Source organism: Schistocerca serialis, chromosome 6 (assembly GCF_023864345.2).
Source record: "Schistocerca serialis cubense isolate TAMUIC-IGC-003099 chromosome 6, iqSchSeri2.2, whole genome shotgun sequence".
Classification (NCBI taxonomy): Eukaryota; Metazoa; Arthropoda; class Insecta; order Orthoptera; family Acrididae; genus Schistocerca; species Schistocerca serialis.
This window is the reverse complement of record NC_064643.1, coordinates 231,711,404-231,783,492: the sequence shown is the minus strand read 5'-3', so window position 1 is coordinate 231,783,492 and position 72,089 is coordinate 231,711,404. Positions and strand designations below refer to the sequence as shown.

The following is a 72,089-nucleotide window of genomic DNA, read 5'->3' as shown; positions in this document are numbered from 1 at the left end:
AGGTTTTGCAGATGACAGTACCACACCAACCTGCATCAGCGTACCCACGCGAGATACTGTGCATGCATGCGCAGTTGCCTGTTTAGTCTCCACCACTGACACACATTTTTTTTCGTCCCCGTTAGGCACACGGCATGGAACGCATTACAACGAACTATGCTGTCAAGAACAATAGAGGAAAAGAAAACTCGGTAAAAACACTAAAATTTCTCTAGTATGTGGAGAATATATTTTTCCAGTGCTACCAGGATTTAAATGTCATAAAGGAAACCTGAAAAAAATCTGACGCATTATATGAAACACGCCACACCAAAGCAAATATAAACTGGACAAAGAGCATCCTGGTGTATTATTTAGTTGAAATTTTCGTGGTACGCATCTCTACATGTACAAACGTTAGTGTTGAAATTAAGTTTCTCTTAGATCCTAAAATGTTACCTAGAAACTTGTACTGATACAGATTCAGAAATATTTCAGTTACTTCTATCTTACAGAATGGTGAAGAGCTGATACAGTTTTCATACAAAGATATTAACTTTTGTATTACTATTTTTGTCAAGTTTGATCCTTTGCAATTGCTGCAAGTGCTTTTTGGCTCATCATCACGACGAAACTATTGAACAAACATATGTAAGAAGAGATGTAATCACCTGATGCATGATCTAGTTTTCCTTTCATCTAAAAATATGGATGATTACTATAGACATCATGTCGTAATTGTAATGTGACAGAGAGTCTGAATATTTATTCTGCCATCCACATTAATTATCTGGAAAAACAGCGAATTACCAAGAAGGGATTAGATAGAGAAATTTCTCGTTCAGAGAGAGAATATGAAGTTTCAAAGACTACAAAACTGAGACAAATACACAAAGAACTTGCCCCACCTCTATCGTGGATACATCTGTGTGTTCATTTGGTATCATAGATCCTTCTTATACTCTCCTGAGACAAGCTGACGCTCAGCTGTTGTAGCTGGTCGTTGACATCCCGCATACTGGCAGTGAGACGTTGTTGACAACCGGGCTAGCCCCAAAGATTATCCGTAGGTTACAGATTTGGGAAACCTCCTGGTCGTGGGTTTATCCCAAGATCAAGTGGATACTTCAAAGAGGCACGTGCTAAGTGTGGACGAGCATCGTCCTACTGAAAAGTGGCACGACGATAGCGTTATATGAGTGGTATTAGGAAATGAGATACTTAAAGTAGTAAAGGAGTTTTGCTATTTAGGGAGTAAAATAACTGATGATGGTAGAAGTAGAGAGGATATAAAATGTAGACTGGCAATGGCAAGGAAATCGTTTCTGAAGAAGAGAAATTTGTTAACATCGAGTATAGATTTAAGTGTCAGGAAGTCGTTTCTGAAAGTATTTGTATGGAGTGTAGCCATGTATGGAAGTGAAACATGGACGATAACCAGTTTGGACAAGAAGAGAATAGAAGCTTTCGAAATGTGGTGATACAGAAGAATGCTGAAGATAAGGTGGGTAGATCACGTAACTAATGAGGAGGTATTGAATAGGATTGGGGAGAAGAGAAGTTTGTGGCACAACTTGACTAGAAGAAGGGATCGGTTGGTAGGACATGTTTTGAGGCATCAAGGGATCACAAATTTAGCATTGGAGGGCAGCGTGGAGGGTAAAAATCGTAGAGGGAGACCAAGAGATGAATACACTAAGCAGATTCAGAAGGATGTAGGTTGCAGTAGGTACTGGGAGATGAAGAAGCTTGCACAGGATAGAGTAGCATGGAGAGCTGCATCAAACCAATCTCAGGACTGAAGACCACAACAACAACAACAACATCTATATCGAATGAATTTCGTGACACACTGAGGTTAGAGATCTCTCAGTTAGTGCCAACCTTGAGCTGATGCAACACCCTGTACTTCCGCACACCATGACTCTCCAGGTGAACTCACCAAATCATGTCACTTGGTGGCCACCATACCAGACGAGGAGGGTCACCTGTAAAGAACTGCAATTCGTCGCTGAACACAAAGAGACGTCATTCATCAGCAATTCCTGTTTTCCGACTACGCCACAACTTCAAACGTAGCAGTTTTTTTTTTTGTGGTGTTAACGAAACCTATTCACGTGTTAGTAATTCCCTTATCCAACTACTGCTACTCTCCGACCATTGATGCGGGATGACAGAATGTCGCAATTAGCCCATTACATATTCTCGAATAGCAGGGGCAGATGTGATAAGGTTACGTTGATCTTGTTGCAGAATGCGGCAATCCTCCTTTACAGTGTTCAGATGTGTCCGACCGGAACCTTTACGACTAGCATGTCTACCCTCAAGTTCCTATGCAGATGATCACTGAGCCATTGTCACGACCGAGAGATTCAGAGATGTGGATATGGCATTTTTTGACTAGACGGCCAAATAGAGACATATAATGAAGCCTCTTTCAAACACTCGTGAAGCTATCTTACATGTGTATACAGCAGCTCTGTGTCTTTCACGGGGATTACTCAACATCTGACTCGGTTCTTGCCCTCTTGTATAACCTACTTGGCCTGCTGACAACACTAAACATGAACAACACTTAAGCATCAATTCTTCCTGTCGTAGAGAATTAGATAGTTGCTTTTTGTCATGAGGAAAGAACCATTCCTATGAGCAGTAAATTGCTGAACTTTAAAGTTCGGCATTGAATCGGAACCTTCAAGCCTGGCGGCCGATGTGGCCGAGCGGTTCCAGGCGCTTCATTCTGGAACCGCGCGACCGCTACAGTTGCAGGTTCGAATCCTGCCTCGGGCATAGAAGTGTGTTGTCCTTAGGTTAGTTAGGTTTATGTAATTCTAAGTTCTAGGGGACTGATGTCCTCACATGTTAAGTCCCATAGTGCTCCGAGCCATTTGAACCTTCAAGCCTCGGAGAGAAAATGGAAATTATGAAACTTGGCAGGCAAGTCTGAATGTTTTTTCATTTAATATGAATTTGGTTTTGTTATCGGAGGGTAATAAGGGCGTAGATTCCATTTACAATACTGCAAATATAAAAATCCACTAGTTACAGTTTGCATAAAGAGTTTGGGAACCATTTCATATTCTACCACTACCTGTCTGGAATAATTGTGTTATTAATTGAATAAATTATTATGTTAACGGAAAACCTGTTTGTGTGAAACACCTTCCTTTCATATTAAATAATTTCCCTGTGAAATTTCCACCACAGGATCTATAGTTAGAGCTTTAATTCATTCTTGTTATGCATTAAATGTGTCTAAACTAAATTATACCTTGGATGTCAAAGGCGTGTCCATCTCGTTATTAATTTTCTGGACACGCACGCCAAACACACTTAAGTCGTCTACTGCATATGCCACTGACACTGGGTTTTGTCTACCGAGGGGCAACACAGTGCGACTAAGGATTTCTCATAAAGCATACACTCATTGATTCTCAGCAAGTGTAAACTGCGTCTTCGAAATTTTAGGCTACATGAATACCGTTTCGACCTTTCATCTCAGCAATGTGGCAAGCTACTCCGCAACACACCTGATAAGCACCGATCGCTGTAACCACCGCAGTAGACTCAACTTTCTGCTTCTGAAACCTATCTACGTGCTGAGAGAGAACGCTTCATTCAAATGTTCTGTAGATGCAACATTATTTAAGAAAGTGACCAGAGATGCATAGGACATTCACAGGACTTAAATAGAGTCAACAATGAAAAGTAATATGGCGACGTACACGTACAAGTATGAAAGAAATGACTGCGTTGAAACGGAATTAATACATAAATATGTTCGGCAGTAAATAAATACGTCGATATAATACAGTGCAATACGACACGATACGCCTGAATGTCACAATGAGCATACGCGAAGCCATATCCTCAGCACACAACGTTTAATAAGACATGATCTCTTTTGTACTCTATGAGAAGATGATAACTTTGAATCTAGGGACGGCGTATTGAAAAGATAACATTCTTCACTATAATCAGATACCCCTCGCCAGAGTAAGTACAGAGCACAGCAAGGCACAGAAACGGAATCACAATCATAATGATGGATGCCCAGAAGTTCAGGAACACATTGAAACTTCTCAACCACGGAAGCTTCACCAAGATGAGAAAGTGTTCAGTGGACTAGCACAGAGGCTGTGCAAAGAACTTATTTCTATCGATAGAAGATTAGTAGACGCAGGCATGTAGTGTAAAGATATATGTTGTGATTCACTATATGCAAAATGTAGTGGATAAAAGTGAAATTGCTAAGTGAATTGCAATCATTTACATACTCGTCTATGGTGTATGTACAAAGTTACGCTGATATCCGATCACGTCTTCTAGGCCTTTCACGCCTTTTGTCAATTGGTCCCACGTGAACGACTGTTATCAGCGTAATCATCATTATTACTCGCCATTTGATAACCATTTCTGGACCAAGACCTCCTACGGACTTTTCACACGTCGCAGATTTCTGTTGGGTACACCCACGTTTTACTGTATATTTTCTAATACCATCCACTCACTTTCCATCGGTTGCTCACCTCGCTATTTTGTTGTGTCTTAGAACCCAACAAATAACTCTCCGGATGCGTCTGTCATGCATTCCCCTGCATACATGTCCTGGCTACAATCTTACCATGTCAGTTACAAATTACGTCTTCTGTTCCAGTCTGTTCCGCACCGATTTGTCTGTTTTCCGTCTTGCACAGTAAACGCCAGCCTGTATCTATCCATTGCTACCTTACCAGACTTTTAGGATTATAATTCTTTCTTTCACTGCCTTAAATCGAACGCGGTAGTGCACATTTGTTATAAATTTATAAATTTCCGTTTCACACACATAGGCTAGTTTCTTTTGTACAAAGGTTTCTCCCTTATTGTGTCATACTCAAATTAGTTACCATGGAAAGCATATTTTATAAAAGAGTGTAACAACCATATACTTAATGTTCAGGAGAGAACTGCGTTATGGGAAGAACGTCATTCATCATGATTCAAATATTTGAGCACAAACTTAAAGTGTGATGATGGAGTCGAGTTCGACACTGAAACTGGAACTGATTTTCTTGCAACTAATGCAGAGCCAGTGAGAACTTTGAAATTTCAGGGGCTACAAAGACAATCAGTACACGTCAGCTTTAAATTCAGCAAAGGTTATGTACTGTATACTCAACAACGCTGTATATTGCAGACTGTGCTCAAAATGTCGATCATCGCATTCAGTACACATATAACAACTTAGCAAAAACTTCTGAAGCACTCTACCAGGTACAAAAGGCATCGCACGAGTCTCGTTAGATGCAGTAAGTATCCTAAGGAGATGTGTTTCTTCTCCGGGAACTGCTGCCATGTTCACGAGGATTTTGATACCCACCCACCCACTCCAAAAATCATCAACAGGCGTAAGGTTAGATAAAGAGAATGCGGCGTTGGGATTTGTGGCTTGGGTACGTCAAGTATTTGGACTGAAAAGGGTGTAGGTGCTTCGAACAGCTGCATTCAGTATAATCTCTTGGCTCAACTTAAAGAGTGGATGTGAGCAAAGAGCAAATGATGATAATAAATATAAGTGAATCTGCTCAACATTATGTAGTATATATGAAAGGTTTGCCGTGTAAAGGATACATTAGAAAAGCGATGGCACCAGTTATTGAGTTTCAGCTCACACTTAAAATACTTAATTAGTCAGTTAATTACTGACATACTTTACTATCAGTTAAAGCAGTCACAGTTTGCCAAATTGATGAGTGTAGCAGGCCGTGAGTGCTGCTGCTCGTACCATTGTCTGATAAGTAAAGTGACATTGAAAAGTTTTAATTTACATCCAACCTTAACTAGTGGTAGTGAAATTGATTCGTATTTCGTACTGTAAATGCTTATACAGTAAGACGTGTTACGTGATCGGGCTGAGGACCTTCGGATAATTTACGTTACCATTCCTGAATCATCTTTTCTATGACAGAAAATACATATCATGATACCACACGTGAGAAATGTGCAGGAGACTACACTGATTATAGAGACATCTCTAAATATTTGATTACGATTAAGAATAAATCAAATTACCAGAATGCACACGTACCAACAACTATCTCAACCGAAGGAACAGATGAAAATAGATAGTAAAGAACGTCCCCCCTGAGAAATCTTTTGTCTGTCTGTTAACAACGATTAGTAGTTCCCTTTTAAATATCGAAGCAATTATCAAAAATTATTTAATTACATGATTCATTTACGTCTTTACTTATATATCAGACTACGTTTTCTTATCTTAAATTTGCACAGATTAACCTTACTATGACTTAGAGGACAAAAGTATTTTTAAAAAGTATCGTTTTTTTTTACTTCATGTTTTATTGTCCTTGCTGACACTGAAATTCGAAAGCTGTCGCTGGCTGCGGATTATCTCCTCGTCTGTAATTTTGTCTTCCAAAGCTGTATGTCGAAGAGTGTATCAGGTCCTTCAGTTAGTGTGCCAGTTTTCTAATCACCCTCCCTCCTACTATTTCTTCGGTCCTTATAGCATACCTACATCATGTTGATGTTTGGTTTGTGGGGCGCTCAACTGCGCGGTCGTCAGCTCCCGTACAATGTCCCAACTTTTCACACTCCATTTTTCTTACACGGTTCAAACTAGCCACCAACATGAATGATGATGATGATGATGATGTGACGAGTACAACACAAACACCCAGTCCCTGGGTAGAGAAAATTCCCAACCCAGCCCAGAATCGAATCCAGGACCCAGTGGTCTACAGGCGGCAACGCTAGCCATTAGACCACGAGCTGCGGACGCATATCTACATGATATTGGACAGTGAGTCTGGATTTGGCATGTTTGTTGTTTAGGGTGGTCTGATGCCCTTCCTGTCAGCACTGGTCCCACACCCGCTGCACCACCGATCACTCTCCCAGTGCACATGACGGAAATTGTGGACCTCAAAGGTTCCCAACGGTTCGCATCTGGAATTAGCCACGCGAAAGTGTGAAAATGTGTTCGAAATGTTTGCAAATCGTGTAAATAAGGCGCAGATGGGGTGCCAGTGCGGTGTTCGCCCAGTCGGCTGTGGGAAACTGCCAAAATAGCACATCCAAGCTGGTCAGCAACCACGCCTTTTGTTAACCTACCGGGCGGATTCGATATAGGGTATGGTACACCTTCCAAATCACGAAAATCCCGTGCTACCGCGTTTGGCTGCGCTAACGGGTAATTAATTCAACCTGTATGTAGCAGAAAAGGTAAATATGAGTATGACAGGCAGAGAGAGGAATAACTGATACTTTAGTAAACAGCGCTGTCCAGGAAGGGTAGAATTCATATTACCATCGAACCGCCATTCTTAAGAATTTTCTGTTTTCCCTTAGTTCAAAATGGTTCAAATCGCTCTCAGCACTATGGGACCTATCTGAGGTCATCAAAATGGTTCAAATGGCTCTGAGCACTATGGGACTCAACTGCTGAGGTCATTAGTCCCCTAGAACTTAGAACTAGTTAAACCTAACTAACCTACGGACACCACAAACATCCATGCCCGAGGCAGGATTCGAACCTGCGACCGTAGCGGTCTCGCGGTTCCAGACTGCAGCGCCTTTAACCGCACGGCCACTTCGACCGGCGAGGTCATCAACCCCCTAGAACTTAGAACTACTTAAACCTTGTAACCTCCCCACAAATAACCTAAATATAATTATATAATAACCTCTCAATAGTAATATATAAATTCACATTCAGTGTAACTACCAAAGAGTTTATTATTCCGTAACCTACCAATAATACAATGTGACTAATCTCTCAATAAAATTGTGGCTCACTTATAACCTTTCAGTAGTTGAAGGTGAATATAAGCTATTAAATTTTGGACGTCAGCAGTGCTGCGTCATGGACCTGAAAATTCATTCTGAATAAATTGAAAATTCTTGCCTCAATAAGGGCGCCGGATAACGCATATACATCTGCTCCTACAAGAAATTTTTCTAGCACAGCCCAGTGCAATGCTGGCCGTAAGATTTGTCACGTATAAAAGGAAACAAATGATTTTTTTACAATAATCGGGATGACCATGGATTGGAGAAATAAGTAAATTCTTTAAATTGAGATCTGCCAGGAAGTTTCATATCAGCGCACACTCCGCTGCAGAGTGAAAATCTCATTCTGGAAACATCCCCCAGGCTGTGGCTAAGCCATGTCTCCGCAGTATCCTTTCTTTCAGGAGTGCTAGTTCTGCAAGGTTCGCAGGAGAGCTTCTGTAAAGTTTGGAAGGTAGGAGACGAGGTAGTGGCAGAAGCAACGCTGTGAGTACCGGTCGTGAGTCGTGCTTCGGTAGCTCAGTTGGCAGTCTGCCTTCGGCAGTGACACAGTGCGGACCGTGTTGCCTGCCGGCCGCGCTGTGGTGCGCGCGCCTGCTTGTTTACGCCGGAGCAGCTTCGCGTGTGCGGTGTTGTGAGTTTAGAACGAGATGGCACACTCGTACAGAAAAACGACTTTGAAGTTCAGTTTTGCGAACGACTATACACGACCAAAGGCACACGAGATTGAACGTTTCTTCAGAGAAGACGTAAAAATCGATCCACAGGAAATCGTGGGAATCAATTTATCGCTCGTTTCAAGCGTCGTCTATGTCAAGCTTGTTGACGAGGCTGCTTGCGAAAGACTTCTACAACGATCACCGAACGGGTATCGTTTCTGTCATGCCGACGGGAATGTTGGTGCGGTTACAGTCGATCACGCGGGAATGGGGATCCGCACTATACGAGTCTTCGAACTTCCGTTTGAGGTCCCGTCTGAACTTGTTACCGACGCCTTTCGACCATATGGTACAGTTCTATCCCATGTGGCAGAAAAATGGACGAGTTTTACCACGTACCCCGTTTTAAATGGGGTGAGACAAATACGGATAGAACTGCGCAAGCACGTCCCCTCTTATTTGTACATAGGAGGTTGTCGAGCGATTATAATCTATGATGGGCAACCTCGCACTTGCTCGGGGTGCGGGAAAGAAGGTCACGTCCGCTCGGAATGCCTCCAGCGACGTTTAGTGCAAACTCCACGGGATGACGTTCAGGCGCCACAACCGACGACTGTCTTACCGTTGACCTTTGTGGAAGCCCTGAGAGGCGACGTGAGGGAGACTTCCGATGGGCACCAGCAGCTGCCCCCTATAGAGAACATGGACGCCAACGGGATGGAACTCCGACCACCGGTTCCACCACAGCAGACACAGGACACCACAGAAGAGATGCAGCTGACGGCCGCTCCAGGCTCATCCGTGGTGGCTGCCAGTGCTTCCACCGAGAGCGTGATAGGCCAGGCCCAAGACGGAGGATACGCAACCCCAACAGCCGATGCGGAAGCAAGGCAACGGAAACAGCGTTCGCCGAAGAGAAGAAAGAAGCGTCGACTGACTTCTGCTGACGATAGCCATAGTCCCGAGGGGACAGTGGACGACAACGACAGTATCGACCTAAGACCAGTGGATTCAACAGATACCGAGATGACGATGCAGGAACTACAAAGCGACGATAACTTGAACTCTCCTTCTGGTAACCGGAAGGCGGAAGTGGAGATGACAACTGTCCAACATCAGAGCGATGACAACGTTACCTCCCATCCTTCGACCAGTTCCGGAAATATGCTGGGGGACTGGGCGCAAGAAATGGACCAACAGGAACAGGATGAAAATCCGAACGCGACGATTGAGGACAGTCCTGGCCAGAGGCCGGGAGGGGTCGGGAAATGTTGACCAACTTAGTGTGTTGAGGAGCGCCGGGGGTGCAGATAGACGCTTAATGACACCGCCCTACAACTGATGAACACAAGCCAGGCGTACCGCATTGCCACGATAAACATTAATGGCATACGGACACCGCTTAAAATTCAAATGCTGAAAGATATGTTACGCGCTGCGGACGTGGATATTGTACTCCTACAAGACGTGCGTTTCACATCGCCGCCAGAGTTCTACGGTTACGAGGCACATTATTCAGTGCACGATGAAAGTGGATGCGGTGTGGCGATTCTCACCAGGGAAGGAATAGGAGTGGAGGACGTCAGGTCTCTCCCTTCGGCACGCGGCATAGCGATCACTGTCGACGGCGTTCGTTTCATCAATTTATACGCACCATCTGGCTCCACAAAACGAAGAGAAAGGGCGACTTTTTACACCGAAGAGATAGCACCGTTGTTCGCTGGACGCTTTGAAAACTATATAGTGGGCGGCGACTTTAACTGTGTCGTCGACAAAAAGGACCAAGTACCTCATTATGTGCCATGCATGGAACTGCGTGCGTTGATTACCGAAATGGCGCTTCTGGATACCTGGGTACTGCAGCATGGTGACAGATCGGGTTATACGTTTGTCACGGAACACTCGGCGAGTAGACTTGATAGAGTGTACGTGACACGCGCTCTACGGACGACGATACTGGATGCCGAAATCTGGCCAGCGGCTTTTACGGATCATATGGCGTACGTCTGTACGATTTCACTAACGCGTCAGAAGATATGGCGGAGTAAAGGTCACTGGAAAATGAATTGTGCACTTTTACGTGACACTGAATGTCACCGGTCGATAGAGGCGGCCTGGGAGACCTGCGTTCGCCGCCAACGAGCATACACCTCGGTTCTCCAGTGGTGGATTAAATGCGCAAAACCAACGTTACGGCGAACGTTGATACGATACGGGCAGGACAAATCGCAGTGGAACCGCACAACGGCTGATTTTTATTTTACAGCCCTGAGGGAGCTGATGACCCAACAACCATCGCCGGAAAGGCACACGGCCATGCGCAGGATAAAAGCCAAGTTATTACAGCTGACGAGACTAAGAATGGAAGGTATAATGGTCCGGGCGATACTGGCGGACACAGTTGCTGCCGAAACCCCCTCCATGCACCACGTGGTACGTGAACGCCAACGACGACGCAGGACTTTGATCAGGGAACTAATCTCTGAAACTGGCCAGCAAGTTGTGCACCAGCGTGATATTGCGCATGTGTTTACCGACTATTTCCGCCAGTTATATGGACCTGTACATGTGAACCACGAGACACTACATGATGTCATCTCGGAAATGCCAGATAGAGGACCACCACTGGATGCAGAGACTTTCATCACAGCGATAACAGAGGACGAGCTGACAGACGCAATTGCCAGGGGGGCTCCGAACAAGTCCCCAGGACAGGACGGCTTCCCAATTGAATTTTACCGCGCCTTTGCATACCTCATGGGACGGACCTGGATTCAGATGTACAACGAACTCCTGTTACCGCAGACTGAGATACCTGCCGAATTCACGGAGGGTATCATCATCCCAATACCCAAACCACGCGGTGGCAGAAATCCAGGAGATTATAGACCACTCACTCTCTTGAACTGCGACTATAAGATTTTCGCCCGCATCCTTGGTGCTCGCCTGCGGACTTCACTTTCTGATAGACTCCTCATAGATCAAACTTGCCTCGGCGGTAAGAGCAACGTACATACGGCGCTCAGTGACTACCGAGATATCATCGCGTTAGCAGCGGCATGCCGAGTGCGTGGGGCACTCGTCGCTATTGACTTCGATCATGCATTCGACAGAGTGGATCATACCTTTTTGCATGCGGTGATGGGCCGATTGGGAATCCCACAGGCCTTCATCCTAGTGATCATGCGACTGTTACACGGCGTACGATCCAAGGTCTCGGTGAATGGGCGGGGCACTGATTACATCGTTATTTCAAGGTCAGTTCGTCAAGGTTGCCCCCTTTCGATATTTTTGTATGCAATGGCTTTGGAACCCTGTCTATATGGTCTCCGAAGACGGTTGGAGGGAGTGCCGTTGCCACAACTGACCTTTCATTGCCGCGCTTATGCTGACGATATGATGCTGGTGGCACGGACAGGCGAAGAAGTACGTACGGCGTTGGCATGGATACAGCGATATGGGATGGCGGCAGGAAGCGTGCTTAATCTACAAAAAACACGCTGCATGAATGTCGGCCGAGGATTACAACCGGGGGAGGAAGGCCCGCTCATCTTGGTTAAGACCATAAAATGCCTAGGTATTACGTTCCACACGGATGTGCAGCGGACAGCAGCGGATAACTACCGACGCATATTGAAGCTGATGCGGACAATGGTGCTGTTACAGAAATTAAGAGCGTTGGATATGATTCAGAGGGTGACCTATGTTAACGTATACCTAGCACCGAGACTCACTCACGTAGCGCATGTCCTGCCTTTAACGCGCACAATGGCATCACGGATACAAGCAACTTTCGGAACCTACGTGAGTGTGGGACACCTGTTTAAGATCCGATACACAACGCTTACGCTACCACCTGGAGAGGGTGGACTTGGTCTAGTGAACGTATATGAAAAGGCACGGGCGTTATTCGTCAGTACGATTTTCCGACAGTGGCGCGGTCAATTTCGCAATATCTCGGGTGCGTTGGCCGACGTACTAGCGCCCACTTCAATGCTGCCCCCAGTCGATGTGGGCCGTATTTCACCGAAGCTGTCACATTTCAAGTCTTTTTTTTTGGAGCTTAGCTATGTCAGAGATTTCTTCCCAACAACACGACTACCGACGACGCGAGACGTATACCAACTCTTACTGCGCCGGTGCCCCAGGAATACCCTGGAAAAGAAGTACCCAGACAAGAACTGGCGACAGATATGGCGCGTTATACGGAACGTTTACCTCCCAACGTCGGTACGCTCAACATGGTATGTGGTGATAAATAGGAAGTTCGCAACGAATCAACGGCGGCACGCGATTCATTTGGCAGACACTCCACTATGTTTAGGCTGCGCAACAGTGGACACTGATGAACATCGTTTAACATGTAGTGGGACGGCTCCAGTGTGGCACTTGGAACAACAGATATTGGCGTTCCTGTTACGCTCCGCCCCTCACACAATTTCATCAGACACGCTTTTTTTCCCCCAAGAATATTATTTCCCGGTCGAAAAAACCAATGCAGTGACATGGGTGCGGGGAATGGTGGTGGGCTACGTGTATAACGAATCGGAAAAGGACAAAATTGATTTTTGGCATTTTCTCCTGGATGGACACACGAAGCTGCAACAGCATAAGAAATATAGACAAGACTTCGCTAATTACTTGCGACTTACATTTACCGACCCGCCGGCCAGATGGGGTGTGACGGGTGAGAGATGAGATAGACGAAGAAGCCGAGATAGATATCGATCACACTTACGGACCCTTAGTTCATTTCGAGAAGACGACCCAGTCTTACACCAACGTCTGGAGAACGAGTCGATAGATGGCTCTCTTGCTCTATCGAACGTCGGGTCGTGAGCAGGTGTCGCCCCCGACACGAATTTCATTTCATTGCTACAGGAGCATGTTTCTTTTGTATTTGTACTATCCGCAATGTCTTCATGTCTTTCATTTGGGAATTTTCAGTTTTATTCATTTCATTAATTAATTAATTTTCTAAGTAGCCACTATTTGTCAACATATGGACTTTGTAGACACTATTATGCGATAGTACAACAACATGTATGTCAGCAAAGGTGGTAAGCCTGGCATAGGAAAAAAAAAAAAAGTGGATAGAAAAAAAAAATAAGTTGGTAGAGCACTTGCCCGCGGAAGGCAAAGGTCCCGAGTTCGAGTCTCGGTCGGGCACACAGTTTTAATCTGACAGGAAGTTTCATATCAGCGCACATTCTGCTGCAGAGTGAAAATCTCATTCTGGATTGTCAAAGTTAATTTTTATAAGAATCATTTTTATTAAGAGATTCGTTAAAAGCATTTACATGGGGCTTGACATAACAATACTACATATGCGCGAGACTGCTTTTACCTTATACTACAATGCTCAGGCTCTGCCATCGCTCTCCACGACCGGCCCAGCCAACTCCACACACACGATTGCTCGCTAGCTACTACTTACTCCTACTGACAAACAGTTCCTACTGCATACAACACTGCTCTCTGGTCTGAGATTCTCTTATAGCTTACATATCGCAGGCAGCGCATGAGCAGTCCATCGAAATTACATCTGCTCGAGTGCGCTAGCAACAAATTCCTCGGTCATGGACCTCTTACAAACTAACTAACCTAAGGACATCACACACATCCACGCCCGAGGCAGGATTCGAACCTGCAACCGTAGAAGCAGCGCGGTTCCGGACTGAAGCGCCTAGAACCGCTCGGTCACATCGGCCGGCTTTTCCCTTAGTCTCACGTGGTGAATTCTACAGACGATGTTTCAATAGAGCAATCTTTGTGTGGTTACACTTCATTTTCCAGATTATGAGGTGCTCTGTATGTGACCATATCGATGCTTGTTCGTAGGAAATTAAATTGTGAAATAATAATAGCACATCGAAGTGTTTTATATGTGTTCCGAGTGATTTCTTAATGAACAGAGTCCAGAAAACAAAGATAATCTATCTTTGAATTTTTGTTGCTCTTTAGTCTCAATTATGTGTAATTAAAAACCGCAATCACACTTGAGAGAAAGAGACCTGCAAACATAAGTGCTTGATATTGGCCATTAATGAATTATAATTACAGTCATTGATTATCGGTCAGAGGACAGCGATATCGGTACAAACATTAGATATAAATGTGTGGCACGTCTAGCGCAGTCTATAGTCGCCGCGATGTTGCGAGTCCTCCTCTTGGTCCTGTCTCTGATGTACTGCGGAACTGCCGCGCCCAGCGCACTCGGGGTACGGACCAGAGGTGATGGCCGAATAATCGGGGGAACCCCCGCCGACATCGCCGACTACCCGTGGATGGCCTCCTTCCAGAGAGTGGGTTGGCACTACTGCGGGGCTTCCATCATCAGCAGTAACTGGGTGCTGACAGCTGGCCACTGCCTGCAGGGGCTGAACATCGCCATAGTTTCTGTCAGAGCAGGCACGTCGATCCGCGAGAGCGGTGGTGTCGTCCTCATGGCTTCGAGCGGTGCTGTGCACGAATCCTTCTCCACGTTAACAGCCGACTATGATATTGGGGTTATACAGGTGAGTTCACGAGGAGTGGGGATCTGTCGAGTTCACTCATGTGTGGGAGAACAGGAACTCTGTTTCGGACGTACGTATGTCTCAAATGAACTTTTTATTTTTATTTTATCGATTAACCTTTCGTTCATTACAAACTAGGCTTGATACGGTAGCCATAATCTCAAGCAATCTTTCACAGAATAATGCGTAGCCGCACAACGTCCAGTTTGTAAAACAAACGTATCACTGGGTAACTACGATATTTTTCATGAAGCTAAAAGGCAATTTTATGGTGCTGACTTCAGTGGAAGTGCGTAAAATATTCAGTCACATGCAGTTTTCACACAAATGGATAATGTCTGTGAGATAAGAAAAATGGAGCTATGTAATCATCAAAATAACGCCAGTATTGTTTTGTGATGTTCTATAATCTGACTTCAACAAAAATTTGTTTAATTTCTTAGTGTAATTCAGTATGGGGCACTGGACACAGAAAAACTGGCCAAACCGAGCCGTTAAAGTTCGAGGGAATCACGTACTGGCAAGGTGCACATACTGTGCTGAGGGGCGACCTGTATGGATTTAGATAAAGAACACATATTGTTGCAGTATGATCGATTTCAACAGTCTTATGTTGCTGTCGTATGACATTACGCAATTTTTTAACAAGGCCACATGTCAGGAGAGGGCAAAGTAAGACTGTTAAAAGTAGTCATTTTGGAACAATAAGAGTGACTACACTGCGATCGCGGTATACGAGGTGCATTCTTCATTTCCGAATGTACTGTTCCAGTGTTTTATAACCCTAAAAATACTCCTGCCACCCCTTCACATAGCATATGAAATTACGAAGTAAAGTATTAAAGCGCAACTGAAAGATGATGAGACTTTCCAGTATATGATACGTAGGTTTCCGAGGCTGCCACAAGTCAAGCTGAAAGAAGTTTTCTGCAAATCTGGCATTCGAAAATTACCGAAGGACAGATCATTTGAAGATACAACTCAAAACATATCGTTTATCAACAAGTTTCTTGACAACTTTAAAGGCCATAGTATTGGACAATGGTAAGAACAACTTTATTACTTCGAAGTAATGGGCGCCTCTGTCAGTTTGAAACTGCACTTCGTGGATTCCTACGCCAGCTACTCTCCTGAAAATGTGACCAAGGACGTTTCGATTTAGCATTTAGCATGGTTCAAGTCTTTGGATGTTGGACGACAGCATCTTTCTAACTTGCACCTTCACTGCGACAATAGACCTTCCTCTCATATTCATTAATGACGTCCTCGAAATGAGGTTTTAATGTAGTCCCCCCTCTTTGGTTTCCATGTTGTGACAACATTTGGCTACCATAGGGAACGCGTCCCTCCTATTATGTGTGGTGAGAAGAATGTCAAATCTATGTTGGTTCATATAGAAGCGGAATTCCCATTATCCGCTGCAAGATACCGATTTCCAAAGCATTGAGAGGAGATGCTGAAAGGAGCTGTTATAGCAAGCAATAGCTGGTCACTTTTTCACCTGTGACTCCATGCATCGCGTTCAGGTGTGTTTGTGGCATTTTGGATAGATTGTGATCCTAGGTGTAATGGTTAATCGGTGATGTTTGCTTTACTGTCGTCCATTCAGGATTCATGGAACAATTGAGGAACCATGTTCTTTATTCATGGACAGGGAATGTTCGGTCCCGTCCATGTTAAGAATGTAATGTCATGATTTAACAATTGTAGCCTGACGATGTGACTTCTAAACTACGAGGCCGGTTCTTAAATAAATTATTTACAATAGCAGCCGAGAGAATGTCATTCAATATGTCTGCTTCGGTTGTCCCCCAAATAAGACAATGTGTACTTGTGGATTCATACACATTGCGTTGTGAATAAATGATGTCGCAGTGTCCGGGCGACGAGTTTTTTCAACAAAACTAGCCGTCAGTGTTTACTTGTTTTATTATTCAGGGCACCGTGCAGGGTATGGACGTGAATATATGTAACGAGTGACAACATTTCGGTTGGAAAGTACGCTGTTACTAGCTCTTCTCCCTCCTCCTCGCCCGCCGCGGTGGTCGAGCAGCTCTAGGCGCTTCGGGCCGGAACCACGCGACTACTACGGTCGCAGGTTGGAATCCTGCCTCGGGCATGGGTGTGTGTGATGTCCTTAGGTTAGTTAGGTGTAAGTAGTTCTAAGTTCTAGGGGACTGATGACCTCAAATGTTAAGTCCCACAGTGCTCAGAGCCATTCGAACCAACCCTTCTCTTCCGCCTTGCCCAAAACCCACCCAGTATTTACTGCCGCCGCTGTCTGAACGTCATTTTACTTTTCCGGATATTATCTATGGTTCAATGCAGTCGCTATCTCTCCTTCAGGTGGATGGATCTTTCCCCATCGGCAGTAACGTGGAGGTCGTTGACCTCCCGGCTCAAGGCTACGACCCACCGGGAGGCCTCGCTGTTACCGTTACCGGCTGGGGCAGCACAGCAAACGTAGGTCCCTCGGCCTCCTCCCTGTTGAAGGTCGACATCAGCGTCATCGACCGCGCCAGCTGCGTGGCCAGGTTTGAAGCTACAGACCGTATGATCTGCGCCGGCGAGGCCGGCAAGAGCACCTGCAGCGGAGACTCGGGTGGTCCGCTGGTTAGCGGCACCACGCAAGTCGGCATCGTCTCCTGGGGCAGGGACAACTGCGAGACCGACGGTGGCGTATACGCTAACGTCGGAAACCTCCGCTCCTGGATCACAACCGCTGCTGGCGTCTAACTCACTGTGCTACAGTAACCTGGGAACACACAATATTGTCGTAAATTCAATCTGTCGTCACAAACACTCACCGTCTATTACTATTACGATTGCCTACACGTTAGCCTGCTACTGAGCAGAAAACGTTTTTATATTTATATTTCACATCTAGACCAAAATTTTATAAATGCATAATCTCAAGCGATATAAATCAATAAAATTTTCTCGAGCTTCCATCCACAACATGGGTCTAGATCGGGTTATCTTCCTTTAGGAAGTGTTCAAAGAATTGTAACTGATACCCGAACAACAGGGAACTGACATGCATCGATTCTAGAAAGAGGCATTGATAATGGCTAGGTACTAGCCGAAATTTGGATTTGTCGAATAAACCTACTAAAAAAATTACGACTGATTGCTGTGCTCTATAATTTATATATATGCGTCTAGATACCCACGATCTTTCTTTTATTTGACAACTTGGCATGGCTGGAAGCTAAAGAATATTTTATGAGTATTTACACTGTCAAGTTCCAACAGTGACTATATCATATGAAGCTATTTGTGCCAGCAATAAATTCCATAGATTTTTGAACATAAAATACCGAGAAATAACAATGATTTATTGGCAATATATGCTTTTCGATTTGTATAGATATTAAGAAGAAAGATAACTGTTAGCAACATATTGTCATATAATCACACTGTAGGAAACTATGTATGATAATCTTATTCCATAAATAAATTTGTGGTTTTAGTTACACATGGAATCATAGCAAGCAAATTAAAACACCACGATTCGATTAAAAGAGCAAATACGTTAAAAGATTTCGATGAAAGAATAGAATCTGGCACAGTGAGTGCTGATTTCGAGATAGAAGAATAGCCGTTCACATAGTGTGTCATGTTGAATAGAATCACAAACGGGAGTATGATTTGTGACGAGTCAATTGTCCTTTGATGTTCATACCTTCTTGCAGTTTTGGAACTACTCGTTGTTCCTTATCCCCATCTTTTCCATAGAAATGATGCATGTATTAGTTATCAAGTGCCATTTCAAGCTCTTCCATTAAATTCCTGTATTACCATTTTCCAATATGTTTCATATGTGTCAATTCTTTTTTACATTCTAGACTGAATGATTATCTTATTTTAAGTGGCTAGACGATTTTAATTCTTTATTATTATGAAATAATCTGTTTCTTTTGGGGAGTACAAAATAAATCACAATAAAATATTATAGCGCCTTTATTAAATCTGGTAAACGCTTAAGTAATTATTCTGAGATGTATCAGAGTACCCTCTGTTGACAGGAAATGTTCAAAGTGCTTGCAACATGAAATGTTACCTTTCAGAGCATGGCTTAACCAGAATCAAACACTAGAAAGCAGTAAGCCGGGGTTTTCAGTACGCATCATTCGCTACAGGACAAACCTTGTTAACATTAAAAAAACACTATCAATATATCAAGAACGGCAATTTCTAAGATCAGCAACATTTACTTTTAACTGCAACTGACAATAGAACAGAGGTTTGGATACCAACAACAGCTTTAAAATGATACAGGGCCATTTGTCAAATTATAGTATTTATACACAAGGTCATAAACAATCATGACCATATATTATGACCATTTAAACCATAGACTGTATACATAACAAAGGTTACAGACGGAGAAAACAATAATGGGCACAAATAAGTTATATTCAGTTTTCCATTACTTTTGAGAAGAACATTACAAATTTGCTACACTGGGCTTACTTAACATTTAAGTAACCACGAAGCTAAGGCGCAAATGCCTGAATTTTACAATTAAAAAAAATAAATAAAAAATGTCCGGACTAGACAATTCCTCTATACCTCCAACGAAAAAAAAATTCTGGGCTGTAGCTAACCTTAGAATTCAATAATCGGACAAACAAATTTCTGTTTGGCGCTGTAGCGTTTCCTCTCTCTGTTGGTTTTTCTTTGAAAAAAGAAAACCTTCAGTATCTAGGAACTCCACCCCATGCAAGATAGGTCTCAATTAAGAAAGAGCAGCCTTAACGTGCGCCACAGATAAATACCTTGATCACGTGATTTAAGCCACGCAATGAAGATCATATGCTTTTCCTCTTACAAGGTTGACTTGTAACATCAAACACAATAAATAGAACCCAACAGAATATGACCTTAAAAAATAAGGAATAAATAAAAACAATCTGTTCGCATATAGGTACAATGTGTACGAAACACGGTCAACTGCCGCCAAGCCAAGCAAGAGGTCCCTAAAGCCAGTGTCATTACAGCCCCCGAAAGTAAGAGAAACTGAGGCGAGCTGGTACATTAAATAAACTATAAACCAAATGAATGAGGAGTAGTTCCCATAACAATTATAAAGAACTGGTCCAAATTTAAAAACATTTTAAAGTGTTAAGACAAGAGTTACCAAAATGGTATAGAATAACTGGCCCTTACAATGACAGAAATAGCAGATATAAGAATGACCTACTAGATTGCAGTTATGAAAGTCAGCGAGTGGAGACCATCACTGACCAAATAGGTCTTTGGAATGAGGAAACCCGCAGTTACACGAAACAATTAACACATTAAAATTAAATAGCTTGGCGAGTGGTAACATCCTTGGCGAAGGTGAGGCTTGTAGATGCAGAAATTCGAAGGCACTAAGGGCAACGACTACCATAAGCCGACACGACAAACAGTCCGTGACGCTCGAATAGACTAAAGGCGTACTAGGACCACCACTGCACGCTCAATACTGCTGTAACTGCTGTAGTTACGACGCTTAGAACTATGGGTGTAACAGAAGATGGTGGAATAGAAAGATAATTCAAGAAGTACTGTTGACTACGGACTAAGAAATCTCAGAAGCCAGATATTGGTAACACAAATCAGTTTCTCTTCGATTTACATAATCACCGTAAACGAGACGGACGAGGCAGTAATACTATTACACAGCTGAACCAAACATGCTCACTTGTAAAAGTTCGAGCTAGCCTTTCAGAGAAGATATGGGTTTCCACAGCCTAAATTCACACTTATAGAACTAGCGTCAATGGGACTTAATTCCGCGGCCACGCCGGCCGCAGTGGCCAAGCGGCTCTAGGCGCTACAGTCTGGAACCGTGCGACTGCTACGGTCCCAGGATCGAATCCTGCTTCGGGCATGGATGTGTGGGATGTCCTTAGGTTAGTTAGGTTTAAGTAGTTCTAAGTTCTAGGGGACTGATGACCTCAGAAGATGAGTCCCATAGTGCTCAGAGCCATTTTAAAGATTCGCGGCCACGAACCACCTACCTGGCGCGACTAGATTAACACATGGCAAATTAATCAGTTCCGGAAGACTTGAGTGAGTTCCGCACTAAGAAAGCCGTTGTATACACACGAATTCCTCACTGCACAAAGTCTATACGCCTCGCTACAAATTCGTGTCATGTGACCCCATTGACACCGATAGAGGAGGACTTCAGAGCCCCAGATCACCACTCCACCTGACAAGGCCTCCCTTCCCCAGGAACGCCACCACCACCACGCCCCCTAGATAAACAGTGCACCCTATACTGCTGCTGCACGCTCATGCGGACGAGGCGGACTAATTGTAAGATGGTAGGGAACCACCATGGCTCAACCTCCCCCACCAAAACTATAAATACGGGAAGACGGGTGGCTCCATTCTTCTTTTGGCTATAGCATTAATTAATTATTCTTGATCTGGATTACGTGAGCCCTCTAGAATCTGCATGTGCTGAGATTCTGCGGACGAAGATTAACACAACTTAATATCTGAGTGATCTCACAGGGACTGAGGAGCCAATTTACTGGCGTAACACACCTCCACTTTCAAATCTTAGTTGGGATTTCAAAGAAAAACTATGTGCCCTACTTTACCTTTAAACGCCTTTCGACAACGAACACAAGATCTTGCTAATTTCTAATAGGAGTGCCGGACGTTACGTGTCGCCCTCCTTCAATTCCTTCAAATAATTTCCAGACTAAGCTGCTCCGTAAAAAGGCCATTAATAGATCTTAAGTTAGCTATAGGGGAGTTCATTTGATAACCAAAACCACACCAAAAGAGTTATGCACCTCTAGGGTTCCGAAAGTTCTGGAACCTGCATAGAAAATTGGAATAGAGATCAACACAAACATCATTTCTGTCGTTTCTATTGCTCACGAAAACCACACATTACATGTTGTGTCACCACACAGCGAGACCTTCAGAGGTGGTGGTCCAGATTGATGTACAGCCGTGGACAAAACGAGCGAGACCCCTCGCCTTTTCGTTATGCTGATCCGCGTGGCTTTAAAGTCTGCTACACAGCATAACAGGCAAGGCGACGAAGTGCTACAAACATACCATGCACAGGCGTGAAATTGACAAACTATCTGAACTTTTTTAGGCTATTTTCAATAATTCGTAAGAGTATATTAATGCTGATTAGTGTGTTAAATATAACACGTAAATAAATATAAGACAGAACTTAAAGAAGTAACGCTAATTGGTATGAACTTTACCAATAAAAATGAATTTCAAATTATCGAGATAAAATAACAGTTTTAGTAAGACAAACCCCCCCCCCCCCCAGATCGTTACGAATTAGCAAAATATTATCCGCATTCGGTCGCGAAAGGGTCTGAGTCAACGTTCAGACCGGTCATAGTGGATTACCGTTGCTGACCTACCATGAAAGTGTGCAAATTTAGCAATGCGTGAAGATTCATAACGAAATTCAGTTAAAAATCATTCAGTGCTACACTTAAGTCAATTCCATTATTTACAGAAGCGGAAAAAGTGGGCAGTAACATGTATGAAATTCTACAAGAGTGTCATATTGACATCCACAGGGCGCCAGTACAGAATAAACGTAACGATAAAACTTATTGGGGGCGCGATAATTTCTTAAAATTGCTTTACTGATATTGTGCCTGCCTCCATCGAGATTAGAACCGAAAACAAACCAGACCTTCCTTTCACTACGCTAGCAGACAACCCAGGCAAACAGCCCTATATTATTACCCCAGACATGAATAAGCCGGCAATTTCGCAATGAAAATGGCTAAATGATCTGCAGTTACTGTTGCATAGAGCTTTGTGGACTCAAAAACATGAATTTTCTTCCTTTATGTCACCGCTTATGTGACAATCATTCGGGATGTTTATCTAAATAACAAAATACTGTTGTTAGAGTGTAGATTTAGTAGGATAATTCTGCACCACCCCAGGAAATAATCGGCTACATAGGTGCCAAACGTATTCTGCACTGATTCGAAATCTCCACTAGACGCGCCACAGCCAGAAAACGTTCATTAGCCGAACTGTTTCTTAAGCTAGCTAGCAATGGGAATGTTCGCACTTCTAAAACGCAGTGGCATTAATACTGGGATGTGAATTACCACGTGTATAGGCAAATGGATTCTATTTGCATTCCTGTAAACGTGATTTGGATCGAAAGCGTAGCTACGATTAATATGGTGATATATCGACTGCAACTAACACATTTCGAATAAAGTGTAGGGGGTGTTATTTATGCGGCCCTCATCTTCAGTAGCTGTCGTAGCTGTTTTCGTTGTTAGGGTTTCGTCACCTAAACCGGTAAAAACGGAACCCTACTAGTCTCACTTTCTTGACCGTCTATCGGTCTACCCAAACCTTAAAATCCGTTTACCTCCAGAACGGGTAGACATAATAAGCGGAAATGTATCGCACTTCTTGCGGTAACCGGTCCCTTGGTGGTGTAAAAAAATGAGCTTCTATGTCAACGCAATCTAAAGTTACGGCCGTTTATGTAAAGAAAATTTACGCAAAAGGTCAAAAAATGGCCTCAAGAACAATGCGACCAAACTGCTCAGGTCATCAGCCCCTAGACCTAGAACTACTTAAACGTAGCTAGCCTAAGGACATCACAGACATGTATGCCCGAGGTAGGATTCCAGCCTGCGACTGAAGCAGCCGTGCGGTTCGTGACAGAAGCGCTTGGAACCGCTCGGCCACTGCACCCGGCGAAACGCTATTCACCTCATGCATAATGATAATATATACTGTCTAGTGAGGATAAACTGTATTCGCCAGCAACTCAGATCGTTTGATCACGGAACTTTTACGAAGCTACATTCATACTTTGTTCGAAGTCGTCTGCAATATCCATTTATAAACTCCCTAGGAACGTCGTATGCGATATCCACTTCTGAAGACGCTGGCAGATACTGTAAAACCATATCAAGTAGGTAAGAATTTATTGTTATTGGTCCATGCATGACACTTTATTTCAATATCAATTTAACGCGCCTAGGTGTTCCTATATGGCTAAAACTAATGAACAAAATGGTTCAAATGGCTCTGAGCACTATGGGACTTAACATCTATGGTCATCAGTCCCCTAGAACTTAGAACTACTTAAACCTAACTAACCTAAGGACATCACACAACACCCAGCCATCACGAGGCAGAAAAAATCCCTGACCCCGCCGGGAATCGAACCCAGGAACCCGGGCGTGGGAAGCGAGAACGCTACCGCACGACCACGAGATGCGGGCAACTAATGAACAAAATGCAAATAAACAGCAAACAACTTCGATACTACTACTACTACTACTACTACTACTACTACTACTACTACGTGATCAGGCCCAGTGGACCGCACGCATCTACAAGTTTCCTCCTCCACTGTATTCTGTCCATTGCTGCTATCCGCCATTCGTCCACATCTATTGACATTTGTTTTAAATCTTCGTGGAGTCCATCCCTCCAACGCTTCTTGGGTCTCCCTGGCGGTCTCTTTCCTGTAGGTGTGAAATCCAGGAGCTTCCGAGGCCATCTGTGATCCTCCATTCGGGCCACATGGCAGGCCCACTGCATTCGTTTGGCTTTGACAGTTCCTGCTATGTTGGGCTGCTGGTATAGTTCCTCAAGCTCTTGGTTGTATCTGATCCTCCATTCCCCTGTATCTGCATCCAGAACCGGACCGAAGATCTTCCGAAGCACTTTTCTCTCAAAAACAAGGAGCTTATGGAAGTCCTGCTTCCGGATACTCCATGTCTCACAGCCATATAGAACAACAGGCTGGATCAGGGTTTTGTACAGTTGAATCTTGAACTGTCTGGAGAGAGATTTGGACCGAAGCAGTTGTGCTAGGCTGTGGTAAGATCGGTTTCCTGCTTGTATTCTGGCATTGATCTCTGCTTCACATGACGAGTTCTCAGTGAAAAGTGGCCCTAGGTATTTGAATTCTTGCACTCTCTTGTACGAATTGTCCCCAACCTGCAGTGATTGTAGATGATCAGCAGTCTGACAATGACCACGCGTCATAACGAGGTACTCTGTCTTAGCTTCGTTTATTTTTAGCCCAAATTTGCTGGCAGCCTGCTTTAGTGCTTTGGTCATTTGCTCCAACTCCTCTTTCGACTTAGAGAGTAAACAGATGTCGTCTGCATAGGCTAAGTATGCCAGTCTCTTTCCTTCGATTTCAATCGCTTCGTTCTCTTGGAAGGCCTTGCATACGATCTTCTCGAGGGCAAAGTTGAGCAGGATAGGGGACAACCCATCTCCTTGCCTGAGTCCTGTCACAATTTCAAATTCCTCAGTTACGCAATTTCCCATCTTCACCTTTGCATGTGTTTCGTTCAGACAGATCTTTATCAGATTGATGAGTTTCTCTGCTATGCCAAACTCCCTTAAACAGTTGAGCAGGCTCTTGCGATGTATGCAATCATAGGCTTTCTTAAAATCAACGAGTAAAATATGCAAATCTTTACTATATTCACCCAGTTTCTCAGTGAGCTGCCGGAGACTGAAGAAGTGATCCACTGTTGACCGTCCTGGCCGGAATCCTCCCTGGTACTCCGCAATCACCGATTCTGCCACTGTCTGAATTCTATGTATGAGGCAATTGGACAGGGTCTTATAGCAGACGTTAAGCAGGGCGATTCCTCGATAGTTGTCACATTTCAGTTTGTCGCCCTTCTTATGTATTGGACAAATCAGAGCTGTTTTCCATTCTCCTGGTAGTTCTTCTTTGGCCCATATTGCCTGTATCAGTCGGTGTATTTTTTCTGCAAGTTTCTCTCCTCCTGCCAGGATCATTTCAGCCTGTATTCCATCTTCAACTGGACCTGTTTACGGTGCCTGATTCTGGTTTTTATCTCATCCAGGGTAGGTGGGGGATAGTCTGCATCGGCTGTAATTGGGTACTGGAAATCAAACTGCAGTTCGGGTTCATCACAATTTAGCAGCTGTCGAAAGTACTCTTTCCATAGCTATGTCCCTATCGTTCGTCAGGATCTTATCCCGGGAATCTTTGACAAATTTCTGCTTGGCCAGGTGACCTTTGCAGAGGTACTTCACCCTCAGAAACATTTCCCTCCTCTTTTGTCCTCTGAAGTCTGTTTCTGCTTCAGTGATGATATTCCTTATGTATTTCTTCTTTGCTCATCTCAGAATTGCTTGTGTAGTCTTTCGGACCTCCTCAAATTGTGCTTTGGCTTGTGCCAGATTTGTCCCCTTCAGCCATTTGTTCCTGGCTTCCTTTCTCCTTTCCAGGGCATCTGCACATTCCTTTCCAAAAGCAGATCTTCTTGCCCACTGTGTTTCCCATGAGTGTTTCCTTTGCTGTATCCCTAACTGAGATCTGGATGTTTCCCCACATTAGTTCGAGGTCCTGATTCGCATCCACTTCACTGAGTGCTTCAAAGCGGTTACTAAGTTGCAACCGGTATCTGGTCTTCGTTGCCTCATCTTTCTGTTTCTCCACATGGTACCTTTCCACTCTTTTTAACTTAGGCTCCGTTCTTCCTTTACACTGTATGTTTAAATGGCCTCTGACCAGAAAATGATCACTCCCACCTTCGGCACCCCGCGCTGTCTTAACATCTGACACCCATCTCTTGGCTCTGAGATCAATGGCAACATGGTCTATTTGATTTACAGTTCTCCCATCTGGTGATACCCAGGTTCCTTTATGTATGTTATTCCGCTGGAAGTTTGTGCTGGAGATGAACAACCCTAATGATGTAGCGAAGCTGATGAACCTAACTCCATTGTCATTGCTTAGGTTGTGTAGATTGTGCCTACCTGTTGTGTCTTGGAATATTTGTTGTTTCCCAAACTTGGCATTCATATCACCAAGGAGAATCCCCAGGTATCCATCTGGTATAGCGTCCATCACTGCCTCCAGCTGTGCATAGAACTCGTCTTTCACTTCACATTCGCTGTCCTCCGTGGGAGCATGACAGTTCACAAAAGTCGCCTTAATGTGCTTTACTTCCAGTGTTCGATGTTAAAATCAAATGAAAGTCACATGTCGCAAATACAACATAATTTCGTTGTTACATCTACATGACTACATCAACAGGATTTCTTTGCAATCCAGACTTACGTGCCTGGCAGAAGGTTCGGACAATTTCTCTACCGTCCCACTCATTAACAGTGTGCGGGAAAAAAAACCACTTAAATCTTTTCTTGCGAGCCTTGAATTACAATATTACTATGGTTTCTTCGTGTGTAGGTTCCCGAGGAAATAATGTTTTAGCATTCAGAACAGATGTTGGTGATCGAAATTTCGTGATAAGATCTCGCGGCAATGAGAAAAGCTTTTGTTTTCATGAAAGTTACCTCAACTCGATTTTCAAATCTGGAACCCTCTCTCCCCTATTTCGTGACATTACAAATCATGCTACCGTTCGTTGGACGTATTTGCGTGCACAGTCAAGCACGTCTGTCAAGGATATTATAGCAGTGGACGGACAAACGTAGTGTAGGCAGTGTTTTCAGTTGGCATATTGCGTATTCTTCGTGTGCGGCCAATAAAACGCAGTCATTCGTTTGCTTTCCCCACAAAAGTATGTTGTCGATCGTTCCAGTTTAAGTTTTACTGGGTACTGAGGTACTGAGGTACTGAGGTGAACCGACAGTGGTTCGACTTGTATTTTGTCATGTAATCGAAAGTTAATTATTGTTATTGGACGCAGCTTTCGTGTTTAATGTATTCCTCATTCAACATAGTACACTCCTCGTACACCACACATAACTGTTTCAAAGTATTAAATTGTTACTGATGTTACCAAGTTGCAGTGGTCATCTTAACTTGCCGTTTTGAAAGAAAGGAAAATATTATAGCGAAATGTAGCAACTAAGAAGCGGAGTATCCAAATAAACAAACATTTCCGGTTTAAGTAGTTGCAGTAGGTCTACTACACAGTAACGTAAATTAGGAGCAAAGTCCATTAGTAAATCGTTATCAGGAAAACCAGTCCTTATAATGCAAAGTACCACTACAAGAAAGAAAGTTTCCAAACATGTCAATGAGAAGTCGAGGAAAGTGGACGCATTCTGTCTACTGAATCCCAACGCACGCCACTTACGAAGGGACACGCCAAGTGTCATACCCCGATCTTGCTGAGACAAAATAAGCGAACACGTGTCTCGGCTTATCTGCTTACACTCTACCGCTTCTGAGAAAACGACGGTGAAAGTTTTCAATGTGCTGTTACTATAGTGTAGATACCTCTTAGCGGGTAAGGATTCAACTGAAGTGGTGGCTCTGCGGCTACCATAGTGACTTCGAAACTTTGCGCTGCTAGTTCGAAACCCGGTTTTTCCTTCCTCCCCTCCCCCCCCCCTCCTCACTCTCTGAATTATCTACTAATGTTTATTCCAATTTATGTTGAAACACTGTTGTCGTTATTCGTCAGTTAATTTACTGTGTAAAGAAATAAGTTAAAAAGGGAACACATAGTGCGTAGTGGGGCGATCACTCTGTTGTACAAATAATTCAGAAGCCAAGATCGCTTAAATACTGTTTGCTGGATAACCGCTTTCAACACACTAAAGGTGCCATCATCGGATCTGAATGTAGATTAACATTTATAAACCATCTGGATATAACGATACATGAGGCAGATCAGATGATTTTAGATCAGCTTGTCTCATTCGTTTATTATTTTTTTAATTCATTAATTGCACATAAAGTTAATTAGCGAATAATGACAACATTATTTCAACATAAATTAGAAAAAATCATTCGTAGATAATTCAGATAGAGAGGCAGGAAAAATTAATAAAAAACAAAAACAATATGGGGAATCAAAGTTAAGAAGGAACGACGGTAGCCACTGAGTCACCGCTTCAGTTGCGTTCTCGGCTGCAGAAGGTATCTACACTATAGCAACAGCGCGTTGACAACTGTGACCGTCGTTTTCTCGGAAACGGTCGAGTGTCTGCAGATAAGCCGAAACACATGATCGCTTATTTTGTCCTCTCCTTCACTGAGCAAAGTTTCCGGACAATCAGCCTATGACACCTGGCGAGTTCCCCTCGTTAGTCGAGTCGCTTCTTACGCCCGGCGAGAATTATGTATGCCTCAGAGTAAACTGCGCCACTTGGAAACACAGCGAGCGGGTATAAACACGTTTTCCTTCTTATAAGGCAAACTTCTACAGCTAAAATTCACGAAGTGTTCTTCACGTTGCCTCAGATATTTCAGAAATGTATCTTGCGTTAGGCCTGCCGCATATGCAAAACGTAAACATTTCATTTCATGTAATATTTATCAGGATAAGACATGACAAGAGTGGACGAGTCCATTCTGAGAAAAATTACAGATTCTAAGTTGCTCCACTATGTAATGACACGGGTACGGGCTTGCGACCTCTCGTTTATGCCATCGATTTCCGTGTTACACGTACTTGGCCACTGCGTTGTGGCTGCCATCGTGGAGGAGGCAGTCTGTTTCCTGCTAGCGCTGTTTCCGCAGCAGATATTAACCGCGACGAACCATTCAGTCAACGCTAAATGGCCCATCTGTCTGAGGCAGACAAGGGCGCTATAATCGCACTCCATGCAGAGGGATTTTCAAATGGCTATATAGCGAGAACTATGGGTCTTCACAAGTCGACGGTAGCCAGGTGGATCGGACGGAAGGAAGAGAGTGGTAACCTGAATGGGAGTCCTCATGGCGGTCGCCGCAAAACAACAGCAGCTCAGGATCAGCAGATACGCCGTTTCAGTGAGAACCACCCATTTGTCGACGCACGACAAATTCAGGAGACTTTGAGTCTCAATGTTAGCAGTAAGACCGTCACTCGTCGTCTAAGGGAAGGTGGACTGAGAGCCAAAAGCGCTGCTGTGAATGAGACATTGACTGTTTCCCACAGAGAAGCTCGCCTTGCTTTTGCTGCTGAAAATGTCGACAAACCTCTCCAGTTTTGGAGGCGAGTGATTTTCACGGACGAAAAAGTTTTCTCTACGGCATCAACCGGAAAAGTACTTGTTTACCGCCCTAAATGTGCTAGGTATAATCGAAAATATATTTACAGTTGCCGAAGGAGCGGCAGGGAGTCGGTAACGGTATGGGCATGGATATCGGCCGAAGGGTGGGGGCTCGTGTGGGAAGTGGAAGGAAGATTAGATGCGCGCAATTACATATCAATTCTGGAGAACGTGATGTTGCCTTCTGTGACAGCAAGATTTGGCGATGATCAGATCATGTGCCAACAAGATCGCTCGCCGATTCATATGGCACGTGTGGTTAAGAGGTGGTTCGACGACCATAGTAATATTACTGTAATGGAATGGCCACCTAAAGGAGCTGACATGAATCCCATTGAGAATATTTGGGCAGAAATGGTCAGAGTAATACGAGAAAAGGGGCACGTCGACTCGCCGACAGCTTTCTGATGTGATTCATGACGCTTGGGATGAGTTACTTGAATCTCCTAGTTATGTGGCTCGAGTTGTGGGCTCAATGCCCAACAGACTTCGAGCTGTTGTGGAAGCCGAAGGAGGCTATACGCGATACTGAGCAGCATCAGCAGAGGTGTTTTTCTTTTTTTTTTTCAGCCCTTCACCAATCAGCTGCAACAGCTGTTTCAAGTTTTTTTTTTTTTTTACAGACTTATATTTTATATAATTTCAAGGAAACGCAGTAAGTGGAATGTGGACAAACAAATTAATTCACAGAAAGATATGTAATATTTAATTCGATTTAATTTGATAAGAGAACAAATACTCACCTTATATATTCATGCAGTCTCTAAAAAATACACGACACACGTGTATATGCAAGAAGGGTACAAAACAATTCAGCACAAATTAAAAAATATTGAGGAGAAGCTCGCCGATGAAGGCGTAATTGGAGAACAAAGGTTGGGCAAAATGGAGAGGTAAGGAGGCCCGAAAAAGGCGAGAAAAATCAGATACCCAGTACACTTTGAGTCGTTGTCGGAGCAGAGGGCGGTTGGTATATGCGAAACGGAGCGACAGTAGAAGAATAGTTATATTTACTGATTTTTGAGGCTCTATTTTGTGACGGCTAAACAGTGCTGCATCATGAGACCCACTATTTGTCCACATGTGGCTACACATCAGAGGTGTAAATAATTTTGAGAAGTGCCGAAGTTCTCTGGAAGAGTAACGTTTTTTAGACAAGAAGATGATTTTTAGTTCATTTCATTTTAACCATTCACACTATGCTTTGACAATCTAATCTTTGATTTCATTTTATTGTTGTGTATCTTTTCTTCAGTGAAATTCAACGGTAGTAAGTTTCAAGATATGAAGAATAACTGGAAGTTTTTAATTTGTGGAATAGCGTATTTAACAGTTAATGTTTTCAACAAATCTGTAGTTATAGGACATATTAAGAAGCAAGTCAAAAATGGCATTTTGGAAAGATCAGGTTGGTCTCTAAAGGGTAACGACGGTAAAATAGCAAATATCAAACTATGGGTAACAACTATTGTTGATGGTGAGGAGCCATAATCAATATGCCACTATTCTGTAATTGTATTTCTGAAGTTTATCGTCAATCCTAGGACTGAAACCGATACTCTGTTTTACGTAGAGAATATAACCTTCAAAATTTATTTAGCAGCGCAGAATATTAAATCATAGTTTATAGATCAGGAACCTAATCCAACTGCCTTTAATTCTATTCTCACGTATGACATTGAGACAGTAAATAACTTTAAAAATAACAAGATTCTCAGAATCAATACAGAGTATTCAAGTGTCCAGTGGATTCAAAAGTTTACTACGATAGCGAATAATTGCTTGTACTGACTCCTTCATGCTTACGTTTTCTGTCAGACAATGTTTGAAACTAGGACTAGCAAGGTAAACAATTTTTGCACAAACTGTCAAGTTGGAAGTCGGAGAGCCAGTTACATAAATTACGATGACAACAAACGTTTTTCAAGTAAACTGATCACATGAGGCATCCAACGCATTTATTGTTTATTACATGCACAGTATGTAAAATGGCAACGCCACCAACACACAATACCACTAACAAGGGAACATCCCCGTCGCACCCCCCTCAGATTTAGTTATAAGTTGGCACAGTGGATAGGCCTTGAAAAACAGAACATAGATCAATCGAGAAAACAAGAAGAAGTTGTCTGGAACTACGAAAAAAATAAGCAAAATATACAAAGTGAGTAGTCCATGCGCAAGATAGGCAACATCAAGGATAGGGTGAGCTCCGAAGCGCCATGATCCCGTGGTTAGCGTGAGCAGCTGCGGAAAGATAGGTCCTTGGTTCAAGTCTTCCCTCGAGTGAAAAGGTTAATTTTTTATTTTCAGACAATTATTATCTGTCCGTCCGCCCGTCCGATGCGAGGTAACTGCGCCGTAGTATGATGACGCTACACCTAAACAAACATCGAAACACATGACAATCGACTACAGCGCACGGAAGGGAGGGTATTCCTGCTAACGAGGCTCCCTGGCTGGCAGTTGACTGTTCGCTACTTTGGACGAGAGTGCATTAAATACGTGAGATGCGTTGCACTCCAGCAAATATAGCTCGCGACATCAATAACAATGTCAATGAATATTTTCCGAACTGTAAGGCATCGGAAAGTTCCTTAAGGGATCGAACGATTGTCGAACATTAGTATGATTATTTCCTACATTTGCTGATAAACAGTACGTGTTGTAATGGTTGTCTGAAAATAAAAAATTAATCTATACACTTGAAGGAAGACTTTAACCAAGAACCTCTCGATCTGCAGCTGCTCAAGCCAACTACGCGACCACGGCGCACCCGAGCTCACACTATCCTTGATGTTGCTTATCTTGCGCATGGACTACTCACTTTGTATATTTTGCTTATTTGTTCATAGTTCCACATAACGTCTTCCTGTTTTCTCGATTGATCTGTGTTCAGTTTTTCAAGGCCTAGCCTCTGTGCCAACTTATAGCTAAATCTGAGGAGGGTGCGATGGGGAGGTTCCCTTCTTAGCTCTGAAACAACTGTAGCAAAACGGAGCATCCTCGTTTTTCATGTGATGGATAAGACGACTAATTCGCAACATAAATGTCAATGTAAGCATCAATTTCTGTTGGAACGTGCTTCCTGGACCAAATAACTTACATTTCCTACGTCTTCAATGCGAATCATGTAGCAAATGTAATTTAAGGGACATAAAAATATCGAATGAATTTACTAACATAATTATGAACCACTCAAGAACATAAATCGATGGTAACATGGTTGTCAAAAGTATTCAGCAGTATTGCCATTGTCCATTACACTAGCAGCAGGATGAAAACGTTCGCTCAGCTGTGCTGAGATATGTTGCACTGACGAAGCTCGCGCTTCGAAGACGCCACAGCATCGTCTGCCACCATTTCATGGGAAACGAAATATCTCAAGTGTACAGTCTTAGACATAAAAACTGACCCCCGGCCGGCCGCCATAGGGACTAAGTCCGAGTCGTTCACTTAATGTGGCCAATAAAACTGACCGCCCCTGACAACTCTAAATCCGGCCATCTACACAATCTGGCAACATGTTACATGCGGAAGTGTTAGGAGGAAGTGTTGTCTACTTCCGAGATGTTCTCGGATTGTGTCAGCCCGTGGTCTATTGGATGCCGGCACGGTAGCTCAGCGTGTTCGGTTATAGGGCTGCTCGCCCTATGTAATAAATAAAATGAGTAAAGGGATCAAGTGTCCCCTTAAATGGATGACTTGTGACGTCCGTCGAGACCAAACGCAACGAATAATACAGAACAAAATGAAGAGCGAGGAAAAAAAAAAAGTCGTAATCTTCGTCCACTCTAAAGTTATGGTCGCCTGTTCGCGTCCAACTTTTTTTTTTCCCCACATTTCGTTCTAAAGTTGTGAGTCTGATTGCGCACCCACCAGCAATAACAAGTATTCGAGAAACAACTTCGCACGGCAGCTCGTGGCTCCGTCGCGATCACAACAGCTTACGCTCGAGCGTTTCCTCGCGCTGCAGCGGCTACAGGCCACCGGCCAGACGCCACCCGCCGCCTGAAATCCGGCGCCGCCCATGTGAACGCGGCGCCACGCTGTCAGTGTATATATCAACTGTCATTTTCGAATTTGAAGTTCTAGTTATCATCTTACAATTAAGCATTGGATTTTGCATACTTGAACTACAGTTAATCATTGTAAAATAGAGTCGCAAGTGGAAAAAGGTGTAACATCTGCAACACAACGTTTACTTTTGGTATAACAGATTGGTGAATGCAGAGGAGGCAGCTAGAAAGATTTGAACTGTGTTTGGAGCCAGTGCTTTTAGGAAAAATACGCCACAAAAAGATAGTCGTGTTTCAACAAAGAGCGTTCTGACATGAATGATTTTCCATATTAAGGAAGTCTCGACTACTGCTATATGTGATAGTGTCCCATTTTACCATCATGCGACATTTGCATTCAACAGGCAGAGTTCAGAAGTCTGGTGTAGGAGTACTGCATGCTCTAATTCGAAACAACAAAAATCAACGGAGTGACTATCATTGAACGTCATCAGGTCACTCATCGAGCATTCCTATGCAGTACTGTTACTGGTGACGTGTTATGATGCCTTTATCGTTAAGTTCCTAAGAAGAAATGGAAGGCTGAGCCCCACCAAAAGACATAAACTCGAGGATAGAGTAATGTGAATATAACATTCTACATCTGATAAATCCAAAAGTGTGCTTTTGGCTACGAATTCTGCCCCCAGGGTGTGTGCAACACAGCTAGAATTTGTTGCCAACAACTAATACACCTTTCGGCCGCAGTGTAAGAAAATCGAGCAACAAAACTACATCTCCTGTGCTACTGCATGATAACGCACTATGTTGATTTGAGAAACAAAACTATCCAGGAGATTGATAGGAAAGTCTTCTCTCAGGCAAGGAAGGATAGGGAAGTCCTCTCTCAAGCACTTGTCCCTCTCGTCATATATTTGTAAAATTTTACCTTTCCCGCTCTTGATCGATCAACCGTCAAGGCAATTCATTTGTAGACCAAAATACTTTTAAAACTACTCTGGTTTAATGACATCATTAGAGCCAGTAGGTTTCTACAGGCGTAGAATTTGTAAACAACTTTAACATTGTCAGATCGTTTCAGATATCGTGAAAGAAAATTCTGATGCTGATTAATTTATCTTTGACAATTACTGTTGCATTTTATAAACTAATGGAAAATGCAATTAAAATATTCACTGTACTAATACAAATTAAATTCAGCTTACTACAGAAACATCACGACGGCAGTCTATCTTAATAAAGCATTAAGTGTCTGTGAGACCATTGAGCCAATTTTAACACGAATTAGTTGGATATTACCGACTTTTGGCTTCGAAAAGATCTGTATTTATTTCATTTCCTGTACCATTCTTAAGTATTATGAAAATGTGACATTTCGTAAATAAAATTATGTATTCACAACAACAAAAAAATATGTCGGCAGAAAACAAAAGTAGCATAATGAATTTGGCAGCACCGTAAAGGTTTTCGCTCTGACACTAAGGGTTACTGAAAGTAGCAAGACGAATTTTGCTTGAGCGTTGTCTTACGATTCCCTTATTGATTTTTTTATCTGGCTGCTTGTAGCTGTGCTACAAAAGAATTAAAAGCGAGTCTCGAAAGGCGAACGAAAGCAGCTTGCACCTGGTAGCTAAACATGTTAACTGAGAACTAGTTTCTTCCTAAAGAGGGAAGACATCCTTATGTGGTTGAATTGTTGGCAAATGTCTGTCAGACGTGTTGGTCTAAGCGTTTCGGTGTGTTGAATTTCTACCAATTATTTTTCTACAATTTTTTTCTGTCCCAAATAGAGAGTTGAAGTCTCCCATTAGTATTTTCACGACATCTTGGTGAATTTTGCTCACAGTATTTTCGAGTGTGTTCCAGAATTTTCCGACATTTTCGGTGTTTTTCTTATTTTCGATGTTGGTGGGGACACGTGTATTGATGAGTGTATTTTTTTTACTGGGGCTCTGAATGAGCGTAGTCATAAGTCGCTTGTCGATGGGCCGGCCGCGGTGGTCGAGCGTTTCTAGGCGCTTCAATCCGGAACCGCGCGACTGCTACGGTCGCAGTTTCGAATCCGCCTCGGCATGGATGTGTGTGATGTCCTTAGGTTAGTTAGTTTTACGTAGTTCTAAGTTCTAGGGGACTGATGACCTGCCCTGTTAAGTCCCATTGTGCTCAGAGCCATTTGAACCTTTTGATTGTTGATGGGTGTGATTTCTTTGACAGAGTTGATGATAGATCTGTGTTCGAGAAATGCAATGCCGAATATTGGTACGCCTTTCGCTACTTTTTGTTGTATTTGGCTCTTGAAGAATCAATGGTGTCCATAATGCAAGGTTTCATTGTCAGTTAGTCGCGGTTCTTGAAGAGCAAGGATGGGAATTTTTTGTCGGTCGATTTCCTTTATGAGATTATTTAGTTTTCGGGTTTGGATCAATGTATCGATGTTTACTTTTAAATTCATGTTTTTTGTTTGTAGGGAAATTTACCTGAGATCTTCTATATTCGCTGCCGTGCTAACCTGGACTCCCCAGAATCCGAAAATCCAACTGCCGCCTGTCGACATCCGGGTTGTGTACCACCTGGGGTAAAGTTGACTTTGCTTGCATAGTTCATGTTTGCTTGTGTTTCAGTGGTTTGGCTTGCGTGATACCAGGACCAGACAGGACCAGAGGGTGTTGAAGCCTTTGAAAGCAAATATTTTCAGCCAAGCTCAATGAGCTAACAGACGGTGACCAGAGTAGCGGTGATTTTCACTCAGACGTGTCTGGATTTTGGGTTCAACGGATTGAGTAGCCGTTCAGGATTGTATTAGTATTTGGTTCACCCATAGTATTTCATTTTCTCGGTACCACCCATATGGGGGAGGGTTTCCCCTATCCGCCACACGCGATTATTATTATTATTATTATTATTATAATTATTGTCATTATGTCATCAGCAAATCCGATATGGTGTATCTTCCCACCACTGAAATAGATGTGTATTTTTCGATTCAGTATTTCCATCACATAACTCCAAGTCCTCTGTTTTGCTTCTACGAAGTCGTGTGGAAGGATACTTTGAAGATATTTTGTTTCCACACATACCAAGTGGCTACAGCTATTATTTTATGTGCAGTGACCTGCAGTATCGGTAAGACTGCTGTGACAAGATAAATTTTGCTAAGTATGTATGTATTTATAAACTGAACTTTCTGAAGTCAGTCTAACGTTCGCAAGTCGTGGGCCTTCAACAAGGTTCCGATGACATTACGTCTCCGCTCCCAATTGTTCGTGGCCATGCGCTTGGGATTCGCCCTTAATCACAATCCGAGCAGCCCGCGAATGTAGTACTATGTTCGTTAAGTCGGATTACTCAAGCTGAGGCCAAATAAAGACAAGCGACGACGCCACAACACTATCTTTACTTAAGTAGGTAGTCAGCGCTAAATTATGTGCGCCACTATTAACGTTGCTGTAAGCAGTTTGACAGCATAATACCACCACAACTACTGACAACCTGAACCATTATCATCACGCAGTTGTAACTCGCAGTGATTACAAGTTTCTCATGTTTGTCGAGATAGCGGAAAGCGCCTCTGAAGTTTCATTTCCATTACGCCTAGGACGGAGAGAATCCTAAATATCAGTAATCGGTCACCTAGCGAAGAGAAGAGTCCACGTATTGTCTCAAGTTCTTGCAGTTTGATGTTAATGCAGTTCCAGATGGTTTCACACTAACGTGTTCTTTTGGCTATCGGAATACTCATATGGGAATTATAGAAGTGTAATTGCTAGAACGTTCAACTACCTTAATAAAATCTCATCCTGGATTGAATACGACTCGGAAAGCAACGTTAATTTGACGTTTCCATACATCTCCTGACGTCTTACTGAATGAAATCTGAAGTGCACTCACAGTTGTGTTGCCTGCCGCAAGCATTCTGTGAAGTGTTGTGGCAGCTGGCACTCATTGCTGAATACAGACATGTGCAAATATCCTCACTGCTCCAGGGGAACTCGTCTTTGTTGCATTTGTTCCATACCGTAATTATCACAATAACATAAGGCTTGTTCTGCTGGAGAACTTGATGCCCACAAGTCCTTAAATAAGAATCTCCTAGCGTGAGTAATGCATGAAAGGAAACAGACTTTTGGATAAAAGAATGGATAACTCCCTACGTTTTGTGTTTCCGATAGCGCCTACGATAAGAATCTGGTGTCATATTATGTTTCAGAACCCTAAACTGTTTATTTTTTTACCTCATACTAAAACAAAAGTTATGATATGAGAAGAGGAAATGACTTATATGCTTCTCAGGAACTTAAGTTTTTCGTGTTTATTTTCCCACTTCATTCTAAAACAGTTATGTTATCTCGATAAGTTGAAATTCATTTTTATTGGTACAGTTCATACCAATTAGCGTTACTTCTTTCATTTCTGTCTTATATTTATGTGTTATATTTAACACACTAATCAGCATTAATATATTCTTACAAATTATTGAAAACAGCCTAAAAAAGTTCAGATAGTTTGTCAATTTCACTCCTGTGCATAGTATGTTGGTAGCACTTCGTCGCCTTGCCTGTTATGGTGTGTAGCAGACATTAAAGCCGTGCGGATCAACATAACGAAAAGGCGAGGGGTCTCGCTCGTTTTGTCCACGACTGTACATACCCGTACCTCTGATACCCGGCAGCACGTCCTCTTGCATTGATGCATGCCCGTATTTGTCGTGCCATACTATCCACGAGTTCATCAAGGCACTGATGGTCCAGATTTTCCCAGTCCTCAATGGCGATTCGGCGTGGATGCCTCAGAGTGGTTGGTTGGCCACGTCGTCCATAAGCAGCCATTTTCAATCTATCCCAGACACTTCGATAGTGTTCATGTCTGGAGAACATGCTGGCCACTCTAGTCGAGCGTTATCGTTACCCTGAAGGAAGTCATTCATAAGATGTGCACGATGGGAGCGAGAATTGTCGTCCATGAAGACGAATGCCTCGCCAATATGCTGCCGATATGCTTGCACTGTCGGTCGGAGGATGTCATTCACGTATCGTACAGCCGTTACGGTGGCTTCCATAACTACCGATGGCGTATGTTGGCCCCACATAATGCAACCCCAAAACAGCAGGGAACCTGCACCTTGCTTCACTCTCTGGACAGTGAGTCTACGGCGTTCAGGCTGACAGCGTTGCCTCCAAACACGTCTCCGACGATTGTCTGGTTGAAGGCATATGCGACGCTCATCGGTACAGCGAACGTGATGCCAATCGTAAGCAGTACATTCGGCATGTTTTTGAGCCCATCTGTACTGCGCTGCATGGGGTCGTGGTTGTAATGATGGGCCTTACCATGGACGTCGGGAGTGAAGTTGTGCACAGTTTCGGTCGTAGTACGGCGTCCTGTGGCTGCACCAAAAGCTTTATTCAACATGGTTGTGTTGATGGCAGGGTTCCTCCGAGCCATAGATCGTAGATAGCGGTCACCCACTGCACTAGTAGCATCGTCTTGAAAGCCCCTTATGCGAGTGAGAATAGTGCTTAGGAACCTTGCAGCTTTCGCATCTTCCAGCGATCTCTGAATATCCTTATAAAAGGGAGAAGTATTATTTTTCATGAATTCTCAAGTAGCCACCCACCATGATATCGTGAACGTAATGGATACGGACTGACAAGTTCCATGAATTACACCCTACATCTGTAAATAAATTTGTAACATTTTTGGCTGGATTCCAACCCTCGAAATTCCATCATTTTTCTTACATCTGTCGATATTTTAATTCTGTATTTAAGAGCAATCTGACTCAACTAAAATAATACAATTTCTAACTTCCTTGTATTAGCTGATCATCAGCCAAAAGTAGTATCATAAAATTAAAATTATAGCTTCCTAAATCGTATTTTATACAATGTATCGTTAACACTTGTAAATGTTATTATTAACATAAAGAATATGGGTGTTTCCTATCCAATTGCTTACGGTGCGGATACTTATTTTATTTACATTAAAATTGAAGAAATTCCTCCAGCTGTATTTGACTTCTAGTATCAGCCGCACGCAGTTGACGTCAACAAGTGTATGGGCCTGAAGATGACGTTGTTACAACGTTGAAACTACCTGCCAAAATAAAGTCAACATCTTTAATACAGCTGAGGATTTTCTTCATATTTAATATAAATTTATGCCTGCTGACGTCCCCTGTCCTCCATTTCAACTACGGATGTACGAAGACTTATTTTATTGTTTTTATTTAATGACAATTTCCATATAAATATGTACTGCAACTTCCATTTGCTTTAGAAATTGCTATGGTACTTTCTGTTTCACTTTGTCAAATGCCTTTTAATAGTCGATAACAATGTAATAAATTGATAAATTAAATGCTATAATTTCTAAGCAATTTTGTCCGAAGAAAATGGAATCAGAACATAAACTGCCTTTCCCGATGTGGCTCAAAAATGGCTCTGAGCGCTATGGGACTTAACTTCTAAGGTCATCAGTCCCCTAGAACTTAGAACTACTTAAACCTAACTAACCTAAGGAGATCACACACATCCATGCCCGAGGCAGGATTCGAACCTGCGACCGTAGCGGTCACGCGGTTCCAGACTGTAGCGCCTAGAACCACAAGGCCACCAGGCCGGCTTTCCCAATTTCATACTGTATCTGCAACGTATTTTCTTCCACTATTGATATTGTGATACCTCCGCCCAAGATCTCCTTAGCCCATCCACAATGCCAGCGGCCCAGGAGAAAGCTGGCCAGACCCCATGCAGCAAGTGCTGGGAAGCGGACTCTGGAGACATTCTGCAACAACACAGTCTGTAGCCCAGCGGACGGCCTCATCTCACTTCAGAAGAAGAGTCCGGTGAACGGTGAAAAGCGCGCCCAAAACTGATGGGCCCTACAGCCGTTGGAATGGAAAGTCAAGGACGCACGCGCAAAAGCATGTGAATTCTCCTGGCCTGGCTACGGTCGTCTTACTTTCCTTAGGAACCAAGGCCGTGTCGACAATTCCAGGCACCCACAGCCACTGGGAGGAGCATACACAAAGAGCGAAGGCAGGCGTGTTAAAGAAGTCAGCCGTACCGCCACTAAAGAAATGAATAGTGGTGAGATGTCCCACTCCCCTCTCTTACCCCTTAACAACTGAGTCGTGTCCACGCCCAGTCAAACCGTCCCTGACATAAGCAATTTAGTTTTGGTTTGTGTGAACGGTGCTGAACTAAATAAATTTGTTACATTTTTTAGCCATCTAAGCGACCTGTTCCGTCCATACATCTACCCCTTAATCTCGTAGCCTTTTGTATATGACTTAATTTAATTATTGATGTCACTTACGATCCCAGCCTGGAGCGATTTGCCTGTTATGTTATGTCATACACCCTTTCTCGAGTCCATCACTGTTTAAATCTATACTACTGGCCATTAAAATTGCTACACCGTAAAGACGAAGTGCTGTATATGCGAAATTTAACCGACAGGAAGAAGATGCTGTGATATGCAAATGATTAGCTTTTCATAGCATTCGCACAAGGTTGGTGCCGGTGGCGACACCTACAACGTGCTGACATGAGGAATATTTCCAACCGATTTCTCATACACAAACAACAGTTGACCGGTGTTGCCTGGTGAAACGTTGTTGTGACGCCTCGTGTAAGGAGGGGAAATGAGCACTATTACGTTTCCGACTTTGATAAAGGTCGGATTGTAGCCTATCGCAATTGCGGTTTATCGTATCGCGACATTGCCCCTCGCGTTGGTCGAGATCCAATGACTGTTAGCAGAATATGGAATCGGTGGGTTCAGAAGGATAATACGGAACGCCGTGCTGAATCCCAACGGCCTCGTATCACTAGCTGTCGAGATGACAGGCATCTTATCCGCATAGCTGTTATGGAACGTGCAGCCACGTCTCGATCCCTGAGTCAACAGATGGGGACGTTTGCAAGACAACAACCATCTGCACGAATAGTTCGACTGCGTTTGCGGCAGCATGGACTGTCAGCAAGGAGACCATGGCTGCGTTTACGCTTGACGCTGTATCACAGACAGGAGCGCCTGCGATGGTGTACTCAACGACGAACCTGGGTTCACGAATAGGAAAACGTCATTTTTTCGGGTGAATCGAGGTTCTGTTTACAGCATCATGATGATTGCATCCCTGTTTGCCGACTTCGCGGTGAACGTACATTGGAAGCGTGTATTGGTTATCGCTATACTGGTGTATCACCCGACGTGATGGTATGGGGTGCCATTGGTTACACGTCTAGGACACCTCTTGTTCGCATTGACGGCACTTTGAACAGTGGACGTTACATTTCAGATGTGTTAAGACCCGTGGCTCTACCGTACATTTGATCCCTACGAAGCCGGCCGGAGTGGCCGTGCGGTTCTGGGCGCTACAGTCTGGAACCGAGAGACCGCTACGGTCGCAGGTTCGAATCCTGCCTCGGGCATGGATGTGTGTGATGTCCTTAGGTTAGTTAGGTTTAATTAGTTCTAAGTTCTAGGCGACTGATGACCTCAGCAGTTAAGTCGCATAGTGCTCAGAGCCATTTGAACCATTTTTTGATCCCTACGAAACGCTACACTTCAGTAGGATAATGCACGACCGCATGTTGTAGGTCCTGTACGGGTCTTGCTGAATACAGAAAATGTTCTACTGCTGCCCTGGCCAGCACATTCTCCAGATCTCTCACCAATTGAAAACGTCTGGTCAATGGTGGCCGAGCAACTGGCTCGTCACAATACGCCAGTTACTACTCTTGATGAACTGTGGTCTCGTGTTGAAGCTGCATGGGCAGCTGTACCGGTACATGCTATCCAAGCTCTGTTTGACTCAATGCCCGGGCGTATCAATGCCGTTATTATGACCAGAGATGGTTGTTCTGGATACTGATTTTTCAGGATCTATGCACCCAAATTGCGTGAAAGTGTTATCACATGTCAGTTCCTGTATAATGTACAGTATTTGTCCCATGAATACCCGTTTATCATCTGCATTTCTTCTTGGCGTATCAATTTTAATGGCCAGTAGTGTATTTTTCACTACTGTTGCACATAGTTTGTAAAAGTAACTAGATTCATTTCTTGACAGTCTACGCTCTGTGATTTACCTGCTTTCTTGTAATCAGGGCATATAAAATATTCATTTAATTCGCCTCGCAAGTGTTCTCTTAGCTAGCAAACATTCAAAGTTAAACTTCTTGGGGGATTAAAACTGTGTGCAGGACCGAGACTCGAACTCGGGACCTTTGTGAGATACTGGCCAAACTGAAGCTGTGAGGACGGGGCGTGAGGCGGGATTGGGTAGCTCAGATAGCAGTTCCGCTTCGAGCGCCGAGTGGGAAAGTTCTTGTTTATTTCTTTTGCCGCGGCGTCGCTTGTGGAAACTTCTCCTCGTCAGTGTTGTTCTGTCTGCCGAGTTAGTCGTAACACCTCCGCTTCTCCTTACTGTGTGTTTGTGCTCTACTTGCAACGGCGTCGGCCACTCCGCTATGGCTGCCATGGTTTCCACGTGTATTCCACAAAAACGTGCTGTGAGCTTTACTTTCGATAAAACAAAGCGACACCAGCAGCCCGGGCCTCTATAAATCCACGATCGGCTTGTCGATGAAATTCATGTGAACTCTGATCAGGTCTGTACCGCTTATTTTGATGCAGACGAGTATGTGTTTTACAATTGATAGATATCCTTCACGTTGAAAGATTACTGTCGCGACGTGGTTCTCAAGTCCCGTTCAAGCATTGCAATAATTCTGTTAGTATGGTGGCACTCGCAGATGCTGAAATCCAATATGCCAATGTTCTAGTGTTTAACCTCCCGCCGAAAGTTAACGAAAACTTTCTACAGGACATATTAACTCCTTGTGTGAAAAACGTCCGTCGTTAGCGTTGGTCTACTCAGCACAAATGACAGTGGAATTCGTTCCGGGAAAATGCATGTCCAACGCAGTATTCCATCAAATTAACAAGTGTGTGGTTATCACATTTACGTGATGTACACTGGTCAAGGGGAAACCTGCTTCCTATGTAATGAAAGTGGATACGTTCGCTCTAATTGCCAGCGGAGCGTCTTTGTATTAACGCTGTCATTAGTGCAGTTTCGCAAATTGACGGTTGCTAATCTCGTTCTTTCCCCTCCCGCAGTCGGATCTACTTCTGCTTCGAATCTTAATGAACAAACATTCGTTTCCCATAATCCTTCCGCCTTTCCGCCTTTAGTTCCGCGAAAGGTTCAGAATCCTATTCTCTCTAGGATAGAACCTGTGACAGTGACAAACAAGAGGCGTCGCACTCAGAATGATGATGGTGAGGATTTGGCTGTGTCCTCTGCGCCAACCTCCTCCGCATCGATTGTGTTTCCTGCTCCTCTCGATGCTATCATACCTCCCGTCCGTCGTGCGGTGACTTAACTTCCGAGTTCTCTGTTGTGCGTAATAGATACTGATGTTGGTTTGATGCGCCATTCCTTGTATGTGGACATACATTAACGATAAATTGGCATGCTAGACACGGAAGCTGAACGATATAGCCAAGTGCGTGATAATAGGAGACTTAATAATCTTTGACGATATTACTCGTATTTTCAAGTGATGACCAGGTCTAATGGATATTTGTAATGGTATTAACAAGTCACGTTTCATTACCACTCTCTGTCAAATTATCTCGTTCTTGTTTATTGTAGCTTGCATGCTTTGTCTTGTCTTCTGGAAATGTCATATTCTAGTTCTCTCATATCTCGATCACAGCTTCCCTGTTTAATTCATTAATGTAAAATGGAGAACATGCTGCCACGTAATACATGTAGCACCAAATAAAAAAATTCAGTTGGCTATCCACATTTCTAGCGTGTGAGGTATTGCTTCGTGTGTGATTTGTCACAATTGGACCCGTCTCCGCTGTGGGAACTTTACAGTGAATGTAATCTCCCAATAAGGGAATCATCGTGAAAGAAATTTTCACTCGGGACTGATCCGGAAAGAAATTTTCACTCTGTAACAGATCGTGCGCTGATGTGAAACTTCTTGACAGATTAAAGTTATGAGGCAGACCGAGACTCGAAAATGGACCTTTGCCTTCTTGGGGAAGTGCTGTACCAACTGAGCCACCGAAGCACGATTCACGACCCGTTTTCATAGTTTTAAAGGTTACTAAAAGGGCTAAAGAATTGGTCAAGTTGCTAAAGAACTCCAAGTTAATGTGTTAAAGTGTTGGCTGTAAGTTGTGTAAGTGTCACTAAATCACAGTTCATACAACAGATTCTATACAACTATGGATTATGATGGAAACAGTTATCTTCCACAAAATGATCATTAGAACCACCGAATATCAGCCGCGCACAACACTGACGTATGTAACCTGAAGTAATATTCTTCGCAACTCGTGCGTAATTAATTTCGGCTCCATACATCAGCTTGAAAAGTTTGTTATAACGATCGTGCTATGAGCACTGGTTCAAAGAACCAAATTGATTCGATTCATTTTCATTAAAACGAGTTCGGGACCACCGGTGCACATTTATTTTTACACATTTGTATTACGTTCGGCATTTATGTCTGCAGAGTTGCGTAATTTGAATTTGCCGCTGAGATAATTGTTAAGATGGCGGCAGACAATTGATAGAGACTTTCTATTGTTAGACCAAATAGGTAAGTATTTGAAATGCTTATTAAACTCTATAAACTCTACTTTCGTATTGTGCACTATATAGACTTCATCAAGCAAACATTTGATTTATTTCTAAGGAAAACACAGACAAAAACGCGATACAAATCGCTATCATCAATGGCTGCGCTCCTTGCAGCGGAAAGAAATAATTAACACAGATAATGCTTACTGAGAGAGGAATTACAGTTACAAATAATTATTCACTCATATTTATAATAATACTGAACTCTATTCTCAAGTAATAATTAACAAATAATTACAATTTCTTAACAGACCTCAGTTTGATAAGCGTCCGCAACCTACAAAAGCCAACCAGCAAAAGGTAAAAACAAAAGAAGACAAACGCAGATCATAAAAGGAAATTACAATTATCATTGTCTTTGTATGATACACATTGATATTCCCAATTACATCATAGAATATTATATAAATAATTAATATTTATCATCGTTTTCACTGTTTTTTCATACGTCGAATAGATAATGTTTATAACTGTTAGAGGCATAATTTCCTCTCGTCGCACTGTAGCCAAAAATTTATCACGTAGGTGTTACACCCTACACTTCGGTGACAGGGTCCAGTAACTTCTCAACACCACAGTCCAAGAAGCCGTTGGCTAGGTCTGAGCCGAGAATAATTTTCTGTGCAGCAGCCAAGGGACAACTCACTTCCACTTCACCAGATGCCTGTCTTGTAGAGGGCAAGCATCGTCAAATCACCTAAGGCCTATCCAGCAAGTCAGCTAGTCATAACACCATATCGAGAGGCTCAGCAGGAGTGATATTTCAATTTTTAATCTACACACATGCCGAACAAGGAATGCCATCCAGATAAGCGACAAGCAACTAGATCCAACCTTGGATACTTTAGTGCTTCATTACCTTTACCTTCAGTGAAGGCGGCATGCCAATGGGTCCGTCACATTGGTCCAGGTTCTGTGAATGCAGAAAAAACAACCAAGAGTTATTCACAGTTGCGCTCTCGCTTAGGTCCACTGTAATTATCATTAAGCAAATGGCGTATACAAGGGTGGCAAAGAATTCGGTTCTTGCACTGTGCCCAGAAAAGTGTCAGAACGCTCTGTCTCACTGCCCAGTTGGCCCACCAGAACACCAACCGCGCCATACTGTGTAAGTGGGAAGAGGAAAAAAATGTTCAAATGTGTGTGAAATCTTATGGGACTTAACTGCTAAGGTCATCAGTCCCTAAGCTTACACACTACTTAACCTAAACTATCCTAAGGACAAACACACACACACCCATGCCCGAGGGAGGACTCGAACCTCCGCCGGGACTGGGAGGAGGAGAAAGAGGGGTAAGCGGCGAAAGTGGCGTGTTTAATATTTCATATTTCTCAACAACGTAAATCACAAACGAAGAAAGTTTTCACTGACTTAATTACTTTTGGTGTGCTGAAGACATGTGTAGTTTCATCTGGTATAAAATGTCAGCATATAGACAAATGGAGACAATTTCACAGGTTACCACATAAACGTAACTTATTTAGTTTCATAATCGAGGTAAGCCTTTCACACACGTATATCGATCGAAATATTTTATCACTTCTGCAAAGTCGTCGTGGAGGCGTGGAAACTCTTCTTGAAGAAAACAATCCTAGACAGTTCTAATGTAAAAAGATTTGTCTTCAGGACGTGAGCTACCCTGCAGATCAATCATCTGCACGTGTACGCAGACGCTTTCAACTGAAACATCGAACGATCTCGAAAACAGTTCGAAGACAGAAGGAAGACCGGCAGTGTCCTTAAAACATTTACATAATTAACCTTGTAATTACATCATGGTGAATTTTTCAGACCTCGTGTTTTCTTGAAGCCAGTGAACTCAGGGAACTAGGCTCCTTTCCTGTCAGAATTTGTCCCTTCTACCACACAATTTTCTTTTTTCACCACTTGCAGTGTCTTACCGTGGGCAGTTGAAAGTCATATCCACTTAAAGTAGTAAGCTGGCAAACCATTCTGGATGTTTTAATTTTCGATCCTGCACTCCTTTTCCCTTCAGAAATTCAGAAATAGCCAGTCTTAAACCGGAAAATAGTTCCAGTCATGCCCGTTGACTTAACCAAAGTAACTTGTAGTAGGGATATTATGTCCCCAGTTCCATCTACAACTGTTGCACAGACATTGGATTAATGTGTGCGACTTCCAGTTTCAATTTAGTCACATGATCCATGCCTGTAAATTTATAACAAAGTGTTTCTTAATGTACTAGACAATGAACCTCGTCTGTCGGTCGTTCTAATGTTTTGCTCTTTTATTGTCAAATATGTCTTTAAAATTTTTCTGTGTAGTGCTCTAATGTAATTTTGTAGCAAATGTGTAGTAAACGTCTTTCAGGCACCTGCATTATGAGAATTCTAATCTCTCTCTCTCTTTTCCCATGAACACTTATTTTTAAACGCTTCTGATGATAGATCACCAAACTGTGTCTTTGTTTTTGTCAATCTGCCTGTCCTGTGCAAGTTATTTCGTGATTCCATATGTACACAGACAGCAAAAATCTCCCGCTTAAATCTGAATTCCAGAAACAGTGCCTAAATAACCTGAAACTCAGTCATATTATCGTACAGGATATTTATCACTAATAACACAGGAGAGCTGTATCTATATGATTGAGCAATTTCATTCTCTGTTCCAAGCGTATTCACTGAATAAGCAAAGGGACTCCGAGGTTGTGGTGAAGTGAGAATTATCCCGTACGATCATTTCACGAGTGTACCGTGAATATCAGGAATCCGGTAAAACATCAAATCTCCCGACATCGCTGCGGCCGGAAGAAGATCCTGCAAGAAGAGGACCAACGACGACTGAAGAGAATCGTTCAACGTGACAGAAGTTCAGTCCTTCCACAAATTGCTGCAGATTTCAATGCTGGGCCATCAAAAAGTGTCACTGTGCAAACTATTCAAAGAAATATCATGATATTGGCTTTCGGATCCAAAGGCCCACTCGAGTACCATTGATGACTGCACGACACAAAGCTTTATGTCTCGCCTGGGCCCGTCAACACCGATATTGCACTACTGATGACGGGAAACATGTTGCCTCGTCGGACGAGTCTCGTTTCAAATTGTATCGAGCGGATGGACGTGTACGGGTACGGAGACAACGTCAGGAATCAATGGACCCTGCAAGTCAGCAGGGGACTGTTCAAGGTGGTGGAGGATCTGTAACGGTGTGCAGTTTGAGTGATATGGGAGCACTGGTACGTCTAGAAACGACTCTAAGACACACGTGACATCTACTTAAGCATGCTGTATGAGCACCTGCATCCACTCACGTCCATTGTGCATTCCGACGGTTTTCGGAAATTCCAACAGGACAATGTGACACCCCACACGTCCTGAATTGCCAAAGGGTGGCTCCAGGAACACTCCTCTGAGATTAAACATTCCGTTGGTCAGTAGACCACCCCCCCCCCCCCAGCTGTGAACATTTTTTAGTAATCTGTGATGCCTTGCAACTTGCTGTTCAGAGAAGATCTCCACCCCCTCGCACTCTTTTGGATTTATGGACAGTCCTGCAAGATTTATGGTCAGTTCCCTCCAGCACTACATCAGACGTTAGCCGAATCAATGCCACGTCGTGTTGCGGCACTTCTGCGTGCTCGCGGGAGCTGTACATAGGCAGGTGTACCAGTTTCTTTGGCTCTTCTGTGTATGAAGAAGGAAATTTACCGTGTCATTTTCAAAGCATCAGGTCGCCTTGTAACTGTAAAATAACTAAGGAAAACCTCAGTCAGGACAACCGGATAATGATTCTAGTCCCTCCCTCCCCGAAAGTGAAGCAAGTGTTTCCAAGAATGCCATAAAGCGAATCAGGATCAGTGAAGAACACAGTGCCACGCTAAAGACACACACAAAAATGACACTGACTTTTTACAACCATAATGCCACCATATGGTGCACATTATTGTCTGGTGGAAGAGCCGTCTAGTTAGCTGCATCTCTTATTTAATTTACCGTGTCGTGTTCTGTAAAGAGAGCACAGTAATTTTCCTGGCAGCAATTTTTCTTTCTATTCCTGCTGCGAGTACCCTATGGCAGTGTAATGTGTATTGGGAAGGAGATCGTCACCTTGGAGTTGGTGTACTGAGCCTCATGTGAACAGTCTTTGGTGTAACGTCACGTGGGCTGGATTGCTGTTGAAATTGCTCGTCAATATTTTATAAAGTTTTAATCTTCAGTTACTTATTTTAAATTTTCATTGTTTTAACATTTGCTGTAAAAGTAACTTATTACTGGATTTTCTTTAATCTCAGTCTATCTCTGTTGTTGACTCGAGTGGTCTGTTATTCGTGTGTATATTACGCCGTTCGTCGAAGACTCACGCCTCAGTAGTGTGTTTACATTTTGCGGCGTGCAGTTGCAGCTGTAGCGGTTATGAAGATGATGATGTTTGGTTTGTGGGGCGCTCAACTGCGCGGACATCAGCGCCCGTACAAATTCCCAGCCTTAGCTCCGTCCAATTTCGCGACTGTCAAGAATGTCGATGAAATTATGAGGACTGCACGAACACCCAGCTATCACGAGGCAGGTGAAAATCCCTGACCCCACCGGGAATCGAACCCGGGACACCGTGCTCAGGAAGCGAGAACGCGACCGCGAGACCACGAGCTGCGGACGTGGTTATAAAGCTAAAGTACTGAGAAATTTAGTTGTGGACTGTTGTACAGTTACTAAACTTAAGAGTTTTCACCGGTGTTCGTGGCGAAATAACGATTTATTAAACTAAATGGATCGTTCGCTTGCTGTGGTTTTTAAAGTTTACTGTGCATTGAAGTCGTTTGGTAAACTCAGTGCTTTAGTTTTCAGCTGACGTTTCTTATTGTTTCTAGTGAAATATTTCAGTAAGATTTTCATTCAGCGTTTTCCAATGACCCACAGAAAAACAACCGTCCATACAGCTTCGACTGCAACATTACACACAAAACATCAATCATCTGCGAATCTCGTTCATGCGACACGATTTCATGAGGATTTTGGGTTCCCCACACTCTCACATTACAGAGATTAACATTTCCAAGTAAATGGTTAGGGTGAGATGTTCATTCCCATTGCATTTGATACTAAAACTGAGAGCTATGGCCATGATTTTCCGATTTAATTATTCTACGAGCAGCACACGGTACGGCATCAGATGTAACCGCCGTCGCAAAATCTTCTACACAGCTTTTTGCAAACATATGCACACCCTTTCATGTGCATGTCACACTTAGTCGACCGATACTTTTGTGTTCACAGAGGTAACCAGTGTCCCTAAGTTATCAACACTAAAGCACAGTGCTCTGTTTACGTGGCGGTTCTTCCCAATATGTTCTTCTAAATTCACTCTGCACTGTTGTTACAGCTAAACATCTAACATATTCTAGCACAAAAAAACCTCTTTTCTTGCTTTGTGAAAGTACTGCACTCATACCTCTAATTAGTAGCCACACTGGAAACTCGACAGTTTACGATTATATTCACGCATCAGTCATATTTGTTCATGCATTACTTGGGAAAACTTAGAATTTTGGAGACGAATGAATCATTCTTAGTATTCTGTAGTCCTCTATTACTTTGACATTGTGAAACATGAATTTTTTTAATTTTGTAAATTCTGCCCTCAAATTTGTTTTGATGTTAAAGATGTCAGACGTCTGCTCGATTACCCTGTACGTAGATCGTGCTTCTGTCGCCTACACGTTCCAATTGTTCTTAGGCATGTGTCGCCAAACTAACTAGAAACTTAATTTCGTTTCTTAAACAATTTTCCTTCAAATTTCAAACAAATTAATTTCATTTTTCGTAATTTATTTCCTTCACAATGTTTCTGTATATATATTCCTAACTTCTTTCCAACATGGACTCGAAAACTAGCTTTACTTGCACAAAAACTAAAAGTTAAGATGTCAGAGCAAAATGTTCGTTGACACTTACTCTATATTCTACTATGAGTCACTTAAAATATTTATGGTATGCTATTCGAATGCTGACGTCATTGTCGACATCACAATGGTGACCTCCATGTCATTCTAAGGTTTTCATTTCGAAAAGTGTTTTTATTGTGCCTCGGTTTTGATTGAATAAGATAGTGGAATTGGTAAGGTACTGTTATTTACTGTCGCAGGTGGTCTGACACTAGTACAGCAACACATCACTTCGAGGGCATGGTAGAATGATGGAATTCCGTAGGCAAAGGCCAATTAATGCCTCAGCCTTGTCCAATGACAGAGTGTCTTTCGTCTATAATGATATCATCTTCAGTGGTCTGCTAAACACTTACATTCGTCTCCCCCATTGCAGTTCATTACACATAGTTACATTAATACATTCTGGGAAAAAAGTGATGTACGAATTAGGAGCACTCCTTAAAAGATTTAAAGGAAAACCTCTCCCTATTAAGTTTGTTACAAAGGAATTTTTCGGGTCGCTAACCACTAAGAGGAAATATAGCTACCATACACGAAACACTTGCAAGTTTGTATCTTCTTATTCGTCATACTAGAATTATCCTCCTTTAGGATCCGGCCCACTTTTTCCTCCACGTCGTTGCCTGTCATTGGTTTCCAAGTAGGCCTACAATGGTAAATGCTTCCTTCATTTCATGTGTGGAGAAAGTGGGCCGAATTCGTGTGCATCAGTGTCTTAACTGAGCGCACATATCCAAAATTGCAGAAAAATTTTTCTCGTCTACAGTTCATTAACGGTGGTCGTTGCACACTCTGATAAAGTAAACGCTGTGACAGGCGCACTATAATACAGACTGACAAGGGAATAAGAAAAAAACATAACAATTATTTAAATAAAAACCTTTTTTTAAGATAACGAATTTTAAAAGTGGACCAGAAAGTATAAAATAATTTTTCCTATCCCCGTAAAGAATCTTAAGCCCAAATAGATAGTCATGAAAATACGTGTTTGTGGAATTTTGATACTTGTAGAATTTACACCTACTGTTATCTCAAGAAAAGATCTAGAAGGTAAAAATTAATGAGAATGGAGTTTCCACGGGGACTTACCAGCAACTGTTCTTACCACGAAATATTCTCAAATGGAATAAGAGAAGGGGAAAGTACCCGTCGTACCCTCCCCGAAAAACCAGACATGAAGGTGGTTTAATATTACGTTGTCATAAGAGTTGTGAGCGATGTTGACAGGTTCGAGGCCCTAACTCATCGGAACGTTAGTTTAAAATAAATCGCAAAATTTGTAAGGAACAAACAGACGCGAAAGCGACCTAATAAAACCGTCGTGTTAATAGCATTTATTACGTCTATGTTACAAATGATACCTAACTTTATCACAGTTCTATGCCTGGCCCTTGATATCTTAAACCGAATACAATGATACCAACCAACTTCTCTGACCCTTGATGGTATTTGAAATTTTAAGTGTAATTGATAGTAATGGTTGTAGACACTTTGTTGACGGTCGTTGTTCTTCATAAATAAAGACTTCTACTTCGGAAAGAATTCAGAGTGATGTCTGAGCTGGCTAAAGGCACTGATGTGCAGTGTTTAACTGTTGGTGCGGAACTCACTGTCACTGATGCAGACCTATAGACCTGTGTGCGTGATCTTGCAGAGTTTGAAAGGTGTGTGGTGAGATACGATCAGGATAGAGCCAGTGAAAAAGTCGATAGTTCCCAACCGCAAGGTTGGACGAGTAGTACATCTTCGAGTAGTAAGATCTTTGACAGCCAACAGCTAGGTGCACGTGGTAAAAAGTTGAAGTAGTGGTGAGGAGATGCGCAGAGACAGCGGACGTGTTTCGAGTTGGAGCTAGATGCCTGCAGGAGGCAGCCGGGTTGTGACAGCATCAAAGTAAGAATTGGCGCTACGCACATAATAAGAAATATATTGAGCGAAACTCGGCACATACCTGGGGAAACTAAAAAGAATAATTAATAAAATAGGTTTTCTTTGGTTAAATAACGTCTAAAAGCTAGATAGAAATCCCATTGTTGATGCAATAAGCGTTTTGCGAAACTTTCTCGTAAATCCATGCTGTAGAAGTTTTTTTTTTTTTTTTTAGTTTTTCACATGTGCCTTAAAAGTTTGAACAATAAATATTTTTTACATAAAATTAGAGTTTCATCTCACACCTTATGTCGTTCTCCGCATCCTGTGCTTGCATTGAACCAAAAGGTAAATTAAAGTAAAGTTCCCATGAGTAAAGCTAATAATTTCATTTATCAGAGTAAAATAATCTATATGCCATTGCACAGTTGGCAAATTATTCAGATCAGGACAGAATTTTTATTAAGTAACAAACAGGGCCAAAATGAGTAAAGTTATGTAGAATGACAATTTTATGCCATTGCACTACGGCTGAGTTGAATATATGTTTTATTATCGGCTAAACGGGAAGGAGTGCACGAGATAAGTCGACAGACGCAGTCAGATGCAGGTTGGTGACTTTCATTTATTTTTACCACTAAACTTTCATGCAGTCAGATGTGTATTTTGAGTATTAATTTTCCAATAATATTTTCATGCAGTCAGATAAAGTTCAGTTCAGTTAAACACGCAGTCAGATGCAAGTTTTATTAAAGACTAAAGCAGTCACATGCAGTTCAGTCTAGTTTAAATAGAGAATTTTTATTAACAACACTTTCAAGTTTTGTGATTAGAAATTATTGCCATGAACCCATTTTTGAATCATTCAGTTAGGGACCAAACCTCCTGAGGCAGTCACTCCCGACTGCAGCTTGTTACTAGATATCCTGTCCTGTTCAGGGCGCAATCATATATTCATCAGCATACAGTCAAGACTAACTTACACTCACTAGACCAAATTGCTAGTCATGCCTTTAAAAGAGCACACTGGTAGATCTGGAGGGCTTTATTTGTTTCAGAAGTGATACCAGGCGATCATTTGATCTCCACCGCTGACGAAAGTCGTAACTATGAAGTAATGTGTATGTGCCACTAGATTGCATTCAATCTGCGGATAGCCCAAATTATTTGCAAGGAATGTGTACAAGTCGCAGTCACGTCACGGGAGAACCGTGAGTGTAAAAAGATGCTGTCCCAGAGTGACCGCAGACAAATGTAACACCCTGACAGCAGCATCCTTTCAAAAATAGCAAGAACTGTTGCTATCAGTGAATACTGGTCCTTTTTCCGTAGTTTCTGTGCGAACGTATCGAAAGGAAGTGCAAGCGTGGTCAGCTTCCCAATAACTGATTCTTCTTTAATGAAGTCCGACGAGTCACGAGTAAGCTAAAGGCTAGCCGCCCCCAGACCCACCCACCCCGCACCAAACATGGAAGCTGCTGCTATCTGAATATTGAATTTCTTATGGACGTATTCTTAGAAACGGAAATTACATATTCATTCGCATTTATTACTCGTCAAAGCGAAGCGTAGAGACTCTCATAGCGGTAGCTAATTTTGTGACGTGGTTATGTACGGTCACATTCAAGTTAAATCAATTTGGGCTGTTAGCTACCAGTGCGCAGGGAGTAAAAGGCCTTAACTACCTTTTGACAGTGCTGACGAAACTACTGTCTTTGAAATTATGAAGGCAGCAGAGACAAAATTCAGGGAGCGAATGTTTATTTACAACTTCTACAGAAACTGGCCTTGGATTGTAAGTGAAGGACGTAAAAGGGGAGCACTGGTCGAGAATGGCGTTGTAGCTTATCGTCGATTCTACAGTCTTCGCGTCGAGCGCGCAGTAAATGAAAGCAGGGAGAAGTTTCAAGAGGGAATTAGAGTGCAAAGGGGAACACACATAAATATGACATTTGCACATGACACTGTCGCCCTATCAGAGACGGCAAAGCACTTGGAAGAGCAGCTGAACGTGATGAACAGGGTTTTGAAAAGAGATTATAAGACGAACAGCAACTAAACCAAAACAAAGACAGTGGATTGGAGTTCATATAAATCAGGCGATGCTGAGGAAATTGATTCCGAAGTGGAAATGGAAATGAGCGTTTGGCGTCATTGGCCGGGAGGCCCCTTGCGGGGCAAGTCAGGCCGCCTTGGTGCAGGTCGTATTACATTCGACGCCACATTGAGCCACCTGCGCGCCGGGTGGGGGTGTAATGATGATGAAGACAACACAACACCCAATCCATGAGCGGAGAAAATATCCGATCCGGCCGGGAATCGAACCAGGGCCCGTAGGCCAGCAATCCGAAAGCTGACCACTTTTTTATTTGCATTTTGTTCGTTGTTTATCGTTTTTTGGTCGTTGCGGATGTCACATGAGTTCCGTTCAAGTTTCTTTGTTGATCCTTCCACTCAGTTTTTTATTACAGAGGCCAACCAGCTCTCTGACCGAACACGCTGAGCTACCGTGCCGGCTGCCACTCAGCTATCGGGGCGGACGATTCGGAAGTGAAACACTGAAAGTAGTTGATGAGTAGCGCTTGGACATGAAAGTAACTGATGATGGTGGAAGTAGAGAGAATATGAAACGCAGACAGGCACCCCCAAGAAAAGAATTTTCATCACCGAGCATAAATTTAAGTGCCCTTCCTGATGGTATTATTTCTGCAGTGTAGTCTTTCACGGGAGAGAAACATCGTTGATGAAAGTTCAGAAAAGAACATTCGAAGGATAGATCGCTTAGCTATTGAGGACGTACGGACTCTAATTGGAGAAGAAATAGATTTACAGCTTACACATTCACAGGCATCTGAGACTGCTCAGATTGATTGTGACAGGAAGTGTGGGATGGGCGGAGTTGTAGGTTACAATGTATATAGCTCGTAGGTTCTGACGTATGTGTATTGCAATAATCTTTAAGAGACGAAGGTGAGTGCACAGCATAGAATTGTGTGCATCAATTATCTGTTCTGAGCGAAGACCACAATCATCAAGGAATCAACAGAAATACAGTTAGCTGACTGAAGTCATGGGATCGTTCCGGACCTCCTTTCTGCCGGCGTAGCAATAGCTCGACATGGTATGGACTTCAACAACTCTATGAAAGTTCCCTGCAGAAACATTGAGCCTTGCTACGTCTATAACCGTCCATAATTGCGAAGGTGTGGTCGTTGCAGCATTTTGTGCATGAACTAACCTCTCGGTTACGCCTGCCCGGTTAGCCGTGCAGTCTAACGCACTGCTTTCCGGGCGGTTACCGGCACGAACCCGGTCAGCGGATTGATTGTCGAGGTCCGATGCGGCGGCCAATCTGTGGACGGTTTTTAAGACGGTTTTCCATCCTCTTCAGTTACACTGTGTCGGCGATTGCTGCGCACTTTCTCCACGGACGCGTACATCATACTCATTCTTACTGTACCACGCAAACATTGAGGTTACACTCGTCTGGTGTGAGACATTCCGGGGGCGGGGGGTGTCCACAGGGGGCCGAACCTCACAACAACCCTGGGTTCTGTGTGGATTGGCGGTGGGGTGGGTGGACTGCCACATCCTTTTGTAGGGTTGTGAACGACTGAGGGCTATGGCGGGGCCGATGCCTCTGCGGCGGTTATAAGTCGCCAGTTCCATAAAATACAATACTATATAGTGCAACCTCTCAGTTATGTCCCATAACTGTATGACGAGATTCATGTAGGGCGAACTAGATGGCCAAATCATTCGCTCGAATTGTGCAGAATGTTCTTCAAGCCGTTCGCGAACATCCGTGGCGCGGTTTTGTCGTCTTTAAAAATGCCATCGTTGTGTGGGAACATGACGCCCATGAATGGCTGCAAACGTTCAGTGATCGGTTCAGTCGATACAGAGTCCCCAGATCGTTCCATGTAAACGCAGCCCACAATGTTATACGGCCACCACCAGTTTGTACAGTGGTTTGCTGACAACTTGGGTCCATCGCTTCGCGGGGTGTGCGTCATCCTTCAACGCCATCAGCAGTTCTTATCAACTGAAATCGGGCTCATCTTACCAGGTCGTGGTTTCCCAGTCGCCCAGGGTCCAACCGAAATATTCACGAGCCCAGGAGACGAGTAGCAGCAGGCAATGTTGTGCTGGTAGCAAAGGCGCTCGCCTCCTTAGTCTGTTGCTATAGCCCATTAATGCCAAATTCTGCCGCACTGTGCTAACGGATAAATTCGTTGTACGTGCCACACCAATTTCTGCGGTTTTTTCCCGCAGTGTTGCTTGTCTGTTGGCACTGATAACTCTACGTAAACACGCTGCTGTCCGTCGTTATGTGACGGCCATTGGCAACTTTGTTGTCCTTTGCGAGATGAAATTCAGAAATTTGGTACTCTAAGCACTCACTTGACACTGTGTAGCTCCGAATATTCAATTAAATAGCGATTTCCAAAACAGAGTATTCCGTGCGTCTAGCTCCGATTAGTGTTCCGCAATCAAAGTCTGCTGGTTCCCGACGTACGAATACCTTATCACACGAATCACCTGAGTAGATATGACAGTTTCCCAAAGCAGTGCCCCTTTATATCTTGTGTACGCAGTACTGCAGCCATCTGTATGTATGCTTATCGCTGTCCCATGACTGTCTCACTTAGTATAGCTACACGTCTTAAGAATTCTTCACAGCTTTCGTCGTACGTTACTGACCTTCGAAGCAAGTAATTAAACAATAAAAAGAATTTTTGTGTCGGATTTGGTTTCCAAAATTGCCACACAGGACGGGACATCATGTGCGAATGAGATAACATGGTTAAAAAAAAAAAAGGGCGTACTATTTATTCAGCATCAGAATTTAAGCGGCGAGTGGTTCATTAAAACGAAACGTGAATTCGTTCACAATACACCGTAAATAAATGTTGTCCCGGTGATAGCGTTTGAGAACTGTTGTCAAACAAAACTAGCCGTCAATATTTATTTGCTATATTACGGACGTGTTGTTGCGTGACAGCGCTCCGGTTAGAGAGTGACTGTCAAAAGTTATCCCTCCCTTTCTCTCCCTCCCCCCCCCCCTCCCTCCGACCCTTCCCACTCCTTCCCGAGTTACGTTCGGAGTTAAAAATGATGCTATTGCTACCCCGGTCTGAACTAAAGTTCACTTTTTCAAATATTACGTATGGTTCAGAGCCTTAGTTCTCTCTTCTTCAGGTGGATGGATCTTTTCCGATTGGCAATAACGCAGACATAGTTGGCCTTCCTGCCGAAGGCTATGACCCACCAGGTGGCCTCGCAACCACCGTTACTGGATGGGGCAACACGGTCCCCGGAGAGCCGTCGCCCTCTTCCCTGCAGAACGTCGACATTAGTGTCACTGATCGCGCCACCTGCGTGTCCAAGTATGGGCTGACAGACCGCATGATTTGTGCCGGCGGGGAGGGCAAGAGCACCCGCAACAGCGACTCCGGTGGCCCCCTGGTTCGTGGCACCACGCAAGTCGGCATCGTCTCCTGGGGCAGGGAATATTGCAAGACCGATGGTGGCGTGTACACCAACGTTGGAAACCTCCGCTCGTGGATTACAGCAGTTGCTGTTATCTAATTCACATTGCTACAGTCAAGCTGGATCATCAGATTGTCGTCACATATGATATTTTTTGTGATTGCCCTTCAGTGTGACGTGCCATTATTCTTAAGGAAAGTAAGTAACGATTGCGTACCGTATCTAGTTCCGATTCCCCACCTCCGCGAACACAGACTGGTAGTTATGTCCTTCCCCAGTCTCCGTGTGAGCTGAGTTCTGCTGACGAGTGGTCTGAATGCACAAAATGTTTGGCCTATCGAAATTTATAGGGAAATGAGGAATGTTTATGGTGGCAGTGCATTCACCGAGATTTCAGTGAGGTGGAAATTTTTCGGTAAAGGTGTTTTTGATTCATGACAATGCACAGGTCAAGCATCGGCTCGAAACACAGCAAGAACTTCAACGTCTTAAGTGGGTGATTTCTGGATATCCTCCTTAGAGCTCTGTCTTGACACAAAGTAATTTTCACTTACTGCCGTATTAAAGGAATTTTTTGTTCGAAAACAGTTCGCAGATGATGAAGAAATCGAAGAAGCAGTGATATCCTGGCTCAGATACTATGCGTAAGAGGAGTTGGAAATTGAAAAGCTGGTCCCATGGTACAATAAGTGGCTTGACAGTTGTGGCGTCTACATTTAAAAACAGAATAATGTACTGGAACTTAGCTGACAAAGTTATTAGTTAATAACATTTCTTTTTTTAAGATAAAACATTCTTTACTTTCCACACCACTTACGTACCGTACACTGACCGAAGTGTGTACATACTGTATGAACGCAGAATAATCTAATAAAATTCTTTCCACATACCCGTCTCATAAAGCCTGCGAGCGTTCGAGTATTTACCCACTTAATCACTTGAAATGGCGGCAAACTACAAAAAATTACAAAAGCATTTATATCACCATGTGTTAACAACAAAACCATAGATGAAATAGTGGTGCACAGCCAGCATTCTCATAAGCTATCAAACATTAAATACCAAGAAATAACTCTCGATCATATCTTAACATATGAAACCTATTTGATGTTAAAACATAATAGTGATACTATAGAGATATTTACTAGAAATATGCAAAGAAGAATTGACACTATGCAAGGTTGGCTAAAAATCGTATTAACAGTTGTGATTTAAGTTGACATGGCAGCCTAACAAGCAAATTAAAATGTTAAGATTATTTTATTATAAAACTAGGAATAACTGTACAAAATGACAATGAAAAATGAGGGAGCGTTTCAGTGAACTGTTTCATCGAAACGAAAAAAAACAAATAAAAAGAAAAAACAGTTGAAGATAAACATGAAGAAGAATGTAAAATGAGGGATTTCAATTGCTTTTGTGTGTTAGTAACTTGTTGAAGCTTCCTAAAGGTACTTTGTTACCTATGTGTACATGCTATTTCAAACTCATGCATGGGTCTATTTTCAAGCCATCTTTCTCTTCAAACTCATCTAATAAGTTCATTTTATTTTAGATTAAGTTTTGCGTGACATGTACAAATATCTATTTACACTTTCGTTTTATGATTTTCTCATTGCAAGTGGCAACGAAATTCCAGCTGATTATTTTCATGAAATAATCGGCTGTCATTGCAGAGATCAAAATTACTTGAGATAGTAACATTTGTGTAGCTTTACTATAACTGATTAACTTCTAGTAAGTACTCATCAATGTACTACAGTTCCATCTTTTGCGGGGAATTTTCGTAAACTGTTTACTTAAATTCAGAACCTACTACTCATTTTGGCTGATCATGTCCTACCAACACCTTTCCATTTAGATGAAAGATAAGTTTGTTACATAACTCTATTAATACAGGGCGTCTGCTTTGTATACGGACTCCGGTGCACGTGTCATATAATTTCTCCCATCTGTAGCTGGATTAACTCACTATCTAGTTATGATCGCATCTACGGTTCTTCATCTGCAGATTTTGCATATTCCTACAAAGACATTTAAATTAAAAAACAACTGTAAACCAGTGACAATTACTACTAGCATTAATATTGCATTCTATTTCGTAATCGATTTGTGTCACTATACGGAATACTTTAAAAATAGGTTGAATTAATAAGAACCCAAGTAGGTACCAGCATCATGACAGTTCCTACAGCTTGTAGTGTTGATCTTTAATGTACGTAAGAGATTAGTATATGTACTCACACCCTGGAGTTAGATTCGCCGTCTCTTTGAACAGTGTTTTGCAATGAACCGATTATTATTTTCCATTGTTATTTGCTATACCTTTCATTATAGCTTTAAATAAGTGATACCGAGCGAGGTGGCGCAGTGGTTAGCACACTGGACTCGCATTCGGGAGGACGACGGTTCAATCCCGTCTCCAGCCATCCTGATTTAGGTTTTCCGTGATTTCCCTAAATCGTTTCAGGCAAATGCCGGGATGGTTCCTTTGAAAGGGCACGGCCGATTTCCTTCCCCATCCTTCCCTAACCCGAGCTTGCGCTCCGTCTCTAATGACCTCGTTGTCGACGGGACGTTAAAACAACACTAAGCTAACCTAACCTTAAATAAGTGATGGTACATATCCCATCTGATGCCCATCAAAGATGACATATCTAAGGATTGGAAGGACTCGGAAGTCCTGTATAGCCGCACACTATTTTTAAAGAAGTGAATCGCTTGTCAAATAAAGCTGTGCATTAGAACAGAAATAAGTCGAATAATTTAGCGAGTAAGTTTGCAGCTAATGCGCAACGAACTTTTATTTGTGGTACAGAATGCATTTAGTATGGCAACGAGATTAGCATTCCTCCAGTACAGGTGTGGCACTCAAACAGCGTAGAGTAATAGAGTAACTAACCAAGCCAGAGAACATGATCTGCACAGAAAGTGACAGCAATGCGTGACATATCAAGGTACATATGTGATCAGTTTTACGTGAGATATTTAAAATTTAAGATATGTCAGTAAAATTTTTTTTATGACGTTACTTGTCTATAAACAATCTGAAAAGCGTGTGTCTGTTGAGGAATACGTTTCGAAGGTTGTCCTTGTGGTGGTTCATGCACCGCTGTATGTTTTGCGGGCCTGAGGTGGCCTCCGTCTCACCTAGGAGGTTCTTTGTTAATAGAAGAGGCAAGGTACAGTGCGCAGTCAAGGCGCCACTACGTGGCACACACCGCTGCAGACGCAGTCAAGAATTTACATCCGCGCGGATCATGTGCTCACGTGACACCACACATTTATCCTTTCGCAGGCGTGTCCTTAGCTAGGCTCTCCGCCCCCCCCCCCCCTAAACCAGTTATGTTCCGAGCTCCGAGCAACCAACAGCCGCCTCAGGCAGGGATTGAAGAAACTGATCGGTTAAAATCGATACTGGTATTTTAGTTCTGAATGATCGGTATTTTTCAGTGTTTGTTTGATCTCGATTTTAACAACCCTTTTTTAGTATCTGCTAATAACCCAGTAATAAAACCAAAATATCAATTAGTCGTAGCAGCAGGGCTAAAATAGTTTTAAATAAATATTTTTAAATAAACTTATTTTCAAATGGAGTATATCAGGGTTGTCTAGAAAGTAGGTTCCGATCGGTCGCTAAACTGAAACCACAGTAAAAACCAGAATCGTTTTCTTTGCAACGGTTAGGCACACCTTCCACCTACTTCTCCACGTATTCGCAGCTCCAACTTCGAGTGTTGTCGTAGTGCTGTATCAACTTTCCAATATCCTCGTCATAGAAAGCAGCCGCCTATGCTTTCGGCCAGTTATCTGCACTGGTCTGCAGCTCGTTGTCTGTGGAAAAATTTTGTTTTCTTAGCCAGGGGTTCTTGTGAGCAGAGATGAGAGTCAGGGGGAGCCAATTGCGGACTGTGTTGTGGGTGATCAAAGACTTCTCATTGGAAACGCTGCAAAGTGTCTTCATTGCCCCTGCTGTGTGCGGCCGAGAATTGGCATGAAGAAGGAACTGTTCGACAGTTGTGTTATGTGGTCTGCGTGACGCAGGCGAAATCTCCAACCAGGTCCTCATACTTGGCGGGAGACGCTATTCCCTACGCATCTTTACGTGCTCACTGTTAACTCAAAACTGAAAAGAGAGACGCGACACGATCGACGGGCATGCTAGAGACACTGCCCAGTACATCTGTGCAAAGCTTTACCCGGTTTTCCCAGTGGTTTCCATTTCGCGACCGATTGGAACTTACTTTCTGGAAAACGCTCGTATTTTAATCATAAAATTTGCATTGGTTTGAGTTCCTGCATTATTACAGAATGCGGGAAAAGCGCTCAGTGCTATTTTATAACAATAACGGCAGAAACGAGAAGCAGACACACTGCACAAAAATTGGTACACCACTGTTGAGACAATAATGTCCCTGTTGCCTCGTGTCGCGGTTCAAAGTAAGCGTGTATGTGCACTTTGCACTACTTGGTCCCACCTGGTCTATACGGTAGGTCTTTGCTGTCGACTCCGGACGCACCTTATAATGCAGAATGGCACCTAGCGTGGAAATATACTGATGAAGAAATGTAGTATGGAAGTGCAATGTCCCATTTGCTTTAAAAGTGTAAAGATTTCTCTGCCATTTCTATGAAATAATAAAAGGGGAAATAACAATAAGTAATAGTAATAAATTTAAAAACATAAAAACGGTTCATTCATATTATACAATAAAAATAGAAAATAGCTGATCTGCTTCTGCCTATTCAGAAGGTCTTGATCGATAACGGAATACATCTGTTTTCGATTCGCTTGTTGTATCTGCGTCGCAGACATATTTTCTTCTACGCGAAATCCGCTACCGCTTTCCCTTTCGTTTCCAGCTTGTTTGGCGTCACTAAACTCTTTTGTTCTGCTTGTTTTGGGTTAGGGACGGAGCCTCTTCTGCTCGTGCACAAACATTGCTTCTCGATATCGAATGAAACAACAAATTTACTGTTACCAGTCACTGTTTATTTATTTCCAAGACGCATTTCGAAGGTTTAAATCTCCATCATCGGATGGGTTTACATTTGTTGGTATAAAACTGGAGATATTCTATTTCACTTGTTTTATTTTCGCCGGTAGATATACGCTTAGCTTTTAGTCAAAGTAGTTCCAAAACCATGTTCAGGAATAGTGCTTTGTTTCTCCACTAGACAGTGCTACAATTTCCCCAAAATCGCTACAAGACACATACATATATCATAGTAACAAATGTAAATCCATATGGTGATCAAGGTTTATACCTTCGAAACGCGTCGTGGAGATAAACAGTGACTGCTAACACCAGACCTTTCGTTTCATTCGATATCAGTAACAGTCACGGTAAATCCTAACCTAAGATGTTCGCGTTTAAACACTGTTTTCCTTATATTACTTATCTAGATCGTTTGTAGCTATCTTGGTTTGTCTTGGCGACGTTTATTTCGGATACAGGCTTCGGACTCTCTGTCCACACCATCAGTTCTAAAGAGGGCATGTCTTTGTCCGTGCTGCTTCCACCAAACGCTCGACGCCTCCCTTTTTCTTAGTGGCTGCACAGCATTTATAGGAGGTGGCTTTTCTCCTTCCGGTTTTTTGAGAGTAATGGAGGGAGCTCTGCAGCTGGTAGTTTTGGCTTCTCCTCTATCAAGCACTTGGTTCTTCATGTTGAATAAAAACCGCTACAGCTGTTGCAAATCCTTTATTAGAGGCACCACCAATTTCACAACTTAAATTACATCATTAGGAGTAAATATTGTAGTGGTCCAGCCACTTTTGCACTCTGGTCCCAACCCTTCCTTTAAAATTTGAGATATTTTCGTATATTAAAAGGCCGCAATGAAGCTGAAACCTCAGCCGAGGCCGTGCCGGTATGGAACCCTGAAACTAACGTGCGCGAACGTATCTCGTAAGTCGCAGCTTTCTGTCCCGGAGTGGCTTTAACTGAGGCTCCAGTTTCATTGCCGCCTTTCACCCATGACTCATCCATTTTTTTGAAATTTTCCATATTTTTAAACAAAGTGGCCCAATCACAATAATATTTGCATCTGTTGATGCAATTTAAATTACGAAACTGGTCGTTCCTCTAAAAAAGAATTTACAACAGCTGCAGCGGTTTTTGTTAAAGATACAGAATTCTGACTGCGGATGCCCTGTCAAGAGTTCAGCTAATGTCAGTTTTCCACATTGACAAATATCTTACAACGAAGATTCGTCTTTAGCAGTTAGTTTAGCTACAGAGGCTATAGTCTAATTATACCATATAATCGTTTCAGTTCACCAGTGATGGCATCAGACATATGCTGAAAGTTAATTCGACAACCAAAACAAGAAAACATGCTACCACAGATTACGTATAGCACCAAATAATAATTTCAGTTGGATTATCAGCAATTCTGGAACGAGAAGCAACTCTGCCTGAGGGCTGTGCCAGGAATCATGGCTAGTCCACTGTGGGAAACATATGATGAATAGACTCCCGAACAATAATGTGTCATATTCATAGCATGATGACGGGGCGATCTGACTCTCTTTTCTCAAAACCTGTAGAGATCGTAAGTGTCACGTCGGTTTCTCAAAACGCGGGGGCCTGGTCTCTGTGAGTTCTATCCGGCCAATGACCGATACGCACTGGTCATTTCTGAATGTGTTATCTATGCCTGTACTATCTGTAAGGAAGAATACCGTTTTATGGCAGTTACAGTAACTTCCACACATGCCAGCCAACGTACTTATGATGACGAAAAGATGCAGACCGTTGAATGACTTCCAATCTGAATCGAACCGACATTTCGGCTGTGACGGTGATGTTTGTCCAAAGTGGGCCTGGGAATATTTTTCCATTATATTGACTCCACAAGAATGAAGTAGGAAAGTAATGGATTAATGTCGCATCGATATTTAGGTCATTAGTGGTGGAGTACAACCTCAATCAGAGCAATTATACGGAAGGGAATCTACTGAGTCATTTTCAGAGAACAGATTCACCTAAAGTGATTTATAAAAACCACGAGAAATCTATAATAGGAGGGTGGTGACTGTAATCCCTGGCCAGAGTTCGATTTAGAGGCCAGAGTTCTGCAACAACAAAGTAAAGCAGGAACAGGAAAGGAAAATAATTCCACTTTAATGATGTATACGTATTAGGCACGCTGAGCCATTACGTTTCGAATTCTGTCATGTGGCTTACGTTCTTCTCAAAGACGTTTTCAGAACAGATCTTATCCTGTTTATCGTTTCGAGTGCTGTAAATAGCGCACAACAATCTTATTCTTTTCAGATCTGCTACCTCACGCTTCTAAAATGTACACCACAGTAACAGTAGGCAAAAATATTGTTTGATTTGTACATACAATAACTCTTATGAGATTTTAAACAAAGTTTCCGCTGAATAGTAAACATTACAACAATGTTCATGTAATGAATCAGGTTAAGAAGCTGACAGGGAAATATATTATGCCACTGTGATGCTCAATGATTGTAGCGTAAAAAGTCATAACAGTAACTACGCTTTACTATCCCGGTCTATGGCGGTTACGGTTACGACAGAGAGCACAAAAAACAGGCCTAAGGCATCACTCAAGAGTTTTCTTTTCTTTTTAAGGAATGATTAGAAATTCAGTGGTGTCCTCTAGGAGAAGTAATACAGTAGTAGCATGTCTAGAGTCGGTCTGTTATTTATCTGACCAATCTTAGGTGTGATGGTTCGTCACCCCTGAGAGCCGGTTTGAAAGCCCGCCAAAAAGCGCTGTTGCGGTCAGCGCGCGCATCCAGTGAAGCATCCACGTAGGCCGCACCCCTCGAAAGGGCCCACCTGGGTCGCTTCAGAGCCGCTGCCTTCTCGTACGCCCTCAGCTCCTCTGTGGTGGACAGCAGGTGAACACAGCACACTCAACTAGGGTAGTACGGGCACATCCTGCTGGACATATTGACCCGAAGTGAACCGCGAATCATTAATGGATGCTCCAGCCAGGCTATGATGGCGGAACACTGGCCTGACCTGTTTCGCTTTTCTGTATCTAATGTTTGGCTCGCTAGAACTTTGTATGATGGCGAGTTGCCCTGGGTTACTGACGCTATGGTTCAATCGTTCAAGGTGGATGTCTACATTACAGCACGTGGCTGTTAATCATTAACTGAATTTAATTGAGTAATGTTACAAAGTGTGGCCAACTGGGTAGCCATGACAGTGTTCAAGAACATTACCAGTTTTATCACCATTTTAAAGCTGCGATTAGAATATAATGTGGTATACCAAGGCTTTTTTGTCAGTCTTCTCGTGAGGCCGATTTGAAGTTTTTCTGTGGTGACTGTTAACTTGATAATCAAACAATAGTGGAGTCTTATGTGGTGTTACTGTTTTTTTTTCTTCAGATTTTGTTCTAGTCTTCACCTTGTCCAACAATTTTATGAAAATATTTACCAACCACATTTAGTCGTGCTGGCACCGGCTTATGCGTCGGTTTAAACCTGGACTGTTACTCTGCGTTTGGTTTCCCGCGGTTTTTGCGGTTATGCCGTGAACATTCTTCTCTCTACGTGTGGCAGAAGCGGTGTGTATCGATATTCGCACCTTGTACTATCTTTGGTCTGGTGCTTATAGTTTCCTGCTAGCCGGTGTGCGGCAGTCGGTCGGTTGGTGTGGATCAGCCAGGAAATCTCCGTGCGGCGCAGTGGGCCGGGCCCGCTGGCGGTCTCTACTCTGTGTCGGAGTGTGAGGGAGCTGTTCCGATTGCAACGAGGTTTGTGGCTCACCGACACAAGACATCAAAGTTGAGCGGTGATTTAATTACCGAAGCCAGTCTGTTCACATTGTGCCGTTGGTTTTCATGGTTGGCTGTTAGGGGTATTCCCATGAGCAACAGCGAGTGTTCGAGTTGGCGAAAGTTTGCCCACCATCCGGTGGAGTTTAACTGTATTTTGCTTATTTGAAGTCCAAGTGCACAAGCGAAATTTTCTGCCTTGTGGCCGTTAGCGTTCCGGTTACCTGCCCCGGCCGCTGACGTAAAATTCAGGCAGTGTCCTTTCCTCACAGTGTTGTCGATGTCCATCACGTGTGTGTAGTTTTGACAGCTTATGCATACTTGGTTGTGGGCGGCTACGCTTTTTACGTTTTGGCTTTGGAGTTCCTTGTGTACTGGTCGGGTGGAAAGCAAATCGTCTTGTCGGTGGATCCGTTGGCGGTCTCTTGGTTGGGTTGCCGGCGGATCGGATATAGTTGAGCCGATTACCTGTCTCCCCTAAGCGAACGTTAATATTTCAAGTGCAGATCGGCCCCCGGAAAGTTCTGGCTGCCGCTGGCTTTTTCTTATTGGTGTCTGATTGTGTATTTTTAATTACTCGTAGCTGATGGTTTGAATTTGTATGCTTTTAGTTGGGTTTTAAATAATGGGCCTTCAGCCGCTTTAAAAATTAAAGAGCTTCTGCAATAAGATTGTGTGACAAATTCAGTCGATAGTTAAGCTCGGAAATTTGGGCTGTAATGTTTGGGCAACTAAATAAAGTTACATGTGTTCGAGTGTAACTGACAGCCGCTCACTTTTGACCCCTTTCCACAGTTCCAACTACCTTTTCTGTCCTGCGGATTTAACCAGGCTTTTCACACATAAGTGACGCTATGTTGTATTGTTTAAATGACTGCATATTTTCAAGGCTGTTATGAATTAGTGCAACAAAATTGTAATTTTCGGCGGTCACCTTACAACCTCATATTCGATTATGTGCACGTCCGCTTCTTCTGATTATTAATAATTTGTTATCTGTGGTATGTGCTCACGCACATCTCTCGAATCCAGCTCCATCATTCCTTTTGCCGTCACATTTTGGAAGGGTTCCATCCCAGGGAGAAAGTCGCTTGCAAATGGTTTTCTCGTCTAGTTCTTTACTATTATTTGTCGCATTTCGAGCAATAATATTTCTGAATCTGAGGTGACTAAGGAGTTCCAAAAAAGAGCTGCATCTTTCGTTACGAGTTCTTATAGTTAACATAACAGTGTCACAGCTCAACTGCCTTCTGTCACCAGAGACGAGCCTCTTAAAGGTAACCATCAAACAAGGCATACCATTCCCCACGGTTGCTATGGCCCTTACACGCCTACTATCAACAAAAATCTACACTATGCCATACTATTCAGAATCTCTCATTTGTGCAATGTAAACCTCGATATATGAAGACACCTCAACGCTCTAAGAATCCTACCAGCTGGACCTCGGATTAGTGCATCGTGGAAGATAGTCCTAAGAAGAAAATCCTACCAGCAAGGACAAGGAAAAAAATCATAATTTTATTCGTCATCAGAATTAAAGTGCAGCCAGTAACAATTTATAATAACGCCCTTCACCCGTCAAACCACGGCGACAGCACTTAATCTAGTCACACTGAGGAATTCATTGTTGCCGTAATATGGTACACACCTTGAAAACTAGAACGTAAAGGAACTTTGGTTCTTATGTGCTGAAAAGTACTAAACAAAGTGTGTAGTCATGAAACTGTGTCACTATTCACATAGATGGCGAGTTAGAGTCCAGAATAAATAAATTGTTTACAAGCAGGAGGAATATATGTAAAAGTTATTGATAACCTCAAAACTCGAGTATTACAGTTCAGTCCAAACGAAGGTTGGTTTCATAGAAACAAATGGCAAACCACTGCATTAAGCGGTCTTCATGATTATCACCTGCGTCAATGAAGTTACCAGTGTAAAAGTAATAACTCGGGACAAAAATGTAGAACCTAACTGTAAGAAAGTGTTCCGTCACTACGGGCGCTGCTAAAAAAAAACCTTTTTAACACCAAACCTTCATTCCCGGGAGTAAATTATCGTACCTCGGCGCACGATTTAAAAGCAGAAAGCAAATAAAATTATTTGGAAGTAAATGGAGTACTTTGGAGTTCACTCATTTTGTTAAATAAGCTTCCGAATACTGGTTTAAAAATATAATGTATAATTCCAGTGGAATTACAGGCAGTACCTATTATAATTTGAAAATATCAATAACTGCAATACACCTGATGTGACTCAAAACATGTGTCCACCTCGAATATAATGCAACTCACTACATTAGGACATATTTGTCTGGAGTCTTGAGAAAACAAAGGCTGGTTGTGGATATCTAGCCGCTTGTTCTTACAACATTGTTCTCCATCACCACTCATTCTCACCAGTCCCTCGGCTACTCCATTCCCCAGCAGGCGAAGCTGGGTACCGGCACGGACGTTATTTGCGGTAGACGTGCGACAGATTTCTTAATAGAGGATCTTTTACCACCAACAGGTCTTCTCCAACTATGTAGCAACCGTTTAAGATTGATTGGGTACTTTAAACTGGAATTAAGAAAGCTTGTGTAACTAAACCGTTACATAACAGTAAGAAGAAGATAAACTGCAGCAGTAGATGTTACTATTATAGTAGTAGGTGATGTTAGGAGCAGGGAGTTGTGATGTCAGAATTCTGAGATCCACCTCCAAACCGAGTCGAAAAATAAATTACATTTCCTCAAGCAATACACATTGCAGTGACTACGAGAGACAAATACGTAACTATCTCCCTACGACCTTTCGCTGAGGATACTGTAACACCCCAAATATAGAACCCATAATGACCACCCTTTTGTTGCAAAAGAAATAGCAAAATTAGTCATCCTGGCAGTGACGGCAGCTACTAACAACAAAATTTACACTCTTGTCAGTTTAATTAACAGGGATGTTATATAAATACTAATGATTATCATAAAGACAGGACTGAGTGAAAGAATACCATGTGATACAAAACAGAAATTTTAAAGAAAGAATTCAAAAATTATTATTTACGAAGTTTAAAGCCCAGACCATAAATCGACCAAAGATAACATTTATTCTAGCAGAGAGTTGTAGCCGCAGCTGTAAGTTCGCTGTGACTGCAATGTAACAAGGCAATGGAGAGGTTAACTTCACTTCTCTCTTGTATTCTGCAACAGTAGTACGCATGTTAAACGCTGATAGATTGTTTTAAAACTGACTTGAAATTTAAAGTTTTACGATATAGACAGAAAGTCGGACTAAAGTAGCGTCACCTTTACCGTTAGACAAAAACGGGATTTTTCTGTATGTGACAGAAAAGTTAAGTGTGATTACTGATTTGTGATGGGTCTTAGCCTTCGTGGTACTTAATAGTCTCGAACATCAAAGGACACAGAAAGAGACTGATAGCCGGCATAACATCGATTATGAGACATGAGTAGGCCACAACTAAACGCAATCACGAAAAGATTACAATTGAGCCATATTGTCAGAAGTTATCGTCAAAGTCAGAATTACTGATGTTAACGGACATAATTGCCTAAATGGCATATCGGTGCGTGCGCTCAGCATAGGGACAGAAAATAATTACGAAGAACAATGAACCTTAATTCAACTTTAACTCTCCGTGTCAACTACATCATTTCATGGACATTTAAAGTGTACTCATGAAATTAAGTGATTACTCTGATAACATAAAAGTACCAAGTGAATTAGTGATAATTCAAATGTGAGCAGCATAACTTGACACCAAAATTACGACGCATTCTGAACGTTGCTCAAGGGTATGTTATCTCTGGAGTTACGTCGTGCTGTTGTTGAATACGCGACGTGGCGACGCCTTGATGACGGTATAATAATTAACAACTTAATATCCTCACAAAATTCATAATGTGGCCTCGGCTTGAGTGATGGAATGATGATTCAAGACATTATTTGTTAAGGTTTGAATAACTATTCTCAAACAGGGCATAAGAACAATAGCCAGCAAGTTCGCGTAAACTGAGGGGCTGTCGCGAACACTCAACGGACTTTTGGTTATCTCAGCTCAATGGAGGCACCGCGTTATCGACTGGTGCAGTCACTACATTTATAAGTGAAGAAGATCGACAGACAACGAACCCAACTGCTTTCATTACAAGCAAGGGCGGCGTAGACACTCCGAATTGGTGCTCCATCGAGACAGTGACATCATTTTCGAGATACAGTCTCTGAAAGTAACCAAACCACGTGAGGGTTTTTTTTTTTTTTTTTTTTTTTCAATAGTTACAAATTGGCGTTGTCGTGACTGACGGACGCCGTTCCACGCCATTTCGACTGGGACACCCATCAGCATCGAGCCGTGAGAGAACAGCGCCACGATACTGAATACCGGATACTCTCAGCGTGAAACAGCACTGAGGCTTGTAATTGTTGACCTGT

General features: G+C 42.8%; 1 protein-coding gene across 1 annotated transcript; it reads left to right on the top strand.

Annotated features, from left to right (window-relative positions):
• Positions 1-14,584: 14,584 nt before the first annotated feature.
• On the top strand, positions 14,585-58,986 carry LOC126484789 (trypsin alpha-4-like). Its single transcript, XM_050108386.1, has 3 exons — positions 14,585-14,950; positions 17,297-17,629; positions 58,597-58,986. Exons 1-3 carry the CDS (start codon positions 14,585-14,587, stop codon positions 58,984-58,986), a joined length of 1,089 nt encoding a protein of 362 aa, XP_049964343.1.
• Positions 58,987-72,089: the final 13,103 nt, after the last annotated feature.

Excerpts from the sequence above, each read along its gene's own strand:
- LOC126484789 (XM_050108386.1), top strand. The coding sequence starts at position 14,585 with ATGTTGCGAGTCCTCCTCTTGGTCCTGTCTCTGATGTACTGCGGAACT. Across the intron at positions 14,951-17,296 it reads ATGATATTGGGGTTATACAG|GTGGATGGATCTTTCCCCAT; the intron begins GTGAGTTCACGA and ends TCTCTCCTTCAG. Across the intron at positions 17,630-58,596 it reads ACTGCGAGACCGACGGTGGC|GTGGATGGATCTTTTCCGAT; the intron begins GTATACGCTAAC and ends TCTCTTCTTCAG.